Source organism: Periplaneta americana, chromosome 16, assembly GCF_040183065.1.
Source record: "Periplaneta americana isolate PAMFEO1 chromosome 16, P.americana_PAMFEO1_priV1, whole genome shotgun sequence".
NCBI classification, from domain to species: Eukaryota; Metazoa; Arthropoda; class Insecta; order Blattodea; family Blattidae; genus Periplaneta; species Periplaneta americana.
Window position 1 is genome coordinate 166,296,410 of NC_091132.1, and position 71,729 is coordinate 166,368,138.

The following is a 71,729-nucleotide window of genomic DNA, read 5'->3' on the forward strand; positions in this document are numbered from 1 at the left end:
TATTTGAAATGGTAAGTATTTCTTAACTACGGATTCTAGAAGTGAAAAATCTATTTCCTGGTTGTTTCTACTAGAGAGAGGGCTATGTAAATAGCTAGAAATTGTTTGAGTCTGGAGTCGTATAGGAGTCGAAATAGTAGGCGAAGACGTCGATGGGTGTGCCGAAGGAGTGATGATACTTGGTCTTCAGTCGGTGCAATTGAGGGTTCTCCGGGATCAACTGTGTTCTCTTCGTATCCGGGTACCAAAAGAGATTTTGAGAGGGAAATTATTGGATGTGTCGCCTTAAATGTCGCAAAAGATTGAATGCACTGCCTCGTTTGAAAGAAATTTGTTTAGAACAAAAATTACATTTCGCTCTGTTATTGCCTAAATCAACAAAATAAACACAAATGGCACTAGTGCGTTTGGTAGCCATCATTAATGCAAAACAGTTACAAGATAGTGAATAAACATACATATTTATGGCTTTTAAGGAACTCGGAGGTTCATTTCCGCCCTCACATAAACCCGCCATAGGTCCCTATCCTAAGCAAGATTAATCCAGTCCCTACCATCATATCCCACCTCCCTCAAATCCATTTTAATATCCTCACATCTATGTCTCTCTAAGATAGTAATAGACATAACAAAATTAATACAATACATTAAAATTAACACAATTCACACGAAGAAATTAGTAGTTTATCACGGTCACACACAATATAAACGATGTACAATTGATACGTTTCAATTTACAATAAAACACCGCTGTATACTTAGTTAACAGAAACTAGTATCCAAAAATGAGCAAGAAAAAATTACTCCGCTGACAAAAAGATTTTCTTTGTTACTGAGGATTTCTGTGTGGATAAGGATTACCAAGATATGTAATTATAGTGAATATTGTCTGCTTTATTTTATTGCATATTTCTCTTTTAGAGCAATTATTTAAATATTAAACAAGAATTCTATGGGAAACACAGGGATGAATTTCAAAAGACTGTTAACTTTCATTTATTAAATTCATTCTAACACAAAACTGTAAAAGGTTCCGAGACTGTGGGGTTTTGCACACCACCCATAGACAAGGGGAGCTCCAAGTGGATCGCGAGACAGTGTGGATGTATTAGTATGTAGTAAGATCGCTAGATGTCGCTGTGGAATAGCTCTTAGTCGACTTATCGACGGACCTTGGTAGGAAGAATAACAACTGTTCGTCAGAGACATCTAGCGACCTTGGTAATAAGCGCATTGCCGCGCCATCTCTTATTGTACGCTTGAATTCCTTCGAATGAAACAATTTCGAGATGTTAATTTGTTTTCACGCTGTTCATCCTGGTTATGACGGGAGTGCAGCATCATAAATGAACTACCTCTCAGCAATAAGTAAAAGTAATTAGGAACAGTCGGGAGATCACCCAAGATTTCGATACTGTATCCAAAAGTTGACGAATTAAAAAAAAAAAAAAAATAGAGATGTTGAGCAGCCAGCTCGCGAACAAACTGACTCTTTTGAACGACTCTCTTGAGCTGACGAGCTAGCGTGCGCCAAAGAATCGGTTGGACTCATCACTAAAACTATTTGTAAATGACTACAATCATATAACAATAAAAAACAAACGAAAATGAAGTGAAGTTTTTTACAGTTGGTCAAAATGGAAGTGGTCGACGCAGAGTGGGGCCAAGAGGGCGAAAAGTTGACAAAAATTATTTTGGTGGATTTTAGGTAAGGTAACGGGCAGAAATATATATGTATGACAAAATAATAATGATAATAATAATAATGATAATAATAATAATAATAATAATAATAATAATAATAATAATCACATCATTTATTATATCTGTCAATAGTCAAGTTTCTGATAAACATTAGCAAAATATTACAGTTATAAAAGTCTTAAAATAAAATTATAACTTAGTGGATTTAAATTTTACAAAATATTTAAGAATAACGATTACAATGAACTGAACATATACAGTAGGTATAGATTTAAATATACAAAAATAGGGAATAACAAAGATTACATGTGGACTTCTCAGTCAGAATTTGAAATATCATTGCTTGATTCATTTATGGAACTATAGATAATGTTTGGTGGCAGTACCATATCTAACACTTCTTTATCAAAATATGACATTCTAGTAATGTACAATAATCCTTCCATGCTTGAGATGTACTGTTCAAATGCAACCAATAGCCTATTAAGCACATCTTGAGTGATCTTCTCTCGAAAAAATTTTTCTTGTAACACGTTGTCTGTATCTTTTGAACAATTTATTACTGGCCTCTTGCGCTTCTTCGCTGAAACTGAAATTTGACGGGCCTACAGAATCTCGTCAATAAATATGTACCCCCTATTCTGCCAATTTAAAATTTGCTTGTTCGTCCCTGATTTGTCTACAGTGAGTCGTAAATGCACTAGAGATGAATTGAATATATTTGCATCAGTTTCTTCGGTTTTCGTCGTAATCTCTGCTTGTACTGTGATTGATTAGGCACATCACATTCCCATTAACTAACCAAATATAATTTCCCCCGCCCTTTCTAACCCTTGATTCATATTAAAGCATCTTTTTTGAGTTTGTACAATTCGCCCTTTCTAACCCTTGATTCATATTAAAGCATCTTTTTTGAATTTGTACAATACGCCCTTTCTAACCCATGATTCATATTAAGGCATCTTTTTTTGAATTTGTACAATTCGCCCTTTCTAACCCTTGATTCATATTACAGCATCTTTTTTGAATTTGTACAATTCGCCCTTTCTAACCCTTGATTCATATTAAAGCATCTTTTTTGAGTTTGTACAATTCGCCCTTTCTAACCCTTGATTCATATTAAAGCATCTTTCTTGAGTTTGTACAATTCGCCCTTTCTAACCCTTGATTCATATTAAAGCATCTTTTTTTAATTTGTACAATTCGCCCTTTCTAACCCTTGATTCATATTAAAGCATCTTTTTTTAAATTTGTACAATTCGTCCTTTCTAACCCTTCATTCATATTAAAGCATCTTTTTTTAATTTGTACAATTCGCCCTATCTAACCCTTGATTCATATTAAAGCATCTTTTTTGAATTTGTACAATACGCCCTTTCTAACCCTTGATTCATATTAAAGCATCTTTTTTGAATTTGTACAATTCGCCCTTTCTAACCCTTGATTCATATTAAAGCATCTTTTTTTAATTTGTACAATTCGCCCTTTCTAACCCTTGATTCATATTAAAGCATCTTTTTTGAGTTTGTACAATTCGCCCTTTCTAACCCTTGATTCATATTAAATCATCTTTTTTGAGTTTGTACAATTCGCCCTTTCTAACCCTTGATTCATATTAAAGCATCTTTTTTGAATTTGTACAATTCGCCCTTTCTAACCCTTGATTCATATTAAAGCATCTTTTTTGAATTTGTACAATACGCCCTTTCTAACCCTTGATTCATATTAAAGCATCTTTTTTGAATTTGTACAATTCGCCCTTTCTAACCCTTGATTCATATTAAAGCATCTTTTTTGAATTTGTACAATTCGCCCTTTCTAACCCTTGATTCATATTAAAGCATCTTTTTTGAGTTTGTACAATTCGTCCTTTCTAACCCTTGATTCATATTAAAGCATCTTTTTTTAATTTGTACAATTCGCCCTTTCTAACCCTTGATTCATATTAAAGCATCTTTTTTGAGTTTGTACAATTCGCCCTTTCTAACCCTTGATTCATATTAAATCATCTTTTTTGAGTTTGTACAATTCGCCCTTTCTAACCCTTGATTCATATTAAAGCATCTTTTTTGAATTTGTACAATTCGCCCTTTCTAACCCTTGATTCATATTAAAGCATCTTTTTTGAATTTGTACAATACGCCCTTTCTAACCCTTGATTCATATTAAAGCATCTTTTTTGAATTTGTACAATTCGCCCTTTCTAACCCTTGATTCATATTAAAGCATCTTTTTTGAATTTGTACAATTCGCCCTTTCTAACCCTTGATTCATATTAAAGCATCTTTTTTGAGTTTGTACAATTCGTCCTTTCTAACCCTTGATTCATATTAAATCATCTTTTTTGAGTTTGTACAATTCGCCCTTTCTAACCCTTGATTCATATTAAAGCATCTTTTTTGAATTTGTACAATTCGCCCTTTGTAACCCTTGATTCATATTAAAGCATCTTTTTTGAATTTGTACAATACGCCGTTTCTAACCCTTGATTCATATTAAAGCATCTTTTTTGAATTTGTACAATTCGCCCTTTCTAACCCTTGATTCATATTAAAGCATCTTTTTTGAATATGTACATTACGCCCTTTCTAACCCTTGATTCATATTAAAGCATCTTTTTTGAATCTGTACAATTCGCCCTTTCTAACCCTTGATTCATATTAAAGCATCTTTTTTGAATTTGTACAATTCGCCCTTTCTAACCCTTGATTCATATTAAAGCATCTTTTTTTAATTTGTACAATACGCCCTTTCTAACCCTTGATTCTTATTAAAGCATCGTTTTTGAATTTGTACAATTCGCCCTTTCTAACCCTTGATTCATATTAAAGCATATTTTTTGAATTTGTACAATTCGCCCTTTCTAACCCTTGATTCATATTAAAGCATCTTTTTTGAATTTGTACAATACGCCCTTTCTAACCCTTGATTCATATTAAAGCATCTTTTTTGAATTTGTACAATTCGCCCTTTCTAACCCTTGATTCATATTAAAGCATCTTTTTTTAATTTGTACAATTCGCCCTTTCTAACCCTTGATTCATATTAAAGCATCTTTTTTGAGTTTGTACAATTCGCCCTTTCTAACCCTTGATTCATATTAAATCATCTTTTTTGAGTTTGTACAATTCGCCCTTTCTAACCCTTGATTCATATTAAAGCATCTTTTTTGAATTTGTACAATTCGCCCTTTCTAACCCTTGATTCATATTAAAGCATCTTTTTTGAATTTGTACAATACGCCCTTTCTAACCCTTGATTCATATTAAAGCATCTTTTTTGAATTTGTACAATTCGCCCTTTCTAACCCTTGATTCATATTAAAGCATCTTTTTTGAATTTGTACAATTCGCCCTTTCTAACCCTTGATTCATATTAAAGCATCTTTTTTGAGTTTGTACAATTCGTCCTTTCTAACCCTTGATTCATATTAAAGCATCTTTTTTTAATTTGTACAATTCGCCCTTTCTAACCCTTGATTCATATTAAAGCATCTTTTTTGAGTTTGTACAATTCGCCCTTTCTAACCCTTGATTCATATTAAATCATCTTTTTTGAGTTTGTACAATTCGCCCTTTCTAACCCTTGATTCATATTAAAGCATCTTTTTTGAATTTGTACAATTCGCCCTTTCTAACCCTTGATTCATATTAAAGCATCTTTTTTGAATTTGTACAATACGCCCTTTCTAACCCTTGATTCATATTAAAGCATCTTTTTTGAATTTGTACAATTCGCCCTTTCTAACCCTTGATTCATATTAAAGCATCTTTTTTGAATTTGTACAATTCGCCCTTTCTAACCCTTGATTCATATTAAAGCATCTTTTTTGAGTTTGTACAATTCGTCCTTTCTAACCCTTGATTCATATTAAATCATCTTTTTTGAGTTTGTACAATTCGCCCTTTCTAACCCTTGATTCATATTAAAGCATCTTTTTTGAATTTGTACAATTCGCCCTTTGTAACCCTTGATTCATATTAAAGCATCTTTTTTGAATTTGTACAATACGCCGTTTCTAACCCTTGATTCATATTAAAGCATCTTTTTTGAATTTGTACAATTCGCCCTTTCTAACCCTTGATTCATATTAAAGCATCTTTTTTGAATATGTACATTACGCCCTTTCTAACCCTTGATTCATATTAAAGCATCTTTTTTGAATCTGTACAATTCGCCCTTTCTAACCCTTGATTCATATTAAAGCATCTTTTTTGAATTTGTACAATTCGCCCTTTCTAACCCTTGATTCATATTAAAGCATCTTTTTTTAATTTGTACAATACGCCCTTTCTAACCCTTGATTCTTATTAAAGCATCGTTTTTGAATTTGTACAATTCGCCCTTTCTAACCCTTGATTCATATTAAAGCATATTTTTTGAATTTGTACAATTCGCCCTTTCTAACCCTTGATTCATATTAAAGCATCTTTTTTGAATTTGTACAATTCGCCCTTTGTAACCCTTGATTCATATTAAAGCATCTTTTTTGAGTTTGTACAATTCGCCCTTTCTAACCCTTGATTCATATTAAAGCATATTTTTTTAGTTTGTACAATTCGCCCTTTCTAACCCTTGATTCATATTAAAGCATCTTTTTTGAGTTTGTACAATTCGCCCTTTCTAACCTTTTGATTCATATTAAAGCATCTTTTTTTAGTTTGTACAATTTGTGAATGTGTATGATCCAATAGGGCTTGTAGTTTTACTTCGGAAGAAGTTTCAGTGACAATAATTGCATCTTTTTCGGGATAACACTCTTTTTTGGCAGACTGAATTCTTTTGTAAGAAGGAAATCGAGACAAATCTTTTTCCTAATTTTGTTGTAGGTCTACTGTTCTCTTATAAGATTAGCCTAAATAAACATAGATAACGTTTCAGTTGCTGAAGTTCTCGTGTGCTTTGACTGTTTACCTACATGTATGCAGTTCCGTGTTTGAAGCTCGTTTGGTGAAGTCATTGTAACATCTTTAATGACTTTAGAAGCTTCCAAATGACCAACAGAACGACGACTCATTTCGACAGCATACGAAAGTTCCTCTAAAGAATGTTGAAGCCGCATATTTCTAGTTTTCTGACGTTTGACTATTTCACTAATATCTTCGAAATTTTTTGTGGCCGACGAATTTTCTCTCTCTCGGTAGTCGAGTATCTAATCGAAGTTTCCAGAGACAATTTCTATTACTTTGAAGAAATATTTCCTCTTTTCCGCTGGACTCCTGCCATTTCTTTTTGAAATCAGGGACAAAATAAAATTGCCTCTTATTTAAATCCGAATTCAGATTTTCCGGGCATTAAATTGTTTCTGCATAAATTCCGTCAAAAATCACAATTTATCTTCAATTTTTTCTTGTCAGAATTTCTTATTACGTCATACTGGGTCCGGATTGTTAATAAAATATCATTACAGCCAGATACCGAAGAAGATATTAAAGAAAATTATGTTTTTAGTTAAGAAAGTAAAAATAACTGGGCGACACACACTCTAAAGAAAGTGTTATATAGCAGATTTCCGCAAATATCTGCAAAATGTTATTAATGTTTTTAAAACATGACTAATTTGTGTACCAGAAGAAGTTAAAATTATAGCCCGGACGTGCCTGGAATATAACTGAAATCGTAACAATATATCTATGAACTGGGTTTTTATTCTAATAATACATGTAGTGTTTCTATTTGCAATTTCGAAGTCTTTTCCTCAATATATTACCGGTACTTTAGAAGTAATCAAACAGCAAACTACATACCTCCAGGTGAAGACATGTCAATTACTATTCATTAGATGAAAACACAACAAATTGATATCAACTTGAAAATCACAACTGGGGTTGGTTTTAGAATGGGGGACGAGCGTGGGAGGAAGGGAGAGAATACGTTTTGCGTAGTTGAACTTTTTTGCCACCAGGTGTGCTGGTAAATGAATGCAATAATTAGTTTTTCTTTTCGCCACTTAGGCCTGGTTTTATAATTAGTGTGCTGCTAGATGTAATAATACTATGTATCAATAAATTTAAATCTTTTTATTCAAACTTATAGCTTAACACTAATATAATATAAAACAAATTAATTCAATGTTTGACATATTTGCATCGTATTGTGTCATCATTACAAACGTTTTCGCACTCATGGGGGCAACTTCAGGTAGGAAGTGTTTACAATATCAATCTAAAATCAATTAAAATAATCTGGCCTCATGTTTGAAAATAATAATAATCTTACTGAAGTGATAGTATATGTAAGTATTCAGCATAGTGATAATATTGATCATACAAATTATTAAAACATAATCAGGTCAAATGTTAAAATTCACAAGCCTACATGGCTATAAAATGTTGCTGAAATGATGACTCACAAAAGTTAAATTTTAATACAATAAAATCATAGGTGCATTGTGCTATTGCCAATAAACTTTCATTAATAATGACGTATAAAAACAATATTGTGTAAACTTGTGTATCAGTATATTTACCAATAATAAATATATTGTAGAATTATTTTATAATACAAACGTATTACTGAATGTTGAGTCGTAAAGTTTGAAGTCAAATGGTGTGATTGGCTTTTTCTGACGGGGCAAGTGGGTTGTTTTTGTATTCGTGTGTTAACCATTGTATGCTCAACTATATTGACATGTGGGAGTTTCTGAAGTCTATTACAATGTACATCTCTCTTTAAATATTGAATTGAAGTTGATGTTTTGCTTGTGATCATTACGTCGGTTCGAATGAATGAGCTGTTCTCGGTGTCCAAATAAAATTATCGTGTATTCAATTTGATAAGTTGAGCATTGGAAGCAAAATGTAGTTACTGGCTCGTGTGTTTGCAACGACAGTCGTGATTATTACCATATTGCCATATTCTTCCAACGGATGTGCCGCACAGAAATTTATTTCTTAGAATTCTGGAGGTGTAAGATCAAAAGTGTACTAAACACTTTTCTTGCATGTTATTCCTCAGCAAATACTACAGGCTACCTACCTGTTAATGTTATTTCCATAACTGTGAAATATTTCTGTTCTCTTCATTTCAATTATACTTTACATAAAGCAACCAATATGGCAGGAAATCCAAATGTGCTACACGTCAAGAAGCAACCTCACAGCTCGGTACGAATGCTGGTAACTTAGGTTTGACTCACTATGTACTATACCTTTCCTTCTGAAAATGTCACAATATAAAGTACTCCATATTTGACCACAACTAAACTGTTCTTTCACCATTATTACATGTATTAACAATAGCGACTCTTTGTGTTAAGAATTTTGTAATACTTGCATACACATTTAAAACTGCCAACAATATTGCATTATCAGCATCTTAAAATTAACAGTCTCTCTGTCTATATAGCCTAGAACCTCACAACTTCCAAACAACCACTTTCCACTGCCACAAATAATTACAGCACCATCACAATTTACACTCTATAGGCTACATCAATGTCAGCTCCTCTTTTTGTATATCATGAAACGTGCACCAATACCAGACACCTTGAACATCATTTTTAAATCACGAATGGGTAAAATGATTATTAGATTCCACTGTGAATATGAAGTATGATTAAGGTTGGAAATGTATTTACACAATGAAATAAATATAGCTTGTCATATGCAATGTACAAGAAATTTAATTCAACGGGTGTTAAATCTAGTCATGAACACAATTAACAAAATTACATCTTCCCCAGTCATCATAAAAAAGAAAGAATCATTGATCAGATGTGCTAAAGAAATACACAACATAGCAATTTGTACACAATATAAATCGCAAAATAACAAATGATAATATATTACAAGCGTCCCCTATATTTAAAATGCTAAAGACATACACAATATAGCAATTTGTACACAATATAAATTGCAAAATAACAAATTCTAACAGATTACAAGCTTGCTCTATATTTAAAACCCACTACAGGCATATTCTTCCACACTCGAGTTGTGTGCAGCAATATAAGCCAAATATGAGTTCTATTGAATTATATTGCTTTCAGTTTCAAGTCACTAAATTTCATGCGAAAGGTTTGCTGAAATCACTATTAGATTCAAAATCCCATCTATCCGCCATCAATTACTCTCAAAATCCTTTAATTTGTGAAAGCAGGTATAGGGGATTTTGACGGTATTAGTGTAAATAATATATTGGAAAAAAGGCAAGTTCTCTTAATCGTACTCCCCATTCATAAGCGATACAAAAACCAACAAAATTACAAATACTATAAATACGGTATCTGATTTAAAACCATCCAGATGACAGGGAATAAGTAAGGTATCCTGTTTAGGCAATATGAAGTTTGAAAGGAAAATAGATATAAAACAGAAAGACAAGCTACTTATTTATGATTTCGTTTACAATGGCAAAGGAAGTGAAAATCTAGTTCACATATCAGAACTCAATACTAGTAGGTCTAGCTCTGTTGTTGCTTGGATGTGGATGGAATGGTAGGATGAGGGTAAATGGTAGGAATGATCTCTACATGCGTAAGGATGATAGAATGGAGGTGAGTTGATAAAATGAAAGCAAATAGTATCGGTAGACATGCGTACCAGCAATGGAAACAGAAGTTTACTGACAGTAACAGTGTTACAATATAAAATGTATGTTCACATCTCTTATCAGTGCTGGATTATAATAAACTTATTCCTAATTTCAGATGACATTTCATTGCAATGAATATTAGACAGACATAATTCTTATTACATGAACTAACATCAACTCCAGTATCCAGTTAACCTTACAATATCTACAAGATTATTTTCAAATACTAGAATATTATAACCTTACAATCTCAGCACCCTCTATAGAGGCATTACACATCAGCAGCTGTCTCTGTAAGTGATCTGAATGACAAATACATTTCTTCACATTAGCAAAATTTTTATTTACATTAAGCATAGTTAACATCAATATTTCTTTCATGTAACAACGTTACAAATTCTACATCAACACTTCCTACTAGTATGTTAGACCTCTGCATTTTATTGAAAATGGCCAACCGAACTTGCCAATCAGTCCTCGGCAGCCGGGAAATGATACGCTCGAGCGCATGCAGTCGATAATTTATAACTGGTCGGTTTAAACATTTAGTTGGTCGGTCGCAAGCACTCGAGATTGTTGCACTGCAATTACATCACTTTTTAATGTCTAATACCCAAAACAGCCTAGCTAAGAAGGTTACCATTTTGTTCGTATTTCAGATAGCATGAAAATTATGAAGTATTTCAACATTTCAACAAGGAAACATAATTTTTAAATAACACAATTATTTAAATGGAATAATGCTTAGTCAATATGTGATTGCATAAAAAGAACAGAGATTTTGTGATGTGTCAAATTACTTCAAAAGCAGACATTATCTATTTCAGTCACAATATTGAACAAAAATATACAAAATCTACATGTTCACTTTGCTTCACATTTTTACAATAGTGTATATTAAGACATGCTTAAATCACAATGATTGACGTTGGCGCTACTTATGGTAAGGTTTATGCAGATTCTATTATTCCATATTCAACACCCATATCACGAAATTTCAATTAGGTAGCAAACAAAATTCGTCCTGTGTCAATACGAATGCAACTAAGACAAAGTAAAAGACGAACCTATTTTTTAACTCTTTTTAGTGCTACTTATATTTTATAGGTCTTACTAATAAACCGTGTATAGTTTTTATACGAGACTTATTCTGAGTTGAGAGAGAAAACGTTACTAATAAACAGGGAACGGATTTATATGGACTAAAATATATGAAATATGTAAATATATATGTAGTTATTTTTACCAAAATATGGAATTAAATATGGATTTTTACCAAAATATGGAATTAAATATGGACTTAAAATTATAAAAAAATGACTATGTACGTTAAATATTGGTACATTTTAATCAAACTAAACAAAAAATATAATGGACGTACCTTATCTTCCAATGTAGTTTCAACAAAACACAATTTTTATTGTCTGTTACCATAACAATAGGTTACAAACATTTCTTTCAAGTGCTGAAAAGTGAATCTTCTTCTATTGTCTCTGAGGATAGATTTATACTGACTAAAAGAGCGTTCGACGTCACAAGAAGTAACTGGTACATAATTCAATTTCACAATGTCTGCTGGGGATAAGTCCAAGTTAATCTTCACTGTTGATTCACCACTCATCACAGCAACAACCGTTTGTAGTTCTTCATATCCAGGGTTTTTTGAAAGTACAGTGTCCACCTTAGCTCTTACTGCATCTGCAACTTTACCTCTACCACGATTCAGTTGTTCCACAGTACTATTTATAATTTCAAAACTTTCAGATAGTGAAAGGTGCCTATTTTGGAGACTTTTGAGCGTTTTTATGATGCATGAAAATGTATGCTGAATGTGAGCTAAGTCATTCTTCACACTTATGTCACAGGTAACTGTTTTCGCAGTATCAATTGAGACTGCATCTTCAGAGTCCAATGCAAGGAGAACATTGTTAATAGAGTCTATATGTTCGGCATAATATTCAACTGCTTCTAGCCATGTACCCCATCTAGTTAAAATTGGCTTTGGTGGCAATGGAATTTCAGGGTACATTTCTTTCAACACGTTAACTCTACTGGGAGCTTTGAGAAATACTTTTTTCACTGATGAAATCAACAAATCTACTTTAGGGAAATTGTCTCTGACCACTTCTGCCACACGATGAAATGCATGCGCCACACAAGTAAAATGAGTCAATTTAGGATATACAACAGATAATGCTTGTCCAGCTTTGACCATATAAGGGGCAGCATCGCTAATAAAGAATAACACATTATCGTACATAATACCCTTTGGCCACAGGATACCCATAGCTTCGTTGAACAGTTTAACTATAGTTTTGTTATTGCACTTTTCTAGAACATCACAATGTAAAAGAATTCGTTCAGAATATTGTTCACTTAACAAACCGATAACTACATTACCAACAAGTCTACCTTCTTTGTCGGGAGTCTCATCAATGGAAACCCAAATTGAACTATCTTTAATTTCATCTCTTATCTTCTGTATTGTCTCATCGTAGATGGATGGAGCATACGTCTTCCTAAGTGTTGACTCATCCGGGATTGTATGTTGAGTATATTTTTCAAGGAATTCCCTGAAGACCTTATTCTTTAGTTTGTAGAGAGGAATATCAGCAGAGATGAGAGAACGGCACAGGTCGATATTAAACTCAGATCTTACATTCGATGTTGTTGGTTGTGTTAAAAACAATTGTCTCTGCTTGGAATTTAGTTGTTTGTTGGCCTGATGTTTACTAGTTGTAATGTGTTGTTGCACCAGGAACTTTTATGTAGATGATACTGCACACTGACACAAATTACAAAATAATATTTTATTGTCAGTTGATAAACCATCTTCTTTAAATTCTGAAATGTAACTTGTTAGTTTTGATTTTAAATTGACTGAATGACGTACTTTTGGCATATTTACCGTCTTTATAGTATGATTTACAAAACTGAACCTATGTGTACTCTGACTGGCATTTAACTGTTGAGCTGCACAACTGAAGTCTGTTAAAAATTTTAAATTAAATTAATACAGTTTTGTAACTTACTTTCCCATTGTTGATAGGACTGCTAATTTTCAAATAACTCTGATGTTAAAGGGATTACTGAACATGTGTTTAAATCTCTATTGTTGAAATGTATTTTTAAAAGTTAATGGAATTTTGTTTTGTTTTATTGTTAAACCTAATATAATATGGACTGTTTTATATGAAATATGGAAAATATATGGAAATTAACGAAAATATGTACTAAACTCTAAAATATGGAAAAATATGGAAAATAAAAGTAGGATTTTTCAACCCTACACATTGTGAAACATAAAGATAATGCAAAATATAAATTATATTAGCTTTATAAGTAAATATGTATTTACATATAAATCCTTTCCCTGCTAATAAACTATGCATAAGCAATGGATATATAAACAGCCTGTAACTATACAATGGGAATTGCTTTGCAGTAGTTATATACACGAAACTCCTTGTTTAAACGTTGTATATAGAGAAAAAATGATCGCCCCTCTAACAGCTGTTCGTATAAACTGTCATTTTATTATGATGGTTGTCTTGTAACCACAGAAGAACAAATCAAAGAGCATAGAATAATATTGCTGTAGCTTGTACTCCTTCACCAAAACATAATGTGCTAATCGATCAGAGACAGTTGTACTATCGATACTTAACACGGCACACCAGAGCGCTCTACCAGATTTTCTGCTCCCTATCGTAATGAATTAATGACGAAACTATGACGTAGCTGTGTAACAGTTACACTGTAATACAAGACGTATGTAGTGATTATTAGTAAGGAATTTACACATGACTTGTAAACGAGCTACTCATTGTATACGTATGAGATAGTTAAACATCTGTATATAGAGTTTTGATTAGCAAGACCGTATATTTATATTCTCATAGACAACATAGTTTGTTAAAACTATATTTTATTGATTTATTAATTTATTATTTAAATATTTCATTATAATTTTTTATTCAATGTGATTGCCAGTACACCTAGAAGATTCGCTAACAGGCGACAGGGTGTCGGACAGGTTAATAATTTCCACAGTGCATATTGTAAACATTGATTGAAGACTGTTTTCAGTCTGTGGTACCCTGCATATGACGGGGATGACAGTCATCGTGATGCTTCAGTTGGGTGTTTGGTTTCTACGGAGTCAGAACACTCGGCAGCCAGTCTGTGGAGTGAGAGACTGATCCAGCGCATTATCATGACTTTCAGTGGGTCATTCCTAACAAAATGCAGAGCTCTATAAACATTTTTCCCAGAACTGTTCCGAGTCTTCCAATTCCAAAGAACAATTCCGAAATGACAGCAAGAATCTGACATAACGTAACAATCAGCTGTTAGGTTATTCCAGAATTAGTTGTAAAAAAATCCCAGTATGTTATTGAACCATGACAGCTGTTATAGTCAGGTATATCTGCAGTAATTTATAAGAACAGACTACAAAACATAATAATTTTATTACTGAATCATCTCTTCGGTTGAATAATTGATATTAATATTATGCGATATTAATCTCTATTAATGTTTCAACATTTTATTTGTAACGAACACTCAGGTTAGTTTGGCTACTTTTGCAATATATATTACCGGTATACAAAATTTACAACACAATACAACATCATACATTTTTCGTGTACACGCTTGGTTGTTCGTCAGTTGTCTTGTGATGACTTAGCAGTAGTCTTGCATTCGTGTGAACCAATAAATTTCCTCCCTTTTTCCCTCCAGTAATATGTTAGTGGCATGAAGGACAAGTAAAGGTGATTCAGAAATTAGAAAGAGTTTTATAATTTTTATCTCACTTGATCTATAACTTAAGAATGATCTTGGAATGTAACAGGCAAAATAATCTTACAATTGGAAATGGTACTGATTCCAGTTGGAACATATATAGCAAAGAATATGAAGTTGATTATTCGAAGTTATTGTTTAATTACTGAAACAAACCCTGAAAATTATTGGAGTTAAAAATTCCATGCTCTCCCCAACACACGCAAATGTGGACATATTCGCTGGAACAGCTCTGGTGTCTGAGAAAGTATGTGGATTGTTTCGACAAAAAGAGGATAGAAGGTATGTACAGTATTCTGGTTCCCATTAGAAAACGTCTATAAGGAACTATCAGAAATTCATTGGAGTTAAAAATTCCATGCTCTCCCCAAAACAGGCAACTGTGGCTGGAATAGCTCTGATCTCTGGGAAAGTATCTGGAGTCTTTCGACTAAAAGAGGATGGAAGGTATGTACAGTACACTGGTTCTCATGACAAACCATCCATCTGGAACAGCGAATGTAATTTTGAAACAGGAAGTTTCCGAATTGCTGCTCTCTTGTAACTGTTTCTCCGAACTGTCCGAAAAGTACTGATTTCTCATACATTTTTCGATCTCTACATCCACTCCTACAAAATTGGAAAGCCATCTTGATTGTGTACATAATTAAACACTAGCACTTTTATCAATTAAGAGATCTACAATATCTAGGTAACCCATTCTTAATGCTTTTGACAATGGACTATCACCATTCTTGCTACATGCATTAATATCAGCGCCTTCATAAATTAGGAAACTCACAAGACCCACCTCACCTCCTTCTACTGCAGCGAACATCACATTTTCACCAATATTGTTACATGCATTAACATCAGCGCCTTTATACATTAGGAGTCTCACAATATCCAACATTCCTCTTCGTGCTGCAGCGAATATTACACTTTCACCAATATTGTTACATGCATTAACATCAGCGCCTTCATCAATTAGGAGACTCACAAGATTCGCAATACCTCCTCGTGCAGCAGAGAATATTAGACTTTCACCAATATTGTTACATGCATTAACATCAGCGCCTTTATCCATTAGGAATCTGACAATATCCAAATAACTTGTTTCCGCAGCAGTCAATATTGGACTTTCACCAACATGGTTACGTGCATTAACATCAGCGCCCTTATCCATTAGGAGTCTCACAATACTTAAATAACCATTTCTTACAGCAAAGAATAATGCAGTTTCATCATTATTGTTACGTGCATTAACATCAGCGCCTTTATCGATTAGGAGTCTCATAATATCTACATTTCCTCCTCTTGCAGCAGAGAATATTAGAGTTCCACCACTCTTGTCACATGCATTAACATCAGCGCCTTTATCCATTAGGAGTCTCACAATATCTAAATTACCTCCTCTTGCAGCAAAGAATATTGTAGTTTCATCATTCTTGTTACATGCATTAACATCAGCGCCTTTATCCATTAGGAGTCTCACAATATCCATATTTCCTGCTTCTGCAGCAGCGAATATTGGAGTTCCATCACTCTTGTCGCATGCATTAACATTAGCGCCTTTATCCAATAGGAGTCTCACAATTTCTAAATTATCTATTCCTGCAGCAAAGAATATTGTAGTTTCATCATTCTTGTTACATGCATTAACATCAGCGCCTTTATCCATTAGAAGTCTCACAATATCCACATTTCCTTCTCTTGCAGCAGATAATATTGGAGTTCCACCACTCTTGTCACATGCATTAACATTAGCGCCTTTATCCAATAGGAGTCTCACAATATCTAAATTACCTCTTCCTGCAGCAAAGAATATTGCAGTTTCATCACTCTCGTTACATGCATTAACATCAGCACCTTTATTGGTTAGGAGTCTTACAATTTCTATATTACCTATTCCTGCAGCAGCGAATATTGGAGTTATACCACTCTCGTTATATACATTCATATCTGCGCCTTTATCCAATAGGAGTCTCGCAATATGCACATTTCCTCCTTCTGCTGCAGCTAATAAAGGACTTTCACCATTTTTAGTACATGCATTAACATCAGCACCTTTATCCATTAGGAATCTCACAATATCCACATTTCCTCCTCTTGCTGCAGCTAATAAAGGACTTTTACCGTTTTTATTACGTGCATTAATATCAGCGCCTTTATCCATTAGGAATCTCACAATATCCACATTTCTTGTCCCTGCTGCAGCTAATAAAGGACTTTCACCAGTTTTAGTACATGCATTAACATCAGCGCCTTTATCCATTAGGAATCTCACAATATCCACATTTTCTTCTTCTGCTGCTGCTAATAAAGGACTTTCACCATTTTTAGTACATGCATTAACATCAGCGCCTTTATCCATTAGGAATCTCATAATATCCAAATTTCCTCCTCTTGCTGCAGCTAATAAAAGACTTACATAATTTTTGTTACTTGGATTATTATCAGCGCCTTTATCCAATAGGAGCTTCGCTAAATCCACATTACCTTGCAGTGCAGCAACGTGTATTGGACTGTCACCGTAACAGTTACATGCATTAACATTAGCGCCACTTTCTATTAAGAATTGCACAACGTTCACATGGCGACGGGAAGCTGCATAATACAAAGGAGTTAGTTTCAACGCATCATCTGTATTAACATCTGCACCTTTCACAACTAGCAAGCTTACCATTTCTAGATCACCTTTGTAAGCAGCCCACGACAAAGATGTTCTATAATCAGAGTCTTCTGTTTCTAAACGCACTTTGACAGTAAATGCCAAAGTCTTCTGAGTTTCTAGATGCTGTGGGGGGAGAACCCTTGACAAAGTCCTTTTCTTTATAAATCCTTCTATTTCTTCAACTTCGAGCAAAAATTCGACCAGCTTCATTTGTCCTCCAAAAGACGCTATGTGTAACATTGTGGCAGTAATATTTGGCCCATAAAAATCAAAAAGAGCAAATACTGGAATAGGATAATTCACGCATATGCCACAATTGAACATCAATTTCGCAATATTCATATATCCCTGTGATGCAACAATATATAAAACTTTGCACAAAAATTCATTACCATCTTTACCCTTGATCAATTCCATAGTGAATATCATGTCACTACTTTCAGCACGACAGCCCAGCAGCATGTCAACAGCTGACCACGCTTGTATCTTGTCAGCAAGTGTCAGGGGTCGCCAGTGGAACACTCCCTCTTCAACCCTACAATCACAATGATTCTGCAGTAATAGCTCCATGATTTCACATCTAGATTTATTTCGTGAAAAATCATGAATTTCAGTGTGACTGATAACTACCAAGTGCAAGGGTGTCCTCCCACCCTTATCCTTTTCATTCACATCACATTCAGAGGATGACAACAATTTGAGAATATATTCTTTGTCATCATTTAGAATGGCAGTATGCAATTCAAATCCTTCTGCTAGAATCCTATCAAAGAATTCTCTAACGATTAAGAGCTCTTCTCTAAATAATATCTCTTCTACATATTCTCTTTCATCTTTGAAATATTTTGTGAACCACTTCGCGGCAAAGAACTCTAGAAACGTTCTGTGAATGAACACTGGTGTGGAATTTATAATTTGAGCAACAAATCCACTCTTCTCATTTCCATTTCTAAATCGATCCTCGAAACCTTCAACTTTTCTTATAACATCACTGGAGAAATGTAATTTGTTAAAGTCTTCAGTCTTCAGCAAGGAATGCACGGCACATGCCATATGGTCTTCCTCATATTCTTCCCACTGCAGCTGCAGTAACCGATGTTGCACCAGATTTGTTATATCTACTCGGCCTTTTTCATAAACAAGGACATTCCACTTTGCATTCACGAATCCATTATAAAGATCCAACAAATCCAGTTTGCGGTCAAACTTCATCTCACCTGACTGACAAAAATGAGAAGCTTCACTACGAAATACTTCAGCCAACATGAAAGTCTGCAGAGGAATTTCTGTGAATTGGCCAAGTTTGTCATTTAACAAATCCCCTGTCGCTTCGAACAATTTGGCGATAAACATGTCTAAGTCATACAGACCAACATTTATATTATTCCAAAGTTTAGCAAGGAAATTACGTTGATCCTCTTTTGTGAAAGGCTGTAATTCAAATGAGAGACGAGAGAAGTGTTCCTCAAGAGTGTCCTTCATTAAAGAACGAGAAGTGATCCAGAGCTGTTTAAATTTACATTCCATAATAAGTTGTCTTAACAAGTGTAACACCTTCTCTGCATAATCTGGGCTGATCTCATCAAACCCATCTATCAGTATCACAATATTGCCACCATGATGTAACTCGTGTTTGAACAGTGATGAAGCGAAGTCACTCGTGAACTTTCCTGCTTGTAACAGAAGTTCAACTGCTGAATCTCCACAGTTACTCAGGTAATCCGTGTGTGCATTCAGAACTACAGTGATCACCCAACATGCAGGTTCACGTCGCTTGAATTCCTGAGCTAAATTAAAAATTTCTGTCGATTTTCCCATTCCAGGGTGAGCCACAAGCAACTTGACCTTGTCAGAGAGCAGCATCATTTCTTGCAAGCTTCTGATCGATATCAGATCCAATAAGTGAGACTTAATATAGGACACACTGCCATCGGACTCTTTCCAAATAAAACCATTTTCTCCTTTATGAAGCCAATGGACTCTTTCAAATACGCTTTTGGCCTTCTCGAAATCCTCTCTTCCTCGAATTAAAAAACAGCGACATACACCTTCTTCAGAATGTTTCGTTTCGTCAAATATCTCTACTACTTTCCTACGATGGACTATTTGCCTCAGAGCATCTAATGATATTCCACTTACAACTAAGCAATCTCGATCAGCAGAAAAGATTGTCTGACTCACATGTTCTCTACTAAAGAACTTACGGGGTATATAGTGTTCATTTTGTTGAGTCAGTTTGTTTCCAATGCTTGCTACAACTCTAGAGAGGATCTCAGTTAAAATTTCAGCGCTCGCTATTCTATCGAATGTTGTGTCGTCAACTAGTGTATTAAGTTTGATGTAATCACCCTGGAAATTTATTTTGCAATCTAATACTTGGATCTTTGATTCGTCATTCAGTTGCCCAAAATGAAACTCGTCTTTGTGACTGAGGGAATTTAATTTTCGCCATTTCTCACTGTCATGAATCACTACAAGGGTCTTTCCTGAACCTAAATTGTGGACGATGTTTTCTATTATCTCAACCCAGCCATCAATTACAAGTACATCACATCCAGGCCACCGACCCCACAAGGCCAACACTTCACTTATTCTATCCTCCAGCACGTTGGCATCTACCAGAATCTTCTCCTGAATGCTTTGGTGAACTTTGAGACAAGTGAGAACATTAGAATTCTGAACACTAAGAAGTCCTCCTCCCGCTGGTAAGTGCTGTCTAAATAAGCTTAACTCTCTTTCATGAAATTGCAGATTAAATTTTGCGAGATGATCTATTTTTGCTTTGTTTAAGTCGTCGACACTACACTTGACTATATTCTTCCAAAACTCAACATTTTCCGTGAGGTAAGAACCAGGGCCTTTCATCCAGTTCGTTATATTGGTCAGAAATTTCTGAAACTGAGAATCCGTCCCCAATGCCCTAAGAAGTTCAGTTGTGATTAAGAAATCAAGCTCCTTCTCACTTGCTTGTTCTGTGTATAACCTGAACTGTTGGAGGAACTGGTTGAAGTCAGGCTCCTTCTTTAATTCGGGGAAGTCACTTTCAGAGAAACGTAAGGATTTTCCTCCTGTCATGAGAACATTCTGGTCATCAGTATCAACAGCTTCACCTACAGCCACAACAGCATTTGTGTAAACAACAAACTGCACATCGCGGATTGGACCCCACAGTTGTAGATCAGTTTTCTCTTCCCAATTTTTCTTGAGATTGTAGTAAGAACTGTAGTACTTCTCCATTGCGAAGATTCTGCGTAATGTGTACAATCTCTTTTCTGCTGAGACTTGTGCCCCTAGCTTATGTTTCAACTGTACAAAAGCTGCTTTACCATCAATGCACAGCACTAAATCATCGAACTTTCCAGCCGCATTCATGTTGGAGGCAATATGAAAGCTCTTTCTCTCATTGATTAGTTTAAGGAAGAGAAGTCCAGCCATTTTGACTTCATACAGATACCCTTCAATCCCGCAGGCTCCATCTGTCTTCTCGTAATCCTGTAAATGAACAAAACATAAGCAGTAACTGTGTAAGATGCTTTAGACTCACGCTTTGAAATATATAATCTGTTATATGAAGTCATACGTGTAATGCGGCGAGTAAAATTATATATATTTTCAACTACTGTATAATTAGGTTACAATTCCTTCCAATTAACTTAAATATTGAAGAAATAGATAATATATTAATATAAAAATTTCCTGTCTCTGATACTCAATTCCTCCATCAGTTTGCAATTCTGCAAACTCCAAAACATAATACGTAATCACGGTGCAGAACATGGTCAAGTAAAACTCATCTTGGTGATGGGTCATAGTGGCATTGAAGGCAAGGTTACCATACTTTCTGAGATGAAAAAAAAGGAAACACTTCTTTATAAATCGAACAAATTAACATACCCATTACATTTGTACACGAAAATGCATATTCGTGGTAAAATATTATGCCAAAATATATCTTTACATTAATTTGAGACAATTTAATGAAACTTGTCGCAAGTACATCTCTAAATACAGTTCAATGCGGTATATAACCAGTATTTTTTTCTTTTGTTTCTGTCGAATCTTATTTATTACATGATTCTATTTTATTCAACAATTTTGGCATTCCTTTCACATAATGGTAGAACTCTTCATAAGACGTATCTTTTAAATTATATTGAAGATTTAAAATATTTTGACGGCAGGCCGGAATATTCTGACCGCCGGGAAACACGAACCCCTGACTCTAGCGCGGTACGAGGCAAGGGGAAGGGAAAACTACGAGACACTAACCGCAGTGCGGAGGGAGAAAGCGGAAGTAAGGAAATGTCGGAGGCCGATTGTTCTGGAGGTCTAGAAGCTACGCGACGCAGAACATTCTAGATAATCGGGTAAATAAATAACACCGTGAGTGCCGACGGAGGCCAGTGTGTGAGTAGCCAGTTAGCTGCGAGAGAGCTAGTTAGTCTTGTCTTGGATATCGAAGACCCATGCAGAGGATCTGAGTTCGAAGTGCACTGAACTGTAACCGGAAGTCTTGGGTTCGAAGTGCAGTCAAAGGTACATGGAAGTCTTGAGTTCGACATGCAGTGAACTTGAGTTGATCCGTAACTGTGGCAACGTCCAGGCGAGAGCGGCTTATCCGAAAGTCTACAGTGCAGTGAACTGTATCTGGAAGGCTTGGGGTTCGACGCACAGTGAACTTGAGTGAGTGAGCTAGAACAACTAGCCAAGGCGAACGAACTGTGAACTGAGAACTGACAGTTTTGTTTTGTACATAGTGCTTTGTGAACATTAGTTTAAATTAAGAGTACATTGTTGTTCTTCTCAATAATACACGTGAATTGTCGTTCTGTGTTGAGTGGAATACCCATTATTGACGGATGTGAGGTTAAAGTTAGAAATAAAAGTCACATTGTTGTTGTACAAAAGTTACAATATTCTTAACAGAATCAGGAATTCGCCTGTTCCTTTCTTTGGACTACTGTGCCTGTATTAAAGAATATATTCTCTCTACATTGCCATTATGAATTGGAATAGCAAAACAAAACTGGACAAGTTTCAATAATTCAGGGTGATTAATAGCATTTTCACCTGTACTGAAGTAGCGAGCCCATTTTTCGTGTGCTAGTTTGAAACAGGGCCCATTAATTATTAGTTCCATTTCCTTTCAGAAATCGTTGTAGACGGCAAATATAGTCAACATATTTTGTATCATTAATACTCATTCCCTTTGAAATAAGATACTGAATAGCAAGTTCAAATTGTTTTCCAAATTATTGAACCATTCAGACTCATACAACCACAGGAGGAGAGAGAACTCTTTCCTTTGGGGACAAAGCTAAACCCCTGAATCCCCATATAACGGGGTTATGGGGGACATCATTTACCTCCTCCCCCCATTATAGCTTGACCGTGGTACAGTATATCAGAATGTGATCATTTAATAAAGGTAATTTCGGAGGGCATATTTCTTACAGTGTTACATCCATATCCGCGACGTACATCCATATCATACAGAAACACATGCATGCCTCAATAACACTACGTAACAGTGCTAACAGAAACTTTTTATATGAAGCTCACCATACTGAAGATATCATATGAAATGTAAAGTCCAGTTATTTTATTTAATCTCGTCTTTACTGTATGTTTACACGCTTTACCGGGAACACCTTTTTCTGCATTGTTGTGGAGTATGTTATTCATATATCTGCAAGTGGCGGCCTCAACACCCCAGACTTCTAACACAGAAGTACAGGTTGTTAGAAAATAAACATTATAATGCTTACATTTCTCAACTAAGGTATAGACATTCTTAAACATTCAGGAATTTAAAATAAATATTATAGTCCAGACACATGATCTGAAGACATTAATACATAAATTTAAGCACACAAACTTAATCAAAAATAAAAGCAAAACAGATCGTTTGAATTGAATATTTTCTAACGTTAATAGAAAAAAAAAGAGTTCAGACAAGTTTCGAAGGGTGCAGTGCCCCCCCCGGAGGGTGCAGTGCCCCCCCATGCCGCCCCCATAACTCCGCCTATGTATAAACTGAATGGAGGTAATTCATTAACTGTTCAACCAACATGTTCAAATAATTTAGGCACGATGAATAAAGTTGTGAAATTGTTTGGCTGAAGTTCGTACATACTTCTTCAATTTGGACAGCATTTTTCTATCTCCAATTGAGGGTTTTACATTAACAAGTACCGACACAACTCAACTACTGAGGTACCTTGGCTCTACATTTCATCTATGGTAAGTTGGAATACACTCGAAATATTGTAGAAACAACACATACTAAAACACACTAAAATTACTCAAAGAACGTTTTGTAGATTGTTGAAATTTGGCAATTTGTAGAAGTTCTTGCTACCCCACCAAACATGGTGTTGTACTTGTCGCCACAAAAAGAAACAGTTTTGTCAATTGGATCAAACATTGTAAGAGTACTGTGAACATAGTCTGTAATAGTTAGAGCCTAGCCTCTTCATTGGGGTATTTTTATGTCCAGAAACTTAGTCTGTATACCACATTTTTGCAGTCAAATATTGAATCATGAATGGGAACATTTATACTGCAAGATGATTGCTGGAATCAGTGGCTACACCACAAAATTAAATGCCATTCAGTGTGAATTTTCTATGACATCAACAACGTGGGAAGAAACTACCGAGTTCACGATTTCTTCTGTTTGTGTTGAGCACTTGACACTGGAAATGCTTTTTCATCAGAGCACTAATACAGTCTGTCCACACCTGTGGAGTAACGGTTAGCGAATCTTGCCGCGAAACCAAGTGGACCGGGTTCAATTCCCGGTTGGGGAAAGTTAAGCTTTTTTCCGGGGTTTTCCTTCAAATCAATATGAGCAAATGCTGGGTAAATTTCAGTGCTGGATCCCGGACTCATTTCGCCGACATTATCACGTTCATCACATTCAGACACTAAATAACCTAAGTTGTTGATAAAGCGTCGTAAAATAACCTACTAAAATAAAAAACAACCTAGTACAGTCTGTCGATTTGTTACTATTATTGTTTTCACACAATGAAATGCTACAGTCCCTTCAGCTGCAGGAATCTCATCACTGGATCAGGTTGAGCGAAGACGTTTATAAGAACATTTTTCTCCTCGAACATATTTTGTATGTGTTTCGAAGTTTCGATACGGGCTTCCAAACATAAAGACCCTTTGCTACCGAACCGTAAGTACCCGCACTGCAAACAGTACATTCAGCTTCAAAATCGTCAGGTCCTTCATGAAACAACATTATTTTTGTGAAAGTTCATCAGTAAACTTGCATTTTCTCTTCGGAATTTCTGTTTTCAAATGCACCTAAAGAAACACAATACTTAGGTAAAGAACACAACTGCACGCAGCAAGATTCAGCAATAAAAAGACACGGTGAGCAAGAGACAAGATTATTTTCTATTGTTTTATGCGAAATCAACTGATCGGTCAGAATTGACGTGTATGAGTATCGAATATTGATCATGATTTAAATCGTGGGTGGATTGTTACTTAAAGGGGTTATTTTTGTTTGTTTGTTTGTTTGTTTGTTTTATTTTTTTTAACATTTAAAATTTTAAGTGCTTGTACGAAATATGGAAAACTTTGATTTTTTTACTCCGAAAAGAAAACCCGCTCCGATGCCTTTTTTTTTTTAACAAAAAAGAGGATATATCCGGGGTAAAGAGGACATAAGGCAACCCTGATTCAAGGAAATGCTCTCCCCAACACATGCAACTGTGGCTGGAATAGCTCTGATCTCTGAGAAAGTATCTGGAGTTTTTCGACTAAAAGAGGATGTATGTTACTCTGGTTCCCATGGGAAACCAGCTATCAGGAACTCCGAATGTAATTTTGAAACACGATGTTTCCGAATTGCTGCTTTCTTTTTGTAACTGTTTCTCGGAACTGTTTGAAAAGTACTGATTTGCCATACATTTTTCCATCTCTACATCCACTCCTACAAATATTGAAAAATCATCTCGATTGTTAGGAGACTCACAATTACCAAATTACCTCCTTTTGCTGCAACGAATATTAGGTTTTCACCAATATTGTTACACGCATTAACATCAGAGTCTTTATCCATTAGGAGTCTCACAATATCCGCATTACCTCTTTCTGCAATTGCAAATATTGGACTTTCACCATACTTGTTACATTTATTAACATCAGTGCCTTTATCCATTAAGAATCTCACAATATCGACATTACATCCTTGTGCAACAGCAAATGTTAGACTGTCACCAATCTTGTTACATGCATTAACATCAGCGCCTTTATCCATTAGGAGTCTCACAATATCTAAATTACCACTTCCTGCAGCAGCGAATATTGGACTTACACCATTCTTGTTATATATATTCTCAACAGCGACTCTATCTGTTATGAGTCTCGTAATATCCACATTACCTCTTCCTCCAGCAGCGAATATAGTACTTTCACAATTTTTGTTAAATGCATTAACATCAGCGCCCTTAAGCATTAGGAGTCTCTAAATACGCACATTATCTCTTTTTGCAACAGTGAATAAAGGACGTTCACTATTTTTGTTACATGCATTTACATCAGCGCCTTTACCCACTAGGAGTCTCGCAATATTCACATTACCTCTTTTTGGAGTAGGGAATATTGGATTTTTACCGTTTTTGTTACATGCGTTAACATCAGCATCCTTATCATTTAGGAGTCTCACAAATTCTACATTATTTCTTGGACGTACACCATTTTTGTTACATGCATTAGCAAGAGCGCCTTTGTCCATTACGACTCTCACAAAATGTAAGTTAAGACTTCCTGCAGCAGAAAACATTGGACCTTCAACATTCCTGTTACATGCATTAACATCAGCGCCTTTATCCAATAGGAGTTTCGCTAAATCCACATTACCTTATTGTGCAGCAACGGATATAGGACTGTCACCATTTTTACACGCATTAACATCAGCGCCACTATCTATTAAGAACTGCACAACATTCACATGGTTACTAGAAACTGTATAATACAAAGGAGTTAGTGTCCGCGCATAGTCTGTATTAACATCTGCACCTTTCTCAACTAGCAGGCTCACCATTTCTAGATCACATCTGTAAGCAGCCCATGACAAAGGTGTTTTGTAGTCAGAATCTTTTGTAAATGCTGAAGTATTCTGAGTTTTTAGATGATGTTGGGGGAGAGCCCATGCCAAAGCTCTTTTCTTTATAAATTCTTCTGTTTCTTCATCCTCGAGGAAAAATTTGACCAACTTCATTTGTCCCGCAGAAGATGCTATGTGTAACATTGTGGCAGCAACATATCTCCCATACGCATTAACATTATGTTTTAATGGTATGATACACACATATGCCACAATTAAATATCAATTTCGCAGTATTGATATATCCCTGTAATGCAATAATTTTCAAAACTCTACACACAAAAAGTTATTACCCTCATCACTCTTAATCAATTCCATAGTGAATATAATGTTACTACTTTCAGCATCACTACCCAGGAGCATGTCAACAGCTGACCACGCTTGAATCTTGTCAGCAAGTGTCAGGGGTCGCCAGTGGAACACTCCATCTTTAACTCTACTATCATAATGTTTTTGGAATAGTAGCTCCATGATTTCACACATAGCATTATTTGGTGAAAAATTACTTTCAGTGTGATTGATAACTCCCAAGTGCAAGGGTGTCCTTCCACCCTTATCCTTTTCATCACATCGGATTCAGGGGATGACAACAATTCGAGAACACAATCTTTGTCTTCATTTAGAATGCCAGTATGCAAATCAAATCCTTCTACTAGAATCCTATAAAAATTCTTACACGAATACGAACTCTTCTCTAAATAATATCTCATCTACATATTCTCTTTCACCTTTGAAATATTTTATGAACTGCTTCGCGGCAAAGTACTCTAGAAAAGTACTGCTGTGGAATTTACAATTTGAGCAAGAATTCCACTCTTCTAATTTCCATTTCTAAATTGGTCCTGGAAACGTTCAACTCGACTCATAACATCATTGGAGAAATGTAGTTTGTTAAAGTTTCAGTCTTCAACAAGGAATGCACGGCACATGCCACATGGTCTATCTCATACTCTTCCCTCTCCAGCTACAGTAACCGACGCTGCACCAGATTTGTTACATCTACTCGACCTTTTTCACAAAAAAATATTCCACTTTGTATACACAAATCCGTTATACAGATCCAATAAATCCAGTTTGCGATCAAACTTCATCTCACCTGACTGGCAAAAATGAGAAGTTTCACTACGAAATAATTCAGCCAACTTGAACGTCTGCAGAGAATTTATTTATTTATTTTATTGGGTTATTTTACGACGCTGTATCAACATCTAGGATATTTAGCGTCTGAATGAAATGAAGGTGATAATGCCAGTGAAATGAGTCCGGGGTCTAGCACCGAAAATTACGCAGCATTTGCTCTTATTGGGTTGAGGGAAAACCCCGGAAATAACCTCAACCAGATAACTTGTCCCGACCGAGATTCGAACTCTGGCCCGTGATTTCGCGGCCAGACGCGCTGACCGTTACTCCACAGGTGTGGACTCTGCAGAGGAATTTCTGTCAATTGGCCAAGTTTGTCATTTAACGAACTTCCTGTCACTTCGAAGAAATTGGCAATAAATATGTCTCAGTCATATAGACCAACACTTATACCATTCCAAAGTTTAGCAAGGAAATCACGTTGATCCTCTTTTGTGAAAGGCTGCAGTTGAAATGAAAGACAGGAGAACTTTTCCTCAAGAGTGTCCTTCATTAAAGAACGAGAAGTGATCCAGAGCTGTTTAAATTTACATTCCATGATAAGTTGTCTTAACATGTGCAACACCTTCTCTGCATAATCTGGGCTGGTCTCATCAAATCCATCTATCAGTATCACAATATTGCCACCTTGTTGTAACTGTTTGAACAGTGATGTAGCGAAGTCACTCGTGAACTTTCGTGCCTGTAACAGAAGTTCAACTGCTGAATCTCCACAGTTACTCAGATAATCGGTGTGCTCATTTAGAACTACAGTTACCACCCGACATGAAGGTTCACGTTGCTTGAATGCCATAGCTAAATTAAAAATTTCTGTTGATTTTTCCATTCCAGGGTGAGCCGCAAGCAAATTTACCTTGGCAGAGAGCATCATCACTTCCTGCAAACTTCTGATCGAGATCACAACCATTAAGTGAGACTTAATATAGGACACACTGCCATCGGACTTGTTCAAAATAAAACCAGTTTCTTCTTTATGAAGCCAATGCACTCTTTCAAATACGTTTGTGGAATTCTCGAAATCCTCTCTTCCTCGTATTACAAAACAGCGACACACACGTTCTTCAGAATGTTTTTTTCGTCATATATTTCTACTTCTTTCCAATTATAGACTATTTGCCTCAGAGCCTGTAGTGACACTCCACTTACAACTAAGCAGTCTCGATCATCACAAAAGATTGCCTTACTCACTTTTGCTCTACTAAAAAACGTAATTGGTATATAGTGTTCATTTTGTTGAGTCAGTTTATCTCCAATGCATTCTACATCTCCAGAAAGGATCTGTGTTACATTTTCAGCATTCGCTATTCTATCGAATGTTGTATTGTCAACTAATGTATTAAGTTTCATGCAATCACCCAGGGAATTTATTTTGCAATCGAATACTAGGTTCTTTGATTCCTCATTCACTTGACGAAAACAAGCTCGTCTTTGTGACTGAGAAAATTTAATTTTCTCCCCTTCTCACTGTCATGAATCGAGGGTCTTTCGTGAACGTAAAATGTGGATGATTTTTTCTATTGTCTCAACCCAGCCATCAATTACAAGAACATCACATCCAGACAACCGACCCCACATGGCCAACACTTCACTCATTCTCTCCTCCAACACGTTGGCATCTACCAGAATCTTCTTCTGAATGCTTTGGTGAACTTCGGGACAAGTGAGATCGTTAGAATTCTGAAGACTCAGAAGTCATCCGCCCTCTGGTAACTGCTGTCTAAATAAGTGTAACTGTCTTTCATCAAATTGCAGATTAAATTTTGCGTGCTGATGTACTTTTTCTCTATTTAAGTCACCTACACTGCACTTCACCATAATTTTCCAAAAGTCAACACATTCCGTGAGAAAAGATCCTGGATCTTTCTTGCAGTTCATTATATTAGTGAGAAATGTCTGGAACTGGGAATCTGTCCCCAGTGCTCTACGAAGTTCAGTTGTGATTAAGTAATCAAGGTCCTCCCGACTTGCTTGCTCTGTGTAGAACCTGAACTGATGAGGGAACTGGTTGAAGTTAGGCTCCTTCTTTAATTCGGGGGAGTCACTTTGAGAGAAACGTAAGGATTTTCCTCCTGTCGTGAAAACATTCTGGTCATCAATATCAACAGCTTCACCTTGTGCTTCAATGTTATTTTATTTTGTTATTTTACGACGCTGTATCAACATCTAGGTTATTTAGCGTCTGAGAGATATGAAGGTGATAATGCCGGTGAAATGAGTCCGGGGTCCAGCACCGAAAGTTACCCAGCATTTGCTCGTGTTGGGTTGAGGGAAAACCCCGGAAAAACCTCAACCAGGTAACTTTCCCCGACCGGGATTCGAACCCGGGCCACCTGGTTTCGCGGCCAGACGCGGTGACCGTTACTCCACGGGTGTGGACTTGTGCTTCAAATTGGGAAGTCATCACAATAACGTTTGCATTTCCCGCCTGTCATGAGAATAGTGTTGTAGTCTGTGTCAACACCTCCATCCTCATCCAGAGTTCCATTTGTGTAAACAACAAACTGCACCTTGCTGGTGTGGATTTCTACGCGCATATGCAGAAAGATTTTTCCAGTAGGATATTAAATAGCCTGTTGTAAATAGTGAACTTAGTGATTTTGAACATGCTACTTGAAAATAGCAAAGATATGCGTAAGAATATTGTAAATAGTAAAGTCATTGTTTCTTAAAGTTTCAATTTGTGAATAATGAAGTCAGTGTTCATGGAAGTGCTAGTTATAATACTGCAAATAGTAATTAATCTCAGTGTTTGTCAAAGTGCATAAAACAACCAAAAACAAAGTGCTAAGATTAGTGAAGTATAACAGGATTAATAAACATTGCACGACAGTACCTACAACTCGCCTGGACTGCCTCACCAAACAAGTACTCATGAACTACCTCTGTAAAAGGGTTCCTACTCCTCACACAGGAGGCCTTTGTCCATCATGGGATATCACGGGTATATCATTCACTCATTCTTAACCCAGTGCAGAGCTAATCACCAGATCTAATAGCTAGTCCGTAACACGGACGGGTAATGTCAATATTTCACAATCAGGTCGACAACAGATAGATATTTACCTTTTTAGCTGTGTAGTACGATGGAGAGTCCTGTTGAAATATCTGCAGTGCTCGGAAAATGTGACATAAGTCAGTTTCCACAAACCTTTTTTGATAATTTATTGACAACTTACGGAACATCTGCTCGCTTGGAAAAAATACGTAAGTATTTCTCCCATTACAGTAATTCATACAGAAAAAAATCAAATCGACATACAGTCAACCAGTGTAAGTTGTCAATAAATTATCAAAAAAGGTTTGGGAAACTGACTTATGTCACTTTTCCCAAGCACTGCAGATATACACCTTTGTGTCCCACAGAATCTGTCTTTGATGTATGGTTTTTAGATATTCTTATAATATGGCAATGTGCCGCTCGGCATTTACAGTACCACTTATAAACTTTAGTTTTCCAACCCTCTTAGTTGTGATGCACCCCCAGACCATTTCACTAACAGGAAATTTCACTTTTGTATCAATGCAGTCAGGATGGTAGGTTTCACTTCTTCGGCGTCGTACATATTCAATAAATCAATCAATCAATCTATTAATGTCATGAGCAACAGTTTCTTGCAATAGATATAAAATAAAATAATATTTGACATAAAATATAAAAACGGATGCATACAACAATACAAATGAAATACAATACTGGAAATAATAATAATAACAATAACCAATACTAATAATAATCGTAATAATGAAGAACAATTCAGCTTATAAATTTAGAATACATTTACAGTGGAGTCAAGAAATTCACTAATACTATAGAATGGATGGTATATTAACCAGTTACACAAAACAGATTAAAATTGTATATAACTTGCATCATGTGCCTTTGTGGTAACTTATTAAACATTGTTATAGCAATAGAATTGCTTCCCATCTGATCCATGCAAATTGAATTTTGATTTGTCGGAGAATATTACAGTTTCCCAATTCAGTATTGTCCACTGAAATGCTCTTTTGTCCACGCCAATATATATATTTTTTTCGTCTAAGTTGTTAACAATGGCTTCTTACGAGGTCTGTCAAAAAGCCACTTTCGCATTGTTCTGACACTAGCACTGATACCCCGTGCTCTTCCCACGCAAGTTTCAAATCATTAGATTCTGCTCGACGATCACTCAGACACAAAAGGTTTAAAATTAGGTCTTCAGCATGAGTACTGACACATTTTAATCCTGTTCCCCCTTTTCTTGCAATATCTCCTGTTTGAAGATTCCTTGTAAGAATCCGCGATACAGAAGAATGATTGCAGCCCACTTTTCTTGCAATTCTTCGACTACACAGTCTAAAGCTACAATAACACTTTCCTTTAACTGCTTGTACGATGTCATGGTGTTGTCGTAAGATGACGCAATATGATGCAATATTATTACACAATATGATGCAGTCGAACACTGTATATTGAATATAAATGAAACTGGTAACTACATCGAGTTTCATTGCTATAATCTACAAGATAGCAAATTTTGGAGGGTGATGCAATTTATGATGCCGCTACTGTATATTGTCTACCTGGGCAGAAACAACTACAATCATCTACTGTAAGTGAAAACAGAAAATAAAATAAAATAAACAATAATGTGGTGATATATAACCAACTAATCGAAATTAAACGGATCTTACATTGCATTGGTGGACATCCATAGGAGCGAAATAGCTTAAAATATGTATTTACTTAAGAGAAGCAAAAAGAAAAAAAAAGGGGTATTGTTATTGCTACAATTTCCAATATTCCTCTATGAAATTTTTCGCAATTTTGCTAATAATAGCTATCTAACAAAGCTTTTACAACACAAGATATATTGCACAATAATACTTATACATAATCACATGTCTGAGCTGGAGGAGATTTTTACTCTGTAACAAGATGCATTCTGTTTAGTATTTTAAGGATAAGATAAAGGTAACCCTTCACCCGCCAAGATGGCTCTTAGAGGACATGGACGTACAGTTTTATGTTTCATTATCTCGGCACCATGCTCCAACTGCCTTTTATGCAAGGCAATGACCCATTACTCAATTTCATAGAGGACTGAGTGCATCGTAGAGCTGTCTGGAATTCAGAGAATGATATAAATCCCATCAGCACATGGGATTCAACCCAAAACCATGTAGTACATAACAAGTTGCTCTACCAACGCAGCTTGCCAGTTTTTTCCCTAAGGAAATTTATTTCAAACATTAGATTGTATTTCTCCTAAACATAGGCATAACATGGTGTAAAGTCAAGCAAAGTAGGTACTCTTTCTGTAGATCCGTGTTACAGAAATTGCTATGGTACAGTATGTTTTCTTCGACCTCTGTGTAGAATTAATTGGTTTTTCCTGCAGAAAGCTACATATCTGTGTTGGATTAAATTAGTTTAGTCCTAAGAATTTCGGTTAAGGTACATTAAAATGTTGGAACAACTGGATAATATGCACAGTAGACCAACATCGGTAGCCGACGTTACTCGCTGCCACTAGTCACTAGGCCGTGTCAAAGAAAAGACAATCGAAATGGTAGTAGTAAAATTCGAGACTATATTCTTAAATAATTTACTCCATTAGTCAAGTTAAGATTTATCCAGTATACCGACGGTGTTTTGAATGCACCAAAAGAAAATGCAGATGTAGTAAGATCTTAAAGTAGGTTATCACAACAAAATTAAGAGGGAGAAAAAGGTGTGTTTCAGGGAATATAATTCAAATGAAAGAAAGAAAATTTCCCGTTAATATTCGCCAATGCGTTAAGTACGTAATTATGACCGTGTTACAGTTTTATTTGTGGTCTAGAAAAAATAACTTGTCTCTTGCGAAAAAAAAATTAGTGGCCATGAAATTATTCACTGCTTTCATCATATTATTGTTTATCAATATTACGAAACAAAAACTATCAGAAGGGCCAGATCAACAGGATTATCTTGGCTGTTTGCGCACGCAAGGACTTGCTTAATACAAACATAAACTAACCAAACCTAACCTTCGTATATGCAAGATGTGTTATCGGAGCAAGAAGGGATAGTAAGGATCACGCTGCCACTACATGAGAGGTCCGCACATGCGCCACAGCAAAACGTTCCTGTCGCGAGCCCCTCATCTGGGCAACGTAATCTACTCGCAATATTTACGCAAATATATCTTGTCGCTAACAGTGGTGCTATCTGTCAGTAATATTAAGAACGAAGGAGGTAGACAGAAAAGAAAATCAAATTTCTCTTTCTAACAATGCCACAGACCAACAACATGTCCTTATGTTGGCGACACCGTGTATTTAATTAAATTTGGTCATAACCGTAATGGCACGGTTCAAAGTTACAGTACCAGATTCTCCAGTTTAGCGAAAACGTTCACTACAGTCAATTGTTTTCATAAATATCCATAAAGACAGGATACTTATAATTCTGTGGCCGGGAGGAAAAAGGCCTTAAGTCAATTTTTTGTGAAAATGAGATTGTTATATATTCTGAAAGCGGAAACAATTCTCTACAGTCTGGTAAAAAACGGTTAAAGTCAAATAAGACTCCTGACTTAATTTATAGAGCGTTACAAAATGTCCTGAGTACTTTTTGAATCGAGCACACACAGAATAAAGGACTTAAGAATATTTAATATTTTATTCCTTACAACCATCACATGTTTATTTTACATGCTACCTTATTAAAAAGGTCTAACTTGTATTTTAGCTATTTAATCACATACTGATGCTCTTTCCTTTTGAAACTTTAAACACCAGGTAAACAGTTCTATATTGTTTAAGACCTATTTTGCATTCCTAATAATTTACATTTCCCATTTATTTTTGACATGAAAAAGGTCTTGTTTACATAGTCCTTTCTACTCAGTTTGGGTTCTAGTCTTAAAATAATAATAATAATAATAATAATAATAATAATAATAATAATAATAATTATAATAATAATAATACTAATAATAATAAGGGCTTAAGTGCGGCTATTTTTGGAAAAAATCAAGAAAATTGTTAAGTGAGCAACATTACCTATTTTAGAATAAATATAAACAAATAATATCCAGGAAAGAAACCTCTTAATTAAAAGAACTCTATAATTGACACCAATTTCAATCTTTCTAGTGCTCTCCTGAAAAGTATAAAATTTTTACTTAAGACCTTTTTCCTCCCGGCTACAGAATTGATTCTTCACGTCCAGTATCTGTCATTATGAAATATGAAGTAGTAGTATTACACAACGAGCCTCTTAACACTTCATAAATGTTACTTGAAAGGAACAAGGACAATATTATCAGGAAAATGTTCTCTGAGTCAGATACTTACCCGTTTCCTATGCGTGGACATTTCTCTTTCAGTGATGATGCTGCAGACATCAACTCTACCTTCAATTCATTTAATGAACCTGCAAATATCGACTATTATTAATTTTGGGTCGGCCCTTAAAAAGATTGAAGGAGAATGGCTGATTATGATGATTTTAGATAGACGGATAGATATACAGGCAGACCGATAGACAGACAGACGGACGGACGGACGGACGGACAGACAGACAGACAGACAGACAGACAGACAGACAGACAGACAGACAGGCAGGCAGGCAGGCAGGCAGGCAGGCAGGTAGGCAGGCAGGCAGGCAGGCAGGCAGGTAGGCAGGCAGGCAGGCAGGCAGGCAGGCAGGCAGGCAGGCAGGTAGGTAGGTAGATAGGGAGATAGACAGACAGACAGACAAACAGACAGACAGACAGATAGACAGATAGAGAGATAGATAAATTTATTCGTTGCATAATATTCTTACAGTAGCCTTATAGCACATAATAAAGAACATGTCCAATTCTTACGTTGGGAATACTAATCCACAACAATAAAGTGTATTCATTCAATTGAGGTGTATAGTTCCAAAAGTCGACATCTGCCATTTTTACGAAAAATGAGTTACGATCATTTCTTATATCTTTGGGTTGAAATACATTGGAAAAACACTATTTCATCCTCAAAAACTCGATACTTCTAACATAAATCAAGCTTTAAAATATGGAGTTTTTTCCAAAACCCGACTTATTTTGTTAAGGTATTGTTCCAAAACTCGACATATGCTGTTTATTCCAAAGCCCGACATTTACACTTCCATTGTGTGAACTATGAAGGCAGTAACGTTCCAGAAGTCTACATCTTTGCTCAAGACAAAGAAAGTGTGTGATTTCTTTTAGAATATCATAATTCTTCAGTGCACGGAACTTACCGGGAAAATCGACAATGGAACTTTATCTGAATAAGAATATGTTTCATTATATTGGTACTTCAGAGCTGTGCAGATTTTTACAACGTGTTAACATGGTGTGTGAGCTCATTACAGAAGTAAAATTTTCATAGAATCTCACATGCAAATTTCGCCTTCAGAGCCTGGGCGTGGAAGAAAGAGAGTCGGTGATACAAAGAACTAGACAAAACACAGAAAAGGGATAGGAAGTTAAGTTTTATGCTAACTGTAATGTTTGTCTTTACAGTGATTGTGCGATGCTTGCCTGTATTTGATAATTTTTGTAATGATTATTGGTAGCTACTCTCTCAGAACTCAAAACATTACTCATAAACCAAAGAAGTTTCCTAACTCAGCGTGATATCAACCACTTTTACAAAGTGTTTTACAGCGTCCCCAATAAGTTGGTTCAAGATTAATTCATACTGAATACACAACAGCTGATTATCCTAAAACATATTTTGTTAACAGAACAGTGAGACATCAGGGGATGGAAGTAGGTCGTGTTCTACCAGTTTACCGACAAACTTTCTTAAAAAATCTTGCAAGTGTCAAAGAATTGGGTGGGACTTCTATCTAAGTGGCATTTAACAATTGGAATTCCGCCAGTAAAAAAAGAAGAGAAGAGGATACATGTAGCAAGAAATGTGAAATAAAGTGATATGCTATGAAAGACTTCATCGAACAATTAGGTAAAATTAGTCAGCTCCATTTCCTCCATACCAACGGGTAGAATTTGTTATGGAATTGAGAAGGAGGCAAAGAAGATGAAAATTATGAAATCCGAAGATTACTGCAATATCTTCAACAACAATGACACCATAAACAAGTTAAATATAGACTGTCCAGTTTATGACTGAAAAACGAACATACAAACTGTTTTGAAACCACAAAATGTCTGGCATTTCAAACTAAAATTCTGTAAAAGAATCAAGGTAAAGGAATAAAAAATGGAGTTGTGATAAGGGGTGAACAAAACTATAGAAGAATTGTAAATTTGTACAAAGGATTTTGAAAAAGGGGAAACGTGCTCAGGATGGAAAAATCACACTTGCACAAAAACACTATCTGTGATCCACAGGGAGAAGAGGATTTCAGGATTTAAAATGTACACTTAATAAAGATTAAATACAAAATTCTGATGATATACCTAAATAAATGACAATTTTTTATTATATTCCATGGATTCAATAAAATTAATAGCTTTTTAGTATAAAATGTGGATTATTTATGGGAAATTATGTTATTAGAATTTCCAAAATCCGACATAAATTTTATTGTTAGTTTCAAAATCCGACATATATTTTATTGTTAGTTCCAAAATCCGACATATGCAATAGTTAGTTCCAAAACACGACATGTTCAAATTTAATAATCTAATAACTCTTACAAAAATACTGTGACAGCGACGTGAGATTCGAACTCACGACCAGCGTCCCGCGAGAGAGAGCATATCGCGCGGGCTTCATGAATCATGAGGGACGGCGCGACGAGGGGAAAGGCAAAGGCCCACGCGACGAGGGGAGAGTGCACGCGCAACTGCTGCATGCGGAGTAAGGGGGAATGGACCTTCTCGACCCTTCCAGAAAATGCGTCGAAGTGGAGATATCCAGATAATTCTCTACACACCTGTAGAAGGTTCTCGCAACTATGATTTTGCTATAAAAGAAGAAGCGCCAGCGAACTAGAGTAGAGTTTTCAGTTATTCCGTCAGTGAGTAAGCCAGAGCAAGCAAGCCAGAGTTAGACTCGAGTGTGCGTCCGCATCTGCGTCAGCATCCGAAGGCCTGAGTTCGAGTGCAGTGGACCGCAGTTGGAGGGACCCGAGTTCGAGTACAGTGAACTGTCTCTGAAGGTCTGTGGTTCGAGATACTGTGAACTCGAGTGACTGAGATAGAAGAACTGTGAACTGAGAACTGGTAGTTCTGATTTATAAATAGTGCTTTGTAAATATTAGTTAAGATTAACAGTTCATTGTTGTGCGTAATAATCCAAGTAAACTGTCATTGTCGTCGGTGGAGTGCTATAACGAATACTTTGTTGAGTGAAGATCCAATTGTTGACGAGAGCGTTTAAGGTGAATTGCAGAAAGGAATTATTGTTGTGACGAATAAATTACATTGTTGTAACTAATAAAACTCACAATACATACTTTTAGTTCAAACATGAATTTTTATCCTCAGCTTTACTATTAAAGACAATTATAGAAATTTCCTGCACATCTCAACATTGGAAATACTACAGATAGTTTTTTGGCTTTTTCTCTAAACCACTTAGGAAGCAAATGTCGGGTTTTGGAACTATACACCTCAATTATGCAGATGACAAAGTAATACTTGCACAAGATCATGACGACATAGAATACATGGCAAGAAAATTAAAAGAGGAATACGAATGTTGGGGATTGACGACAAATATAAAGACAACTAAATATTTATGTATTGGCGAGGAGATAGAACCATTGCAACTAGACAATGCAGAAATTATAGAGCCAAGTACGGAATGCATATATTTAGGGACGAAAATAGATCAATTGGGGAAACGTAATACAGAAAATGAATATAGTATTTCCGAAACAAAGAAAGCAATTAATGCTCTAAATTCTCCTTGGTGGAACAAACATATAACAAGAAACAGGAAATTGCAAATTTATAAAAGGGGTAGGCCTAATTCAAATTCAGTAATGGCGCAGAAGTATGGCAAATTTCTACAAGGGAACAAATAAAATTTTGGCTGCAGAAATGGATGTTTTAAGGAGATCGGCACGGAAATCAAAAAAAGAAAGTGTAAAAAATAGACGATAAGAGAAATTATGAAAGTAGAGGAAGAACCAGATATTATTGACGTTATAGGGAAGAAAACACTACATTGGTATGGACATGTAGAGAGAATGACAGAGGAATTACTACCACGATAAATTATGGAATGGATACCGACGGAAAGAAGGAAAAGAGGTCGTCCAGCAAAGACGTGGATAGAAGAGTTACAGACTGTCATGACTTGCAGGAATTTGACACCGGAGCAGTGGATGGATAGGGAGGATTGGCGTTTGGTTTCCGGAAGACGGCGTCAGCAGTCATGAAATCGAAAGTAGAAGAAGAATAACAATATCATATTATACAATGGAATATGTTTATCATTTAATAGTATTAAAATATTTACACGGTACTGTGAAATGTCAAGAAACCGTCTACAGAACAGAAATTATGAGATATTAAGTAATTTCTCAGTTTTACCTTAAATCATGCCGGGTTTTGATTATGATTCTTAATGACTTCAGGAAGAATATTGACAATTTTTGCTGCCATGTAACGTACTTCCCTTTGATAGTATGATAAATTTGATGATGACGTATGAAAATCATTATTTCTGCTGGTATTTACACTATGAATGGCTGAATTAGTTGGAAAATTTTCTTTATTACATAAGAGGAAATTTATTAAAAAGTATATGTACTGACTTGTTAAGGTCAGAATCTCTTAATTTCTTTCTAAATTTTTTAGCCCTTGCTCCAACAATTATTGCAATTGCTCCTTTTTTAAATAAGAATGTATTTTTACTGCCTACAGAATTTCCCCAAAATATTATTCTGTAGGACATAATGAAATGAAAGTAGGCAAAATATATTGTCTTTAAGATACTGCTGTTTAGAAATTGTTGTAACGACCTAATTGAGAAGCATGCTGAGCTAAGTTTGTTTTTTTTTAATAACATAAATTTTTCCAGTTTAATATGTTATTACTATGCAAACCAAGAAATTTGGATGTTGATGTTTCTAGTAGAGATATATAGTACGTAATGGTTGTGTTTAATGTTTCAGAGATTCAATTTTAAAGTGGTTTTAAATTGAATTATGTTAGTTTTTTAATGTTTAATGCTCGTTTATTCGTGTAGAGAGGTGACATCAAAAGTCTGACATTTAGGACAATGCATATTTTTCATACTAATAGCATGATAAGTGACATATTTGGATAATTCAGGCTTTACAGTGATATTTTCAGAATACACATAATAACTGCTAGAAATGAAATGATGATTAGATACGAGACTCTCAGTTGTCGAAATGACTATCACATAGCTTTCAGGACTTTTTGTCCATGAAATTTCACCCACTGGATTTCCGCCCACTATCTTCTATCCATGGAAAACTTGCCTACTATTTCTCATCCATGTACTTTTGGCCCATAAAAAATTTCGTATTTCGAATATATGTACAGAGATTATTTCGACCAGAAATTTTTTTCGTCCATAACAATGCTGTGTGTACAATGTCAAGTTTCCACGACTACCTGGTCAATTCCTGCCGTAAAATTTGTAAGCCTACTTTAATTAGTGTCGAAATTGCTAAACTAAAGGTAATGAATACCAGAATCACCGTCACTACAAGAGGTAAAGGCATGCTTGAACACAATGGACACCAGTACTACTACCATGGTGCGAACAATAGAAAACCCACAAATACTGGGGCTGTATGAAACGAGAGATATGTAATGGGTTGTACATTAAGACTTTAATGTTTCTATACAAGTGACTATCATATCGGATCCTTGGAAATAAGACACACTCATGAGGCAAACTCTGCCACAATTATTGCTCACGGTATTGTGCACGGTATTAAATGAAGAGCAGAAGCAGCTCCTAACGTAGCTGGTGAAAGGGTGTCATGCATAGTTCAAATTAATAATCACGCACCATGCGGAAATTCTTGGACCACATACGGAGGAAGAAGATGAAAATCACGCCAAAATTGTGCAACTGAAACAAGGACATACAAATTTTAGAAGCCCGCTAATAAAAAATATCTGCTAAACCAAAATCAAATTGATAGTTCAGAACTACCAAACTTACATATAAGATGAAGACAACACCCTACAATACCTATAAACTGAAGTTGTACAGCGAGGAGTCCGTGGAAAGTAACAATAAGTATTGTTATGATTATTATAAATCAACATTATATTTCAAAATGTTACACAACTGCATAATGTATTACAAATCTGTATTATAAGCTAATAATCTGTGTAAAAGTGTTACATTACCATGCAGCCATACAAATAAATTAGCTACATAACACACTTGTGAGAATTTATAATTAGACAAAAATGTTCGTGGGTCAAACATTCATAAGCGAAAAAATCCTGTCCGTAAATTTATCAACCGGTGTAAATGGTAATGGGTATAATGACTATACAGACAATAAAGTTTATGGACGAGAGAATACTGGTAATCATCATATCTAAGTGAAGCTACATTATTAACTGAACAGACAGACATTCTTTCATGGAGTCTTTTCTCGTTGTTCTGAGCTCAAAACCGAACGTCATAAACATTCCTAGCATGGCTATTTTCTAAAACATATAATTTGTCACTCCATTTATTTACTATTGATTCGGAACTCCTCCAAAATCAAGATTGTGATAACAGTAAAAATATGGAGTGAATTGATTCGCTGGTATACACTTCTTGGTATTAGCGACGTCTGTGAGCTGGAGTAATTAACAGCAAGCAAAGGCCATATGAACACAAAATATCTTCTGTAAAGACACAGATGTCCAGCACAACAAATGAGTGAACTAGACACTGCTGATACAGAAGATACCCAATCAGTGGACCCATAAAGCTGTCCACATTCCATGACACGTCTAACAAAGTTTGTCTTGGTTAGTCGTAAGATAAACTGATATAAAATGCAATATTTAAAAACATATGACCTCAATATTGTTTATAATATAATGCCTGAAAATTGTAAAGACAACAGTTATATAGCACCACACTCCTCTTTAAATGTTTTTAAGTTTCTATGTAGCCTATTTTACAATTTTACAACATTTTAAAGCTTCACATTGTGCATATGCAATGTGTACGGCTAGAACATATAATAAAACAGAAATGTATTACTCGAAAACTAATTAAGATATTTCCATATGGGCTTTACTACATAAACAACAATTCAAAATGTTTGGTGCGCATGGGTTGCATGACGTCATAATGCTTACGCATGCGCATATCTGCATTGGAAACGACGCAGAGTCAATTATGCCAGAAAATCAGACCTCAGAACAAGCCATGCTGGAGAGAATTCGCAGCATCCATTTTACATGTTTTATTACATGTTCAAGCCGGGCATATTGTATTTTATTTTAATTTTAAATGTGTTCAATTACGCACTTCAAATGATAGAAAAAAAAAATATACTCGAAATGAGAGAGAAAACGATAGTGTAAAGTTGTTATCAAGACGAGAATATACAAAATAAATGCATAATTAGCCTAGCTTATCTGAACATGCAACGACTGTAAAAACGGTGTAGCAGTCATGGAGATACTTCGAGAGTTCAGTTCCTAGTTCTTCTACTGCACATGTTCGTCAAGATAAATGTGGTACAGATATCTACACTTTCATCTCTCGTGACCATTTCTACCGCTGGTGTGGCTGCTATTGATGTAGCTAAGTTGATCTAGTTATCCTCTAAACATTAATTTATTGTCAATTATTTCATGTTAACAGTTCATAAAAGAACACCATTATGAGACAGGGTTGATCTCAAAAGCCTGAATATGCAATATTCGGGTTTTCCATAGCGCGAGACACTGAAGGTTTTTTGACGAATAAAATAAAAGAAATTACATAATTTTCAGAGGGAAGGTAGTTTGGAATATGAAGAATTCATGTAGGACAGTGATGTCAACGAGAGCGCAAACGTGCTGACAGCCCGTATGCGCTGATCAGAGCACGTAAGGCACGCAGATACAAGTCACTGGTGAACACAAGGGTTGTACATTACACATTGATGAAGAAGTCGTTCAGTAAGTTTCAGGCTGACTAGACTCTTGACTTCGTATGTATGTATGTATGTATGTATGTATTCACACTGCAATGGGTATAATTACACTCAATAATGACAATAGTAAACTTATTAATTAAAAATACAATTAATAATAATACTAATAATTAATACTAACAATAATTTATAATAATAATAATAATAATAATAATAATAATAATAATAATAATAATAATAACAACAGGGAATATCCTAAATTAAATGAAACGATCACTTAAAATAACATTTGAAATAAATCTAATTTATATCTTAAACCTAAGTTCGAACTAAAACCCACGAGTATGTGTGTATGTATGTATGTATGTATGTATGTATGTATGTATGTATGTATGTATGTATGTATGTATGTATGTATGTATTTTATTCACACTGCAATGGGTATATACCCGGTGGCAGTGGTAACTAATTACACTCAATAATGACAATAATAAACTTATTAATTAAAAATACAATTAATACTAATACTAATAACTAATAATAATAATAATAATAATAATAATAACAGGGAATATACTAAATTAAATGAAACGGTCACTTAAAATAACATTTGAAATATTCTAATTTGTATCTTAAAACTAAGATCGAACTAAAACCCACGAGTATATGTTCATATCTGCACAAGTACCTTTCAACATTACACTCATTTCGCTGTCAACTCACTCACTGCACTGGAACTACGACACATTTCACTGATTCTATCCTGATTTCACTAACACTTCAAAAACATTTCACTGTTCAAATTCTTTGCACTGCCATTATAAACTATAAAGCTTCACTGACTGGAACACGTTTCACTTACACAGCACACTTCAGTGACACGACATACTTCTTCACTGATACAACACACTTCACTGACACAACATACTTCTTCACTGATACAACACTTCAATAACAACATATCATTTACACCCTTTAACTACTGTGCATAATTACCGTCTATTAGTAAGGTCCTTAAGCCTATTTTTAAATGCATTTTTGGTTGTTGGTAAAGCCTTCAGTAAGTCTGCAGGTAAAGCATTCCAGTCCCTGATAGTACGATTGAGAAAAGAAAACTTTCCAGTGTCCGTCCTCTGCCTTCTTTCCCTCAATTTATATGAGTGGTTGTTCCTTGAAGAGTAATTTGGCGGCTGCAACCTATTTTTTATTTCTCTCCAGGCAGGCTCACCTCTGTATGTTTTGAACATTGCACATAATCGAATTCGCGTTCTCCTGTCCGTAAGTGTGTCCCATTTTAATGGTGAATTTTTCCGACAACACTTGAGAGCCCGTTTTTTAATCTTTTCCAGTGTCTTAATATGTTCTAATCTGTAGGGATCCCAACATGCAGCACCGTATTCCATTACTGGACGTACTAGTGATTTATATGCAATCTCTTTGGATTTATCAGAGCCTTTTCTTAGTACCCTCATCACAAAGTGTAACGCTCTCCATGCTTTTCCCGCTGTGTCTGTAATGTGTTCCCCCCCAGCCGAGATCGCTGCTAAATGTTATTCCGAGATATTTACATTTGTTAACTTCCGGAATGGTTTCACCCCCTAACGTATACGATGCGACTATTTTATTTCTTTTCCTTGTAAAACTGATGGCTTTGCTCTTTAGAGAATTTATTTTTATTTTGTTGGTTATTGCCCAATCTTTTATTCTATTGAGGTCATTCTGAAGAAGAGTAGTATCTTCATAACTTTTTATTTCCCTGTATACCATACAATCATCAGCGAATAAGCGAACCCTAGACAAGATATTAACTGGCAGATCATTTACAAAAGCCAGGAATAGAAGAAGCCCCAAGAGGTAATTTCAATTGGGTTCGATAATTCCTCCCCTACCCGTACTCTCCGAGTGCTACAAGTTAAAAATTACTTGATCCACTGGAGTACTCTGAAGTCAATCCCCGTTGATTGTAGTTTAACCAACAATATATCGTGTGGGACTACATCAAATGCGCGTGAAAAGTCAACAATCACTGCATCTACTTGGCTACTGGAATCTATTCCGTCTTTTAAATCCTGACATACAGTTACTAATTGACTCTCACATGAATAGGCACCCCGAAATCCATGCTGACAGTTACGTAATCAATTTGAGTCATCCCAATGCTGCCTTAGATAAGCTGAAATCAAGTGTTCCATCTGTTTGCAAACCACAGAGGTGAGGCTGACCGGTCTGTAATTTTTTTGTATCTGAGCGAGACCCTGACTTATAAATTGGCACCACTATTGCATCTTTCCAATCTCGCGGGACAGTACCATTGTTAATTGATATTTCAAATATACGCACTAGATAGGGAATCATGGCTTCCCCTCCCAATTTTAGTACGTCTCCGGCGATACCATCAGGTCCTATTGATTTATGAGTTTTCAATTTAGAGATCCTTCCCCTTGTGTCCCTAGGCTTGATAGAAAACTGACCCGTATTTTCCACAGAAGGTAAGTGTGGTACTATTGTCCTCATCCCAAAAACAGTGGCATAATAGGAATTTAATTTCTCTGCTTTTTCTCTGTCCTGTACGATAAATTGATTGCGGTCATTTTTTAGGGGGAGGCTCGAATAGTTTTCCTTGCGTCGTCTCTTCACATATTTATAAAATTCCCCCCACCCGTTTTGTTCACCTTTGAAAAGTTTATTTAGGTGAGTGAAAGATGAGGTGATGCTCTTTGTTTGATATGTTGAAATTATTTAGTTACAAAGACAAGAATGTCGAACACCTGCAATTATTAATTCATGTACAGATTGATATAATATTCAAATTAGTTTGTTTTTATTGACATTAAATAGTAATAAGTGTATGTGAAGATGTATAGTAGAGCTTCTTCCTCACAGCATTGTATTTATGTTCACAGAATAAAGTACAAACAAAAGTGTATGCTGCTAATGGCGTAGACTCGTTACATGTCAGTTACGAGTTGTGTCTATAAATTGTCCACATTTTCGTATATAAATTCTCAGTTTGACGATGTTTCTTACCATTACGATTTCTTTTGGTTAAACCAAGAAAACGTTCTGTCCAGGTATTTTGAATTGCGTCAATATTTATCAGAATTCATTATAGAAAAATAGAGACAGTCCTGAACCAGTTGACTCTACATAGATCGAGGAACTTAACTTTCTCAAGGATATATTCGAGCATCTGAACGTTTTGAATTTAAGATCGCAAGGCAAGAATTAATTAATTTGTGTGGACAGATATTTTTAAAAGCTTTCAGATGAAGATTTCATTGTGGATGTCACAGATTTTGCAGAACAATTTTTATAATTCAAACGCCTTCAGTCATTGAACTCCTGTTCAACAGCGTAAAATACTGCAATATTTAAAAAAATCTCTGGCAAGAGTTCCATAGACTATTTAAAGATATTGACCTACTCCAGCCCAAGTTGGATTTGTTTTGTGATCCTTACTCATCAAACCCTGTAAATATATCGACACAGTTACAATTCAATACCTGAATTGATAAACATTCCAAGTCCAAAATTTATCGAATTCGATTTTTTACCTAACAAGTTGTGTTTTACATAGGCTATCATTCTGTAAAAAATAATATCCTAAGTCCGACTTTAAGCCTGTGTTTTTGGATCACACAAATATTTATTTCAATACTGATAATGCATGCCTATATAGTTTCTTTGCGGTCCTGAAAAATTTACTTCAAAGGACTTGGAATGTTAGCCAATTCAGGTCTTCCATTAGAAATTGTTTTGCTGCAGGAAACAACATTTCACCGGACATAAGAAGGCTGGTGTCGGCAAAAATCAGAAAAAGCACTTCTGAATTACGCGAGAAGTCAGGAATTTAAATTTGTTTCTAGAAGTGTGATGATGCTCATATAAGTAGTACATGGATATAAGGAGTTACATAACAATAATTAGGCTAAATTATAGGCCTCATTAGGTAAAACTGCTTAAATTAAAGAGAAGCTATGTTTATTATTTGTTATATCCTACCATTTTATAATTAATTGCATTTAACTTATCAGAGACTTATTACGGACAGTTTGTAAGAAAATTAAAAGAATCTGTACAAGAAATTATTTAATTTATACTTTACTTTTTTCTAAGATACTTTACATTTCAAAGATACTGTTGTTAACAATAAAAAGATATAAAAGCTTATTCAAATATTTATTGAAATTGAGGTCTAAAGAGCTATCCTCCGGTACAACAACTTCTCCTATTATTATTATTATTATTATTATTATTATTATTATTATTATTATTATTATTATTATTAAATCGAGTACTGGTATGTGCAAGGACGTCAAAATATTATAACTAAACATATATCCAGTCCTACATAATATGAACATACTTATCTAGATTTGTTCAACACTCACCTGTTGATTCATAAAGATGACGCGCATTACCGACTCTGGTACGCTACAGAAATGCAACTTATTACGTTTTACTGTTTATATTTGTTTTCATTCCTGTTACTATAAAGCCCATAATTGCTTGTTTTCATGATATACATAACAAATGCTAATGTGTTTTACGATTGCTTGCTATCAGCAATGCTTTTCGTTCGCTTTACGACCTCAAAATGGTAGCGAGAGATCGCTTACCTATATTTATGTCTCGTAAAATTTTCTGCGCATCCGGCAGTGTGGGAACTTGTGTAAGCCTGATCATATCAATTTCTACTAATGAATACTCTACTTGCATTTTCAAGGTACTTTTAGCAAATTTCACATTCAGCCATAAACTTTATAATATTGGTTAACTTTGCACACCAACTGTGGAATTGATTTTCACAATCAATAGGCCCCGACATTTAAAACCATTTACCACTTTCGTCTCATATCTTTTACACAAACTTCCTCAAAACTAGGTTATGTAATGCGCAGCAGCATGCAGTGGAACGGGTCACGCAATACTGTGCGTCAGCATCCAACCGCATCCTGGTTTCACTCAGGAAGCTTTCCTGAATTAGACCTATTTATATTTAGGGCCTACATAATTCATCATATCTGTACCAATGGGTTTGCTGAAATATTGCAATAACGCAGTTAGGAGATTAAAGTTAAGCGTTGACTACATCGTAATGCACTCCTCGGATGAATCGCACTGCTGAAAACTGAGGAGTTTAGAGGTTAGCTCTATTAACCATGAGTGTAAGCGAATAAGAATTTGTAATTGTTTCATGCTACTTAATTGAAGGGGAAGAAACTAATGAGATGTTGGTTACATAATATATATATATATATATATATATATATATATATATATATATATATGTAAGAAACGACTTGATTACTGTAATGGGAATGCCTCAAATTATATCATTCTTCGCAGTTATGTACGAGCGAAGTTTTCCGTCTGCTATTTTGGCGCGACACTGAACATGGCACAACATAATAGTAACAGTTGACCAATTATAATTGATTTATTAAAGAAGGCCATGATCGCACGCATCAGAAAAGTTGCTCATCCGAGAAACGTGGACGGATTTGCCTAGGGCCAATGCGTGCGATACGATGTAGTGAACGCGGTTACATAACAATAATTATTATAGAAAAGATAGTCTTTTTTCGATCCGTCCGATTCGTCCGATGAGTGCGATACGATATAGTGAACGCTTACCTTAACTTAATCTTGACACTGTATGCATTTCACTTAGGACTAATAATAAATATTTGAATAAAAAGGGAAATGCAACAACTATAGTCCGGGTCAGCTTACTTAATACCCTAAGGGTGAAACCTAACCACTCCTCCCCCCCCCCCATTACTGCATAAGCTAGTGGATTATGGTGATTTTTTAGTTTGCAGGTTGAATTTTCTTTTGCCAACTTCGTTTCGAATATCGATACTGAGAAATACTACAACTGGTAGTGATTCTATAATTGTTATGTCTGTAGCAGTTACACACGTTGTCGGTAGTTTAAATTCTGAAAATTCAAATTTTTCTAGATATCTGAGCTCATTACTGGAAGCTAGTGAAATTTTAACCTACTAATAATTAATTAATATCAGTATTAATATTAATACATAATAGTTATTCTATGTGTTGCTTTAAGTGTAAATAAATATAACATATTTCGTGTGATACATGGGCTTGGGTAATCGATAGATATACCATTTCAAATTTTAATTAATTTCTTTCGTGTTTGGACTTTTATTACACTAATGGAGAAAATATTCTAAACTTCTAAAGCATACATTTCAAAGTGGCCTTCGTTTTCGTAATTCATATTAATGATATCAGGGTGATCAAACAAAATATATTTTTAGGTTAGGTCTTGTGATTCGTAAACTATTTAATCAAAGCAATGAATTCCATGTTGTCATACGAAATATATTTTAATATTAGATCATACACTAATCTACTAATTACTAACATAATGTGCGAGAGGTCCTGAAGAAAAATATACTCTTTCACAAATTATTGAACCTTTTAGAAAACACCTTCCCAACATAAAGATGACATGTGGTAAATAAGTAAGATAACGTTATTGTTTGTACTATATTATTATTATTATTATTATTATTATTATTATTATAGTATATGGCATCGTATTATTTTACTTTCTTTGGTGATATTTACTATTAGTTGGCATCACTGAAGAGACTGCCAAATTAGTATTTTAGGAATTACCTACTCTTACGTGATCCTCAGTCTAGTAGGAGAAGATTTTGTACCTAGGGACAAGTTGGCATGGGGACTCTTGGTTTATTTTGAAGGTTATGTGGAGGAATTTTTGTTTTCGTAATTGACTACTCTAAATTCATCATTCAGCTGCTATGTAAATGATTTACATTTTGTTCAAGCAATCTGGAGAGATTTATTTTAAAAAATGTGTTTTTGAACCTAAAAAGTGAGTAATTTTTAAATTAATGAAATATTTTAAAATAATTATTTACATATATGATTTAAAACATAATCTATATTTTTAAATCCAGTTAGTCTACCTACGAATCCATGTGGTTATTGGCTTGTTTTCCTAACCTCAGTCAGGAAAAGTTGCTGAGTTATTATACTTTACTGATTCCTGATGTACCTAGGGACGATGTACCTGGGGACAACAGTCTTCAGATGGACATCCTTATATTTTAAATATTTTTTAAATAAGTTAGGCCTACTCTTATGATCAGTAATCAATAACAGTATTTAGTAATGACTTTTATGGAGTTTCAGCTTCACGCAACAAATTAGAAATCAAGAGACTAACCCCGACAAAGCTAAATTTTACTCCTCTCAGAAAAAGAATAACTCATAATCCTGAAAAGGAAAGACAAGCGCTTTAACAGATACGTCAGCGAAAACTAAGATAAAAGAAAGAAAAATAAATGCCATAAAATAATGTTATAAATTTCAATCAAAGACACAACTATCTGCAAATGTTTATTTGCTACATTAATATAAGGTATATAAACGTTTTCGCCTTGTGGGGCATCATCAGATATATTAAAATTATGTGATCTGAACTTAGATTAAATTAGATTTATAAAAGCAAACACGAACAGTATGTAATACATGGTGATAAAATTTCATGAGTTAAATGTATACTGTGACAGCGACGTGAGATTCGAACTCACGACCAGCGTCCCGCGAGAGAGCATATCGCGCGGGCTTCACGGGGAAAGGGGCCTACACGCGAGGGGAGGCTGCGCGCGCAGCTGCTACTTAACGCAGTGAATGTGGAACGACCTTCCTGACTATTCCAGAAGTGCGTCGAAGTGGAGATATCGAGATAATTCTCTACACACCTGTAGAAATTTCTCGCAACTATGATTTTGCTATAAAAGAAGAAGCGCCAGCGAACTCGAGCAGAGTTTTCAGTTATTCAGTCAGTGAGTAAGCCAGAGCAAGCAAGCCAGCCGGAGTTCGACTCGAGTGTGCGTCCGCATCTGCGTCAGCATCCGAAGGCCTGAGTTCGAGTGCAGTGGACTGCAGTTGGAGGGACCTGAGTTCGAGTGCAGTGGACCGCAGTTGGAGGGACCCGAGTTCGAGTACAGTGAACTGTCTCTGAAGGTCTGTGGTTCGAGATACCGTGAACTCGAGTGACTGAGATAGAAGAACTGTGAACTGAGAACTGGTAGTTCTGATTTGTAAATAGTGCTTTGTAAATATTAGTTAAGATTAACAGTTCATTGTTGTGCGTAATAGTCCAAGTAAATTGTCATTGTCGTCGGTGGAGTGCTATAACGAATACTGTGTTGAGTGAAGATCCAATTGTTGACGAGAGCGTTTAAGGTGAATTGTAGAAAGGAATTATTGTTGTGACGAATAAATTACATTGTTGTTACTAATAAAATTTACAATACTAATTGTAACAAGAAATAAGATAAAATGATGAATTTCAATGTAGTGTAAATTCAAATATGATTAAAATTGGGATTGTGTGTACATATAACTCATGTTACATTATAATACATTTTATCAAATAATGTTATGCAAATTATGATCATGTTAAAATGAATAAATGGATAAAATCTTGGGTTATAGTTATTCAATGTTTAGAAAATGACGTGTCTTGGAGAACTGTCTATCATACCGAAGTTTGCAGTAATCGATGTTGTAGGTTGATTGTGACATTGAATAACTATAACCCAAGATTTTATCCATTTATTCATTTTAACATGATCATAATTTGCATAACATTATTTGATAAAATGTATTATAATGTAACACGAGTTATATGTACACACAATTCCAATTTTAATCATATTTGAATTTACACTACATTGAAATTCATCATTTTATCTTATTTCTTGTTACAATTAGAATACATATAACTCATGAAATTTTATCACCATGTATTACACACTATTCGTATTTGCTTTTATAAATCTAACTTAATCTAAGTTCAGATCACATAATTTTAATATATCTGATGATGCCCCACAAGGCGAAAATGTTTATATACCTTATATTCATGTAGCAAATAAACATTTGCAGATAGTTGTGTCTTTGATTGAAATTTATAACATTATTTTATGACATTACTAGACACATCTGAAATATAAAATGAATTGAAAAAGAAAAATAAAGATGAGTAAGAAGAGAAATATGATGGATAAAGTTCAAAAACAAAAGAAGTTTAAGCCACAAGTTCTGTTTCCAGAAGATAATTCAGAAGAGACTGCAGATAAGCCGAGGAATGTGTTAGCGCTAATGGTAATGATGATGAAGATGTCATTTCAACTGTAAATGGCACTGAGTTGATTGCTCGAGCGAATTTAGATGAAATAAGAGAAGAACATTTTGTTCTCATTCATGAGGCAGGAAAGAGAGACTAATAATTATCATTCTCTGTCGGTAGAATTTGTAAGAAGATATGTGACATAGAATTTGAAGTTCAGTATCTAAATTACTTTAAATATGACAATTAATTTTTTCACATGATGAACAGTCACAAATTTTTTTACCTTCCCTCAGAGGATATTGTGATCAAACTTCCCACCAACTCAAAGAAAAGTTTAAGCCTAAGGGGCACTAAGAAATATGTTTTCAAAATGTCACTTGAAGGACACGCCCTTGGATAATAAAAAAATCATGTTATTGGAAAGCCCAATATTGTTTTCAGTCAGAAAATTGAGAATTATTTTAAAATTTAAACTAGCAATATTTTTACCATTCTTATTGCATTACATTTCAAGCAAAAATGGCATTAATAATAATTGAAAAGTGTAAATTTTCTGTAGTTTGTATAATTATAAGCTTAATAAAATATTAGTTACATTATGTTGAACCATGTCCTAAGGTACATCACCCTATGCCCCAAGAACATCAGTCTTATGTACCTACGAACAGTGTGTAGGAAAATTAAAAGAATCAGTACAAAAAATTATTTAATTTATACTTTTCTTTTTCCTAAGAAACTTTACATTTCAAAGATACTATTGTTAATAATAAAAAGTATAAAAGTTTGTTCAATTTTTTTTAAATTAAAGTCTAAAGAGCTATCCTCAGGTACAACAACTTCTCCTATTATTAGGTATGTGCAAGGACGTCAAAATATTATAACTAAACATATATCCAGTCCTACATAATATGAACATACTTAACTAGATTTGTTCAACATTCACCTGGTTATTCATAAAGATGACGCGCATTACCGACTCTGGTACGCTACAGAAATGCAGCTTATTACGTTTTACTGTTTATATTTGTTTTCATTCTTGTTACTATTTAGCCCATATTTGCTTGTTTTTGTGATATACATAACAAATGCTAAGGTGTTTTACGATTGCGTTTTCTCAGCAATGTTTTTAGTCCGCTTTACGACCTCAAAATGGTAGCGAGAGATCGCTTACCTATATTTATGTCTCGTAACATTTTCTGCGCATCTGGCAGTGTGGGAACTTATGTAAGCCTGATCATATCAATTTCTGCTAATGAATACTCTAAATCCAAGGCATTTTCAAAGTATTTTAGCAAGTTTTACATTCAGCCATAAACTTCATAATATTTGTTAATTTTGTACACCTACTGTGGATTCGATTTTCACAATCAATAGGCCCGACATTTAAAACCATTTAAAACCATCTTTTACACAAACTTCCTCAAAACTAGGTTATGTAATGCGCAATAACATACAGCGGAACGGATTACGAAATACTGTACGTCCGCATCCAACCGCGACGACACAGTAAGAGGGGATCCTGGTTTGACTCAGGAAGCTTTCCTGTATTAAACCTATTTATATTTACATAATTCATCATATCCGTAGCAATGGGTTTCCTGAAATATTTGAATAACCGAGTTAGGACATTAACTTAATCTTGACATTGTGAGTATTTCACTTAGGCCTAACAGTAAATATTTGAATAAAAAAGAAAATGCAACAACGAGAATTATTATTAAAACGAGTACCGGTATATGAAATAATGTCAAAATATAACTAGACATATATCTAGGCCTGCATAGTCTAATACGAAAATACCTAACGGGATTTATTCAGCACTCACCTGTTGATTCATAATGATGACGCGCATTACTGACTCTGGGCACAGGAAGAAGATACAGTGCGGACAATTAGTACATTTCGTGGCAACAAATTCTGAGTGCTCATGCCACGAAATAGAGTATAGCATCTGGAATCTCCACCAGATGGTTCTCCACCTACATAAGGAATCGGACAGGGCTGGAATAATTTAATATTAACTGAAAACATTTATTACTCATATTTCAAGAATTTGAAAGACATGAAACAAAGAAATGGCAGCATAACCATAATAATAATTACTTCCGTATGTAAACATCATGAAAAATATTCACTAATTGACGCTAATTTTAAAGTCACTGGTAGATGCTTATGTTGGAAACATAGTATTGAATCATTAGCTACATAGATCATGGCATTCATTTCATTGAAGTTAAGACGTCAACAATGGATGTAATAACATTGTATTCACTAGCTAATAATATTAGTGATGGATATTATTTCATGCCAGTAATGTTATACTTAGGCCTACATGATAAATCGTATTACTGACAGTAATATATTGTGTATTGATATTGATTTGGTTTCCAAATTGGAATTAACATACACATTAAAATTTCTAACCGTATCGGTTGAATGGAATGTCTCTAAGGCTCGGTTGCAGAAACGCAAATCAAATCAGTCCCTGATCGCCAGTCAGTTGATATTTGATTTATTAGATTGTCTATTGCGTTGCACAAACTTGAATCTCCAATCAACTTGTTCCGATTTACTAACTGCTGATTTGAGAAAGAAATGCATTTGACAACAGAGCTATTTAGCAACAACAGCCAATTTGATGCTCTTTAGAAGTCGCGAAACGAATGCATAAAGTGGGCGGTGACTAGGAAAACAAGTTAATGCTTTGCTGTTTTGTTTTGTTGCTTTTTTGTAGAAAGTAAAGAGGCGGATTCTATTTGTATATAGACTACAATATAGTGAAACAATGAAGCAAAAAAAAAAAAAACGCTGTGGGATTTGCTAGGGGAGTCGACAAGAAATTGGAATATGCATAGCCTCCATAACCCAAAATAATTCCATTTCCCATCTCTCTGTTTACAAATTGAGCTCGTAACGTACTCATTAAAAATATTGTGTTGTCATATGTAGAACCCTTCCAAACGGGTTACAACATTCCAGAATTTCAATGATGGTGTAGACTACATATTGCCTGTATATTCACAGAAAAGAAACCTTTTCTATTTCGATAAAGTTCGGCATCATTTCAACCAGGTGATTGAATGAGGATGTCAGCAGTCTATACAACCAATTACTCTTGGAAATCCTGACATGACAGAAAATTCTCTCTGGATTTCAAATCGTTTCCTGTTTGAGTTTGGGGACTTTACGAGATCCTGCGATAACAAAGCATTTCCATATGTAACATTCCTAACTATTCGGCAAATAGTTGATTTGTGGACCCCAACAAGATCACCCAAGACTGTCTGAAAAATTCCAACGGCATAAAATGTCAGCGTTATTAGAACCTCGTTCATGGAAGAAAGTGGAAGGTTTCGATTTGTCTGTCTGCATATATTTGTTTCAATTTTTGAAAGTAACAAAACACACGAATCCTTACTTAATCTAAATCTTGCTCAAATTCTCTGTCATTATACACAAAAACAATTCACGTCTGTGACGGAAATGTCTTCTTCTTAATAATATTTTTTTCATTCCAAAATTTCTTCATCAGAAGAATCCATTATGTCGAAAACAATATAGTTACGCTATAAATATTTACTATATAAATTGCAGTAACTGCACTATAAAGAGAACAACATAAATACTTGATCAATGATCAGTCACTTAACCAGCAAAAATCTGTTGATTAAATCTGATGGAAGACTGATCTCCAATCAAATACTGATTGTTCTTTCTGCAACAGAAATAGAGCTGATGGCCAATCAAACCCTCCTTGATCGCCAATCATATTTTGATCGGTGTTTCTGCAACCGGGCCTTAATAAGTGAAAGAAAACGTAACATCTGCTACATAATAATTACCCGATTACGTTTGCGTATAGCTATGAAGGAGTTTTTGAAATGATACAAAAATTGATGTGAGGAATGATCCTTGCCCATGTAGTAATATTCCATAATTTGAACTCCGTGAGTGCATTATTTCCTGTGTTCGAGCCTTGCATATCTAATTAGTATGCATATAAAAGGGTTAAAAATGTCAAAATTTATATACATAATGATACTTGCTCGTAGCAATAAGCCATTGTTCCAACTTTGAAAGGGAATTACTTCCTGAGTTCGATTCTTATAAAATTATAAGACGTAATTAGGGTTTGGTGTAAAGCGCTTGTGCCTAGCTATGAAGAAGTTAAGAATTTGTATTACTGACAGCAAAAATATCCTTTACGAGAATGGAAGAAGGTAAGAATATTGTAATTCAAACGTAGCCTATTACAGCAAAGGAAAAGTGAAAGAAGTTACCGGGATTTAATTGTTGCCAGTTAAGCATTGCCCTCCAAGTGCAGCACTCCATAATTTAAGGATTACGGACCTAGTTATGTGATAAAATTTGTAGTAGATAATTATTAGGCCTTCTTTGTACACCTATGTAGTTAGGTCTATAATTAGTAGCCTACATGGCATATACAGTGAACACACATTTTTAATTGTAACAAGTTACCCCGAATTCTTGTATATTTATTAAATGTTTCCCTGGTGTATATATTTTACAACATATTTTGATCCAAGACGAAATGCAATGGATATGAAGAAATAGAATAAAACGGTACACACTTTGCTAGTAGGATATTTTGTTTCAATCATGAATACTGGAACTGTATAAGTTTTTTGAAAAGAAAAAAGTGATTTTTCATTAAACCTATCCAATAATTCAGTTGACTTACGTAATAAGACAAGAATATCGCTATAAAACAAAGGAGTACAACAGTTAGGCCCTAATACAAAGTTTCACCTGAAAGTTTAACCTGTCTGAACAGATGATCGCTAAAATCAGCTGTTAGCTCTGCCGATACTAGCGACATAGTTGGATTCATTGAGAACTAGACCAGCCTGAGCTTGATTTTAGTACCAGCAACATCAAAGGTGCCGACAAGACTGTCCCTACTGTATCTCCTTTATACTGTGCTCTGGTATACTACAAGAATGCAGGTTAATACGTTTTACTATTTATATTTGTTTTCATTCCTGTTACTCTTTAGCTCATGTTTGGTTGTTTTTATGATATGTACTAATAAATCCTTCTGTGTTTTACTATTGCGTTCTATCAGCAATGTTTTTCGTCCGCTTTACCACCGCAAAATGGCCACGTCTCGTAATATTTTCTGACCATCCGGCAGTGTGGGAACTTGTGTAAGCCTAATAGACATTATTTCCTGAGTTCTGTCCATGTAAACTTATAGGCGATCAGTATGGATATGAAGAAATTGCAAAATTAATAGTAGTAATAATAATAATAATAATAATAATAATAATAATAAATACAATAATCATTCATTCATAGTATTCTGCCCAGATGCAGGTCTTTCACTGCAAACCCAGCGTTCTCCAATCTTTCCTATTTCCGCCATCCTCTTCGTTTTTCTCATATAATCCATATAGGCCTATCTTAATGTATTCTATGATCTGATATCTTCGACCCCGAATCCTTCTCCCGTTCACCATTCCTTCCAGTGCATCCTTCAGTAGGCAGTTTCTTCTCAGCCAGTGACCCACCAATTCCTTTTCCTCTGACTGATCAGTTTCAGCATCATTCATTCTTCACCCACTCTTTCCAACACAACTTCATTTCTTATTCCTTTCTTCTTCATATCCACATTTCAAATGCTTCTATTCGCTTCTCTTCACTTCGTCGTAATGTCCATGTTCCTGCCTCATACAATGCCACACTCAAACCTGACTAGGGTCAATGAATTTTTCAGGACACAGAAGTATGGAGCGCAATTCTTCCGTCAGACTTCAAGTCGTGTCGGAGTTTAAAGACATCGAAGCCTAAATTAAAGTCTCTGGACTAAATCTCTCCTCTCTCTCTCTCTCTCTCTCTCTCTCTCCCTCTCTCTCTCTCGTCCTATTAATACCTTAGTAGCATTATAGGTGACGTTTGAGACGATGAGCTTACCACTTGTCCCTCTGTCTCCTGTCGGCAAAAAAGTGTAACCAAATTACTTGTAGGTACTGAAATCCCTGCTTAGAGGGTACCTATGTTCCGACTCCGGAACTACTCGTATGGGTTTAATAATACATAATAACAATACTGATAATGATAATTACAATAATACTTAATCGGATATTTAAAGATGCTCTATCATTTACGACGTTATTTATTGTCGATGGAAGTGATTTTAGAGTGATGATACATGATGTATTTGGCGAGATGAGTCCCAGTATTTGCCAGCGCTGTGTTCCTCTTAAAATGTGTATTTCTATTAAACGTCGAAACATTTTGTTCCAAAAGCTCTACTTGTTCCAAAAGCTCTATTTCATCGTTTCCCAACTTGTGGTTCGCCAACCCCCTGGAGCTTCGCAAAATAGTTCAAGGGGTTCGCCAAAATTTTCCGTAATAGCGGGTTTCGAGGTTAGGCCTGTTATTGTTTCCTTTATTTCTGGAGCATTGTCATAATAATAATAATAATAATAATAATAATAATAATAATAACAATAACAATATTATTATTATTATTATTATTATTATTATTATTATTATTTTAAAATTAAATTAACCATATAATGCCCTTTGTTACATATGTGTAACATCGAGAATGTATTACATTATTTCCACAATAAATTAATATTTACCTCGAATGCCTGATTTACAGTTGTGTAACAACATTAGGAATGCATTTTATTTCGCTACAATGGAAATTTAGTCTGCCAGCTTCTTTGTGTTCTAACAATACTAACAACAGTACAGCGACCCGACTAAGGAACGGTTATATGGCGGTCAGGCCTTTGCTTTTAGATGTTAATGTGGAATTTCAATAAACTTATATTTAATTTTGTATTTTCAACAATAGTCTACTTCTTCTTTCCTTCTGGCAGATGCAGTAAGTGTCAGTTGTGTAGCAGAATCGTTTCCGCTCACATTGAAATGGATAACTGTTTGAAAAGTGGAAGTTTGAAAGTGAAACAGGGTTTAACAAAATCACAAGTTAGTTTTGTGTCAACAGGTCATTCATCTTCTAGTAATGTGTGTCATTCCGACAAAAGTGAACCGTGTGTAAAGAAACGAAAGTACGATGATAATTACATTAGGTTTGGATATTCGTATATAGGTGACAAGGATGTCCAAGACCACAGTGTGTTGTTTGTGGTGACATTCTTACTAACAGTAGTCTGAAACCTTTTCTACTTAAACGCCATTTAGAAACTAAACACCCCACCCACGTAAACAAATCTGCTGATTTTTTACACGAAAACCTAACGAGTGGAAAAATGATTTAACTACTTTTGTATCCGTTGCAAACAGTGACAATGAGAATGTTCTTGAAGCATCTTATCGCGTTAGCTACAGAATTGCCAAAACTGCAAAACCTCATTCAATAGATGAAGATTTAGTGCGGCCATATATAAATGATGGAGTACAGTGCATGCTTGGAGAATCTTTCACAAAACAGTCAATATGGTACCATTCTCCGAGAATACGATCAAACGCAGGATTAAAGACATGGCAAATTATATCGAAAATGAAATTTTGGAAAAAGTTCGTGCCAGTTCTTTTGCGATTCAACTTGAGAAATCGACTGATGTTGCCAATTTAGCCATTTTGTTACTTTTCGTCCGTTATATTAATGGGGAGTCTGCAGAAGAAGAGCTACTATTCTGCAAAACCTTGAAAGAGATAACTGCGGGAGGAGATATATTTAAGTTAACAGACGAATACTTTCGCGAAAATTCAATAGACTGGACTCGCTGTGTAGGCATTTGTTCAGATGGTGCGAAATCTATGACAGGGCGTTATGCTGGGTTTATTGCCAAAGTGAAATCGGTAGCGCCGAACGCTTCTTGGACACATTGTTGCATTCATAGACAGGCTCTTGTTTCGAAATGCATGCCCGATGGATAGAAATGTGTGCTGCACAATACAGTGAAAATAATTAATTTCATTAAGGCTCGCCCTACAAATTCCCGCATCTTTGCAGTGCTTTGTGAGGAAATGGGAAGCATTTATAAGTGTTTATTGTCTCACACTGAAGTTAGGTGGCTATCTCGAGGTAGAACTATTTCCAGACTGTATGAGCTTAAAGACGAAGTTTACGTTTTTCTCACCAGCTATGCCTTTCACCAAGCAAAGTGCATGCAAAATGAAATCTGGCTTCAGACTTCAGCTTATTTGGCAGACATTTTCTAAAAAATTAACAATTTAAACGTATCTCTCCAGGGGTCAAATATAAACGTTTATATTGTGCAAGACCGTATCGAATCATTCATTAAAAAACTTAATTTTTGGGAAACGTGTTTCAACAGCAATGAAGCCGAGTGCTTTGATATCCTTCACGACTTCCTGGTGGAAAATCATCTTCATTTCGACGAAAATGTCAATAATATGGTTAAAGAACATTTGAAGGAACTTGGAAAAACCTTCAGAGAATATTTCCCTGCTATGTCCAATAATAACAACAGGATTCGTAATCCCTTCAAAGAGTCAACACTTTTAGTATCCAAATTAATGATAGATGAAAAAGACCAGCTTCTTGATATTTCCACTGATTTTCAGTTACAGAAAAGTTATAAATCTTTGTCATTAATTGGTTTTTGGTTGAGTTTAAAGGAGTTCCAAGTGTTAGCGAATAAAGCCATAACGGCTTTATTACCCTTTTCATCCACATATTTGTGCGAAAAGTCGTTTTCTGCATATGCGTATTTTAAAAAAATACAAAAACAGACTTTGTGCTGAAAGTGACTTGAGACTTTATTTAACTTCTGTGGTTCCTGACTTCAAAGCTCTGTGCCATGGAAAGCAGGCGCAACCTTCTCACTGAATTCCAAGGAAGAGGTGCGTAATTACAATGAAAACTTGTATTTATTATTGCAACTAGGCCTACACGTTGTGTAACTTTTAACCCGTAACTAGAGTAACTATAGGTTTTAACCGTTAAGTGTTAAGTTAATTCAAGGTTATTAAACCTTTTGCTTGGAATTAAATTTTATGCATGTCTACTGTAGGATGTGTATTTAAAAGTAAGTGGTTCACCCAACTCAGATCGTTGTGGAAGGAGTTCGCGAGTCGAAAAGTTTGGGAACCGCTGCTTTATTTTGTCTCTCAATACAACTCACTTCGTATAATGGTGAAGTATAATATATTAACACTTAATATGCAGACCCTTACAAAAATTATTAAATTACGGTTTATTTATACTGTCGAGGTTATATCAGCGTCGCTTAGGAAAGAAGAAGCAGTGACGAATACACTAGTTAAAACATCTTACAAAAACATTCACTAGCATTTACAAAGTGGGATCATGCAGGGAACATGCACATAATTATACGAGTTTTTAGGCTTTCAAGGTGACTTATTGGAATTAGACATTTTTAATCCACTATGTACATGAACTTGATACTTCCAAAGTTTCGGAACTACATACAGGTTCCATCATCTGGGTGAGACCAGAGAGGTCGCCTACTTTGTTGGACTCGTTACGTCAGGCTAATCCCGACAACTGAGCAAGGGTTCTAATTGGCTATTGTATTGAGTATATAGGAAACTAATTTTTGAAGCCAAATGAGGTACTGGGAAAAAAGCATGAACATAGTATATTGTAATACAAGAGTATGTAAAACAGAACTATTGTAATTTAACTAATTTATTCTGCATTAAAATAAAACTAATTATTAATATCATTAATACTCAGGGCAAATTCTGGGCATTTGTTACAAAAAGGGCATTTAATATGATCTGTGTAGTACTACCCATCACGTAATAGGAAGCCAAAGTGGCGTTACTTTTTTATCATGTTAACAAAATAATACGTCACTCGTGTTACATAAGAAGAAGATGCATTACAATGAGTACATATGTGGGATAGAACTATAATTAATTCTGAATTTAATAAGACTAAATTATTAATACTTTTTATTGTACTTGGACACAGAGAAACATCCAATTATTGCTTCAAAATTAATACATATGTTTTGTGGACTATTATTACCCATTATGCAACCAGACAGAGTAACCATGATGCAATACCCATGAAGAAACAGGGAGGGATATAGTATTTATGTAGTGAACTATGTGCTTGTGAACGATAAGACTCAAGAGTTGGCTAGTCAAGGACATACCTAGTAGCAGTGGTGATATTCAAAAAGTTTAACAACCAGTTCTCTCATGTGTACCTATGTAAAAACATATATGGTACATTTTATTTTATTGGGTTATTTTACGACGCTGTATCAACATCTAGGTTATTTAGCGTCTGAATGATATGAAGGTGATAATGCCGGTGAAATGAATCCGGGGTCCAGCACCGAAAGTTACCCAGCATTTGCTCGTATTGGGTTGAGGGAAAACCCCGGAAAAAACCTCAACCAGGTAACTTGCCCCAACCGGGATTCGAACCCGGGCCACCTGGTTTCGCAGCCGTTACTCCACAGGTGTGGACTATATGGTACATGTCCATGGTAATTCCAAATATTACAAACTGAAAAGGATAATTATGGACGACATGTCGCTGACTCAATGATTCAATTGAATTAGTTCTTTTGAATTGAATTAAAATTATTTAAGGATTTTTTTCTATCTCCTAGGTGTCTCCCCTTATTCCGTTCTTTCTTAACTCTCCTTTTCTCTCCTAGATGTCCCTAGCAAATTTTGGTAATCGAAATTATTCTTGACGTTAAAAAAACAATTTACGTGTTTATAGCAAAGAGAAGCTGGAAAAATATGCATAAAGAGGATAATATTGATGAGTATTATCTATGACGTTATATTTCCAAAGAAACCTGATAAACAAGCATTGTTAGTTGAAGCGCCATTTTCAAGATGCTACGATAATTATAATTTATTGCATTAGCCGTGGAAAGTAAAAATAGATGTAATTTGAGAAAACGTTTCAGTTATGTGAGCAGTGAAGAAGATGAGATTGATTTCGCCATGTCGTATAAACTAATATGTAACAAAGCGCAAACAAATGTGTAAGTTGCAACTCAAGTGATAGTGTGAATTATAGGCAAAGAAGAGCAAAATACTCAAACTATTCATTCTGTTTGAAGTGCGAAAAGGAAACGTCTGTAACCCACAACACATGGTTCCTCAGCAATGAGTGACAGTGTCATACGAATGATTTTTAGGAAGTGTTTAATTACTAAAGGAAATGGCTAGTGAACTATTAATAGTGGTAGTGCTGCGTATTATAATGGGTGTTTCAAAAATACGGGGCATAATTTCAGGTATGTATTTCCCACATGTACACAATCAAAATAGTTCATTAGGCCTACAACATGTGTCCGGAAATGCTTCATTTCCGAGTTATGACCTTCACAACACTGAAATTCACTGGAACGTTTTTATTTCCTCAGGTCGTTGTCATTACAGAAGATGTTCAAAATATCCACCTCCTGCTTGATTACAGACCTCACATCGATGTCTCATTGACCTGCGAACACGATCCCAAACTCCAGGAGTATTGGGTATGTCCTTAGAACATGCCACAATTCGATTCCGAAGGGATTCCAAATCAGGCACCGGAGACGAATAAACCAATCATTTTAAATGGCCCCACAAGTAGAAATCGAGAGGGTTCAGATCAGGTGAGCGTGGAGGCAAGCAATTGGGCCACCCCTACCTATCCATCGATCAGGAAATCTTCGATCCAAGTACCGGCGAGCCGTACGACTGAAGTGTGCAGGAGCGCCATCATGCAAGAAGTGAATGTGTTGACGATTGATCAGTGGAGTGTTTTCTAAAACATGAGGAATGGTGTTTGTGTACGCCTGCCCCGTAAGTCTGTTTACAAGTACATGGGGTCCAACTAATCGATCACCAATGATACCGGCCCACATGTTGAGGGAGAACCGCACCTGGTGATGAGATGGAACAGTTGCACGTGGGTTTTCATACGCCCATACATGCTGATTGTGGAAATTTGTTATGCCATCTCGTGTGAACTGTGCTTCATCTGTAAATAATACTAAGGCAGGAAAGTTCGGATTTACACCACACTGCTGCAAGAACCATTGACAGAACCTAACTCGTGCAGGGTAATCTGCTGGTGACAGGGCCTGTACACGTTGCAAATGATAAGGATACAATTGATACTCTTTCAACAGTCTCCAGACAGTCGTATGAGGAACATTGACTTGCAACGCTACCCTTCGTGTGCTGATAGAAGGAGTCATGTTCACAGCCTCCAGAATCTCCTCCTGTGCTTCTGGAGTTGTAGATCTTGGTCGTTCTCTTCCCAAACCAGGAGAGTTAAATTTTCCATACTCGCACAGACGGTAATGGAGACGTACAAATGTCTTCCGATCTGGATATTGTCGCTGTGGGTACCTGTCCTGGTACAAACGACGAGCCAGCGCAGCATTGCCGTCCGCCTTACCGTACATGAAGTGTATCTCTGCCAGCTCTTGATTTGAATACATGACGCACAGTCTAACGCCTACCTTTGCCTCGGAATGAACTGTCAGAGTGCCCTCTTAATGTCTCCTTTGACGGCAACGACCTGCGGAAAGAAAAACATTCCGGTGAATTTCAATGTTGTGAAGGCCATAACTCGGAAATAAAGCATTTCCGGACACATGTTGTAATGAACTATTTTGATTGTCTACATGTGGGAAATACATACCTGAAATTATGCCCCGTATTTTTTAAACACCCTGTATATAATACGAACAATAATTGTAAGAAGTCTTCAGTCAACAGTGAAAATGAAATCTCCGTTTTACCACACATTTAATATGTGTCCACATTTAATATGTGTCCACATAGAATACAAATTTTGGTCAATGTAGATTATCCACCGGCCACTCAACGAATATTTCGCACTTTTATCACTGCCAATATTGCGCTATAAACCAATTTTCGACATACTAATGTAAAAGACTACCTACAAATATTTGTAAAGTTTCAGAGAAAATACACAAATTCAATCTTCTAACACGATTTTTTGTTTTTAAATTAGGTAATTTGCTGGGAGACATCGTTAGATATAGGCCACTCTTCCACTAAACCTCGAGTAATTTAAGCTTATTAATCAAATATGATTGTACTTACTATTTTTTATACGCTCACCTGTATGTAATTTCTATTTTATACATATTTCATTGTTATTTTCCATACAGAGATGATTAAGAGCGATGAATATTATTTAATGTCTCCTATCTTTCTTCAAATAGTGTATATGTGCCATGTTAATTTTCATTTGTTTTCATAAGTTAACAATGATGCACACTGTGGGCAACATATAAGAAATTATTTTCCTACACAATCCACGCTAAATTCAAGTTGTTTTGAAGCGATTAATCGAAGATGCTTTGCTTATTGTTTATTACAAGCACATTTGTATGCAATTTCTATTACATACGATTTTTTTCTATCCCAAAATAATTAAGAATGGTGAATATTATTCATGCTTGTTTCCTATATTTCTTAAAATAATGTTATGTAGCATGTTAGTTTTTTATTTGTCCTTATTTACGTAAAAATAATGCGCCAAAAAATAAATAATAATAATACTAATTTCGTACTCACTCCACATCCTATATTCACATTTGTTTTTCAGTGATTTATTAAAGAATTTACCGGTATTTAAAAGACTAATTTAGAAACATGTTACATAAATCATCCTTGTACCAAAAGAGAATGCTCTCTAGACCAAGTTATCGTATTTTACAGTGGTCGTCAGTACTCGCTGAAATTGGTTATAATAATAATAATAATAATAATAATAATAATAATAATAATAATAGGCTAATATAATATAATTATGTTGTACGTAGCAAGATCGATTATTCAACTGACAGAATGTTTTATGAGGTTGTCATGACTGCGATATCTATTGTTTATTGCTTTTATTTATGTCAGTAGGCCTTGATTGACGAATATAAAAGGACTGGCTCTCTTAGGGGTGAAGATCAGGGTTCGGAATGGCTCACAACCAAAAAGTCATGCTAAAGATGTTTAGCATTCGTATAAAACTGGCCTATGTCTCCTATAGTGGTCGGTACATAAGTAACCTTCACCCTAATTTTACTCCATTTATACTGCATTTTTGGTCCAGGGAAAATAGGCCCACTAGTCTTTCACAAAAACACTAGTATATTCCCCGGACAAAAAAGTTGAATAAAAATTTGTATTTTACCATGGATCTCACTGGAAATGTTACGTTTCATTTTCTCCGTTATCCGAGTGATTTCACAAAGTGTTACGATACGGCTACAGCCTTCACCAAAGAATCATCCATTTAAGTGAACTATTTAATTCTGAGTGAGTCACCTAGCAACAGGAGTCGTTCATTCAATTCAGTCACATGAGCGACATCTCTATAATTACCCTGAAAAGTTCGCCGAACCCATGAATAATTTAACAACCGGTTCGTCCGAACCGGCCGAATATCACCACTTCGTAGTAGTAACCATGTGTACCTTTATGCACGTAAGTACCTAACTGTGTTGAGAGAATTTGCTCATATGCATTTCGTTTATGAAAGCTGTATGGTTTTAGAATTTCCTTTACGACGCAACTACCTCAAACCATGTTTATGAGTTTCTACCTTTTGTACCGAATATTGGTGTATGAACAGTAGTATTTTTCAAGTGAATACTGTATGTACGGTATGTAGTAATTAGAAGTGTTTAACGAAATAACGAAGTACGATGAAAGAGTAATGGAACGGAGAAAAACTCCCTCCGGCGCCGGGATTTGAACCCGGGTTTACAGCTCTACGTGCTGATGCTTTATCCACTAAGCCACACCGGATACCCACCCCGGCGTCGGACAGAAGCGTCTCAATTTAAGTTCCAACTCTTGGGTTCCCTCTAGTGGCCGCCCTCTGCACTACATCATAGATGTCTATGAACGTAGGACTGAAGTCCACACATGTGCTGAGGTGCACACGTTATGAGTGACTAGTTGGCCGGGATCCGACGGAATAAGCGACGTCTTAAATCACGAAGTGATTTACGCATATCATATATATTATTTTAATGTACCGAAGTACATATGATATTTCCATGCAGATATTCTGCGTCATCATACGATGAAAGAGTAATGGAACGGAGAAAAACTCCCTCCGGCGCCGGGATTTGAACCCGGGTTTTCAGCTCTACGTGCTGATGCTTTATCCACTAAGCCAACCGGATACAACCCCAGTTAGCGCAATACATCATGAAAGGTCGCAGTGCTTGATCATAGTGCCCCTCTCGAGAAAATTCCATTCTTTTCCATAATTACATATGGTTTGTGCAAAGTCACGTAGGACAACACAATACTTTAGCTCTGCAGTTGGCGACATTTGCGTAGTTTTTGGAGGCGACTGTCCAGTAACAGTAACGACTCGGGCATATTTACTGTACAACTGCCTCGCTGCAGCCTGAGAGAGACATCAACTGACCTTACACCAGTGAGTAACTCGCTCTTAAGTTCTTATTAACAAAATTTATTTGCCAAAATCGCTGGCGCGCACTGTACAAAGGATACGAAAAGCCTAAACTAAGCTAAACTGTCACAGATTCACGCAACTTTCTGCCGGCCATCACAGTCACAGCAATATTCAATTTCCATTTTCGGTGTGAAATTAGCGTCGGCAACTTTTTTTTTTCTTTTTACGATACGTATGATTCAACTAGAAGGCAAGGATGTAACTATATATTTATGCCTTAACGTGATTACCAAAATTGTTATTATGTAGGCCTATGTTTAGATCTACTGGCTGGGCTATGCTGTACTTTACGATAACATAGTGCCGCAATTTTTTTCGCATTCTGCATGTTATTCTGTCATTTTATTTAAATTTCTCATCGTGTCTCTAACACGAGCATTTGGACTACTTGGCCTTTACTCTATTTTATTATTTATCATATTTAGCACCATTCGGTAATAACACCAAATAATAATGATGATGATAATGATAATGATAATAATAATAATAATAATAATAATAATAATAATAATAATAATGTTTTATTTAATCTTGCAGAGATAAGGCCATAGGGCCTCCTCTAATAGACAATCAGGAGTAAAAGTATACAATACGAACGACAATAACATATGCAATACTCTTTCATCCTAAATACCACAACAAAAAGTAACATAACCTATAACCTGTAGACACATAAAACAGGTTCCTTACTGCGAAAGCAAGAGTGAAGACCGTTGTTAAATATAAGATTGAATCTTCGATCCTTCTACCCAACACATACGGGACTGATGTCTAATTTGTGCTGCGCTATTTTTCATGAAATAAAACTGAGCGATGATCTACTGTAACTTTATAAATACACATATTTCTGGAAAAATAAAGAGTTATCGTAAGGTCACAGATCAGTGATAGATTAGGTTTGATTTGTTCAAGCCTTCGGTATCCCTTGCATACACCCTTTTTTTCTAGTTAGTACGTATGTACGTGTGTGTGTATGTATGTATGTATGTATGTATGTATGTATGTATGTATGTATGTATGTTTAGTCACCAGCAATCTGAACATTTTTTGAACTTCATAAGTGACAGCAATTAGGCATTGCTCATGAGGCAACTAGGACTGGAGATAATGGGATATGGTGGCCAGTTCCTTTCCCCTCCAATGCATACTTCACCGACTAATAACATAGATCAATGCTCAGAGTTGATAAGTATGCAACAATAATGTATATATGAGTCAAAAATTGGTTTACCTTGAACCGTGGAATGGAGAGTAATCTCGCGTAGTTCAACATTATTTGTGTGCGCTATATATGCGATGATTGTCCAAGATCGACAGATTGCATTCGTGAATCCGATGCTAACAGATGGGCATCCCTGAAAGAGCCAGGTCCCATGTGTTGCATGATTATTTCGTTTGAAAATGTCCCAGGAAATCATTGGTCGTATACATAAGAAAAGAAGGTACGCTATTTGGAGTCGATTGGATAAGTTTATAGTTTTCACAGTAATCACATGTAGTCTTATCTTTAGAGCAATAAGCTACAAGAATTGTTCTGAGTTTGTTTTCAGCGATTTAAGTAGATTTCTTATTTCTTCCTCAAATAAGCAATGTAAGATTTAGCAATGTAAATTACGGCTGTTATTTATTCAATTGTCTGGAGACAGATCAGAACCTAACAGGTGTAAACGCAGAACTCATGAGGCAACTAAGCCAGGACATAATGGGTAGGACGGACAGCTTCCTTGCCTCTCCATTGCATACATCGATGACTAGTTACATTATTATTATTATTATTATTATTATTATTATTATTATTATTATTATTATTACATCCACTTGAATACACTGAGACAGTGGTTTACCTTGTAAACTGCAGCTTTTTCTCGCATACTTTGTCTGCAGGTCGCACCCCATTAATAAATTGTCTGTCTCCAATAATTAACTAACTCCTTCACATTACACTAAATAGCGCCCAAAGACAGAATAATTTTATTTGACGAGCCCCTACAAGTTGTAGGGAAATATAAATACCTGGGAATTACATTACAGACAACAGCAACATCTTTGGTATGCATGTTCAGGAAAGAGCAGCAGCAGCCATCAAAGCCTCATACAACATTCCGAACATAACCAATCTGTCGACAAGCACAGCGATGACACTATTCAAAACGGTAGTGGCACCAGTTATAACGTACGGAATAGAGATTATTTGGGAAAAACTCGAGATCGGTGATATGATAAGAATAGAGAAAGTCAAGACGATGTTTATGAAACGGATACTAGGAGTCGGAAAAGCAGCCTTGTATATGAGCTCATGAGAGAGACATATTTCGTAGATGATATCAGATCGCAGCGCTGGCTACCATCCACAGGACCAGTGGCGACTCGTGATAAAATATTGTGTATGTTCACAATTTTGTGTTCCAAAATTGAAGAGAGTTTGAAATCGTACGTTTAGCCTAATATGAAATGTCATGATCCCAATATTTCACTACCGAAAAAACCGTATATAAATTCAAAACAACATGTAATAATAATAATAATAATAATAATAATAATAATAATAATAATAATAATGAAACCCAGTCTTTTTATTTCCAATTTTTCCTGGTAAGCCAGTTTACCCAGTTCTTTACTGTTCAAAATTACTTGAACAGATTTAATTGTTTACGTTTGTTAAAAATTAATAGATACCACAGTGCCGTTATTTACAAAAGCGTGTGTTCAGTAATAATTTTGGTTCACAACACACGGATACACTGTAGCCTATACCAGTACTGTAATCCCATTCGCATAGATTGATTACTATAAATACATGCCAGTAAATATTATTCTCAAATAATATACACCACCATACAGATATTTAAATTCATACCATCATCACATTCAACCAGCACGTGTTTGAAAGCCAAACTATGCTATTATGCTGACACTGAAGTATAGTAATTCACAAACTACCCTCTCGTAGCAGCACTGAACACACATCCACACAAAGTTTAAACTTTCCGACAGTGAGATGCTGACACCTATAGGCTAAAATACAGACTATTAAATTTCGTCCTCGAGATATAGCACGTAAACGATAGTATCGATGCACCTGACATCTGTAGGATAGATTCACTGTTCACTTAACGCTTTGTGCTCTTGACGAGTCATAAGCGGCCAGCGAAAGACAATTTTCTCCCGCGCATGCGTGAAATACCTGTAACCTTCTTGAAAAGAGCACGGCTTGCACGTGAACAGATGTTGCCAAGTTTACATAAGAAGTTTATGCAAGACGCAGGAAGTTTAAAATACTCGATTCTGATATTATACATCCCCATTACGTCAATACGGTATTAAATAATAAAACTAGTAGTAATGGAAACAAGGTGTTCACGTGCTCTTGTGCTCTTATTGACGCACCGCCACTTCACAGGACCCTACGAGGAGGTTAACTGTTCCATTGTTCATGAATTAAGTATTAATTTGAAAGTGAAAGTCAAACTTTGTTATATTAATGTATTATTGATTATCTTTTTAGGTAGTGTATTTACTCTGAAACGGTTAGACATTCTTGTATATCTTTGAATTGATTATTCCTCAAACATCTCATTAATCTTTAACAGGATCCATTCCTTCATTAAGGTGCATTCTTCTACATAATTCATGTGAATTGTAACCTTGACCACAATTTTATATTATAATTTTACTATTGTTTATTGGTTATAAAATATGTATTTTGATGCCGACTATAACTCTAATAGGGTTCATTAAATTGGATAAAAAAATATTTGTTATAGCCTATACCGACAAAAATTATACCAAGTATCTTTTTTATAATGCAAACGTTTTGTCCATAAGTGTACTATAATATTACACATCAGTGTTTTAATATTTGAGATTAATTATTAAATTAAAAGTATGTTTGCTGTACGTGGGACTTATATTCTCAACGTCATTTTGAATTATAATTGACATCATCTTCAATACGAATACCACCAAAATTGCGAAATCTTTGTATCTCTTCAGGCAGAAATATATAGGCTATATACGAAACCAATTCGGAATATGAACATTTATGAATGATTAAAAAAAGGAAAGTAAAAAGTAGTTCTTAAAATGTTTATAATACTCTATTTAACTCATTATTAATGAATCTTCGTCTTCTTCGTTGGAGCCTGAAGAGTCTGAATCGGAATCAACAGCCAA

General features: G+C 35.3%; 1 protein-coding gene across 1 annotated transcript; it reads right to left on the reverse strand.

Annotated features, from left to right (window-relative positions):
- Positions 1-12,248: 12,248 nt before the first annotated feature.
- On the reverse strand, positions 12,249-35,442 carry LOC138691795 (uncharacterized). Its single transcript, XM_069814207.1, has 2 exons — positions 35,292-35,442; positions 12,249-21,190 (listed from the first exon to the last, which is right to left on the reverse strand). The coding sequence occupies exons 1-2, from the start codon at positions 35,310-35,312 to the stop codon at positions 15,692-15,694; spliced, it is 5,520 nt and encodes a 1,839-aa protein (XP_069670308.1). The 5' UTR covers positions 35,313-35,442; the 3' UTR covers positions 12,249-15,691.
- Between the last annotated feature and the right edge of the window lie 36,287 nt (positions 35,443-71,729).

What these genes read in the sequence shown, in the direction of transcription:
- LOC138691795 (XM_069814207.1), bottom strand. Translation starts at nt 35,312, where the DNA reads ATGTCCACGCATAGGAAACGG. An exon ending in TGTCCACGCATAGGAAACGG is followed by an intron (nt 21,191 to 35,291) that starts GTAAGTATCTGA and finishes GTTCATTTACAG; the next exon opens with GATTACGAGAAGACAGATGG.